General features: G+C 45.9%; 1 protein-coding gene across 1 annotated transcript; it reads right to left on the bottom strand.

The window, feature by feature from the left end:
* Nucleotides 1-3,579: 3,579 nt before the first annotated feature.
* Nucleotides 3,580-36,982, bottom strand: CSGALNACT1 (chondroitin sulfate N-acetylgalactosaminyltransferase 1). Its single transcript, XM_065405375.1, has 7 exons — nucleotides 36,349-36,982; nucleotides 25,826-26,042; nucleotides 24,353-24,454; nucleotides 15,455-15,633; nucleotides 14,860-14,954; nucleotides 11,015-11,096; nucleotides 3,580-3,863 (listed from the first exon to the last, which is right to left on the bottom strand). The coding sequence occupies exons 1-7, from the start codon at nucleotides 36,980-36,982 to the stop codon at nucleotides 3,580-3,582; spliced, it is 1,593 nt and encodes a 530-aa protein (XP_065261447.1).
* Between the last annotated feature and the right edge of the window lie 27,307 nt (nucleotides 36,983-64,289).

Raw genomic sequence — 64,289 nt, 5'->3', positions numbered from 1 at the left:
GTACATTTTTGCCATGAATGTTCTGTGAATTTTGCCTAATTTTACTGTGACAAAATCGTATCCATAACCACGGTCTTTCTGTGCAAGGTACAAGCCTGGGTCTAATACAGGGGCACTGCTGCCTCGCTGAGCCCTCAGGATGAGTGTGGCAGCTGCTCCAGGTTTTTGAGGTGGTCTTTCCCCTCAGAGCCTTCCCCCCTGCAGAGCCCAAGGATGTGCCAGCATCTATGCAGGGAGGCCAGGCAGCTCCAGCCCTATTTGTGGACTTTCCTTGGTGCCGGTGGGTGCTCGCGCCCCCCTGGCCCCACCCCGACTCTGCCCCTTCCCTGCCCCTACTGGACCCCTCCCCAAATCCCCACCCCAGCCCCGCCTCTTCCCCGAGCGTGCCGCGTTCCCTCCTCCTCCCCCTTCCCCTCCCTCCCACCGCTTGCCGTGTGAAACAGTTGTTTCGCAATGCAAGCGCTGGGAGGGAAGGGGGAGAAGCAGGACTTGGTGGCGCACTCAGGGGCGGAGGTGGAGGCGAGCTGGGGTGGGGGGGCGGGGAGCTGCCGGTGGGTGCAGAGCACCCACCAATTTTTCCCCATGGCGCCTATGCTTTATGTATTGTGTCTCGCTGTAGCTTGTTCTGAGAGGCCAGTTCTATGTCCTATGCTGGAGGAGTGTAATTAAAAAGGATCCTGCTCTCTCTTCCCCCTTCCCCACTCCTGTCCTCGCTTTGTCTAACTTCTACCGAGGTGCAAGCTGCAATTTCCAGCTGCTGTAATCAATCACAACGTCCAGAGAACAGCACAGGCCGTACATGCTGGCTGCCTTCCTTCCCTCCTCATTCATACAGTGCCATTGCTCTTCAAAGCTGCGTCTGCATTAAGGGGGCACCGCAGGGAGCAGCAGAGGGATTGAAACAGCGTTGCTGCGGCCAAGGTGCAGCAGGATTACAGCACCGTCATTTAAAGCTCTGCTTGCAATGGCGCGAAAGGGGCTGGATGAAGATACTACTCCAGGGGCAGGGACGGATTAAGACTTAAAGGTGCTCAGATCCATCCTACACACAGGGCACAAGCGGGGTAGGGCTGTCAGGCAAATCACATTTTGGGGGGGCGGGAGCTTGAGGCACACTATCTCAGACACTGCACCTAGTCTCAAGTCAGTTTACGGGGGCTGTGGAGACATCTGCTGTGTACAAAGGGTGTGATTTAAATAAGCCTGTTGCTTTCTCCTCTACTGGTGCACTGATTTATCTATCATAAATTTTCATAGGTTTGAAAACAGGGCATCTTACGGAGCTGGTTATGCGAGTTAGCATGCTTAGACAAACAGTTTTGGTAGGTCCTACAAAAGTCTCTGAAATTCTTCCTCTAAGCATTACAGCTCATTAGAATCCAAAGCCTCCCATTCGATATTCCTCCAGCACACAGCTAGGGATAAACTATTTGAATGGTGTCCCTTTAACTCAATAGGCCGACACTATAATCAAGGGGTGTGTTCTGAGGTCTTGTCTCACAAAACCTATTACTCATTTCTACCAAGTTTTAAAGAAAACTGAGCATACTTTCTATAACTCAAAATGTCAAGTAAAAAAAGGTACTTACAATAGGGTGTTTTCAGGATGTCCCCCCTGCAAAAGAATGCTTTCAAAGAGGTAGTGAGTAGTATGCCTACTGCACAATGTCCATATAAACCCTATTATACACTGCTGTCTTACATTCTTCCTTCCCCTGGCTTTCCACCTGGTAAATGCACAAATAATGCCAATACAAGTTTGTATCCCAAATGGCTTGAAAGAATCTGAAGCTATTGAACAATGAGATCAAGCTAGGAAAGCAAACAGCTAGCCCTTGCATCTGTTGTGGGTTAATAAAATCTAAAATGATGAACGAAACAACAGTCAGCATTAAAAGAAAATATTTTATGATAGCAATAAGACATGTTTTGAACAGGGCTGGATGCAACTATCAAACAAAACTCTTAAAATTAAAAAGCAGATCAATTTCTGGGAAGCACTTAGGAATGCTGTCAGCGTACTGAGTCTTAGAGGCTTCAATTAATCCTTCATAGAAATATATTTCTTATATCACTTACAAAAAACTCCACTATGCACTGGGTAAAATGCTAGATTTGGTTTATACTGAATACTTTGGTATAAACAAGTCATAAAGAGGTCCTTCATTCATTTTGGTGCCTATTAGGTCCATCAATGGCTATTAGCCAGGATGGGCAGGGATGGTGTCTCTAGCCTCTGTTTGCCAGAAGATGGGAATGGGCGACAGGGGATGGATCACTTGATGATTACCTGTTCTGTTCATTCCCTCTGGGGCACCTGGCATTGGCCACTGTCGGAAGACAGGATACTGGGCTAGATGGGCCTTTGGTCTGACCCAGTATGGCCGTTCTTATGTACAACATACATTAATTAGAGTCTCTCATTAAATCAGGGTTGCAGATTATGTTCCCTTTTCTATTGGAATAGAAAAAATTCTCCTTCATTTTGTGTTTCTCTTTCTTCAGATAAGTGAATTCTCTTCACTCTGTCTCCAACAGAAAGAAGGTGTGTATTTCAACCTGCTAACCAGTTTCAGGATAGAGACCTGACTGGTGAGAGAAATGGATATATTTATGGATCTATGATCTAAACTGCAAACCATTTTCAAAATGTACAGGAAGGTTGTGCTATTTCTCAGTAAGGCCTGAAGTAGGAAACTTACATCGGCACAAAATAACTCACAAGCAAAAAAAATGTTCACTTTAAAACAAACCAACCCAGATACTTAAAGTTCTCTAGAACAACAGAGCACATTGTAACAAACTAGTCCGAAGAAAGCGCCAAGCTATGGCTTTTCATTTTTGGTTTAATGTACAGAGTGGAGTATAACACCATTTTCCAGCATTTTGGAATTTCATATTTTACTTGATCTTTAGCTTTCTAGATTCTAGAAAGCCTTTTCTTAGACGCTTAGTTCTATGAAACTAAATGCGAATGTGTCTCTAACTATTAAAGACTGGCCCAGATTTTCAAATGTGACTACTGATTGTGGATGTTATTTGAGCCACCTTTAAAGAGTGTTTTTTGAAGGGGAGGTGCTCTGTGCTTTTTGAAAATCAGGCCCCTTTTAGGTGTGTCAAGGTGGATACCTAAAATCGCTCCTCACTTTTGAATACATAGGCCACGCGAGGCCAGGTCCTGCCAACACTTACGTGTATGAGCAACACCACTGGAGTATATTAAAGATGGGCATGAGTCTTTGCAGAATCAGGGCAGCTGTCATCACACATGGATATTCCAATGAAACGCAACAAACCCTTTGTTAGGGGGCACGAGTATCAAACACAAGGTGCGGGTTTCTACCGCCTTCTGTCTCGCCCTGCCTTTGTCTCCAATTCCGTGGCATGAGCAAGTGTGGGAAAGCCAGCTAAATGGCATATTCAAAAGCTCTGCTAAGGAAGGCAAGAAAAGGGAGTGCAAGCGTTTCCTTTTGTCTTCCTTTTCCTGCCAGCTCCAGCTTTTCTGCTCCAGCTCCCGCACTCTCTTTAAGCAGCTACAGTCTTTTTGAAAATACAACCAACTAGTTTTGGGTTTTGGCTTCATGTCTTTTTGCCGCTGGTTTTCTGTTTGCGTAGGTGAGCCTCAATCTCATGCCTGAAGACGAGCATCCCCAGCTGGCCGTGAGAAGCCTCATTCATGGCTTTGGATTGCATGCACATCTTGTACTGCTCCGGGCTCAGCTCATCCAGGCAGCGCTTTTCATGCCAGAGATGGAAGAGGCCCCGGACAGGCGTCCTGACCACGATAAGGTTGCTGTGAAGGTATTTGCGGTAGAGATGAACGTCTTCTCCTCCCCAGCCTTTAATGTCCAGATCAAAGCCACCTAGTGCAAAGAAAATTAGACGTAATGCTAGAAATATATGGTCTCTGCATGGAAACCGCAACCAGGAAAATCATCCCTCCTAGTAAGCCTAGAACTACATTAAAACCTCCAACACCAGTCTTACAAATGAGCAGTTACAGGAACCATTTTCCTGACCAGAAGAAAAAAGATCACATAATGAAAGTGAGGTCAGTGAAGAGCAAGTTGCCAGCCCATCACATTCTGATGCCTCCAGTACATTTGGAATTCACTTGGCAGTGGCTTGAAGGACAAAAAGAAAGCAAGGGCGTGCACCCCACCGCAATTTGTGCTCTGCGCCTACTATTATTTTGAGATGTTCAATTTTATGAACTTTTTGAGCTTTATGAACGCCTCCGTCCCCAATTAGTTCATAAAACAGGGGTTCTGCGGTCGTATTACACCCCAGCTCTTCTCTGTGGCTGTCAGCTTTGGTGCGCTTTACATTTAGACCAATTTCAGCAAGCAGCGTGAAATGCCAAACATTCCTACATTTGTAGACGTCTGTTTCCCTTGACCTGCCACCGCAGACCAAACTGCTTTGTGTTTGCCTCGAGCAGCACTTACATGCATGCTCCGTTTCCTAAATGAGAGCTCAGCTTAAGGTTGCAATTGCATTTCCTTTATAAGCCTTGACCTCTGCAAAGCCGGGGCAAAGCAAAGCAGAGTCAGAAAGCAAGTCAGCTGTTGGAAGCCAAGAAAAAAAAAATTACTGCCTGTGATTTGCATTTCTCATTTTCAAAAGCTCCTGCTGGCGTCAAGGGCAGAACATCCTCCATGCAGGGCTGGTGAACAAGCTTCCCCACCTGGGCTGAACTAGCCAAGGTATGTTGACCTTCAGGGTACCCTGCTGGTATGGAGGAGGGGGATAGAGCTGTGCGGGAGGGTGGAGGGGAGTGATTTAGTTCTGCTGGCTGTCAGGTGGCGGGAAGGAAGCTGCTTATTAGTGTAATGGTATGTTAGAGCTTTGGCCAGATGACACTCCTCAAACTCAAAGCCCGATACTAAACAGCCTGGGACTGGAGGGAGTCCTTTGACTCTAATGTTATTTCTTCTCTTCCCCAGTCTCCTGCACTTTTTTTAGGTGCCTGCTCTCAGCTGCTAAAGCCGCCAGCAGATTGGAATGCCTGAATCGACCCCGAATCTCCCAGTTCTGCCTCCGCGGCTGCTCCTGGGTGGCGGCTCAGGCTCTGACCTTGCTGACTGGGTTGCAGACGGTCATTCTGGAAGGGCTGTGTCTGGGGCAGGCAGAGGGCTCCCCCTCTCCACCATACTCTGACAGCCAGGCCCCCCGGGCAGTTCTGCGCCCTCCTGGCAGCTTGCAGAGGAGCTCTTGGTACCAGAAGGAAATGTCTAGAGCAACCAGAGCTTGTGGATCTCCAGATACTTGAGTTTCTGGTGGCTCCTGATTCTCTAAGGCCATAAACTACTCCAGGGGAGCCCTAGCCAAGCAGCAGCCATCCTGCTGGCTTGATGTCACCCATCCCCTGCGGCTGTTGGGAACTTGGTAGCCCATTTGATTTGGGGGTTGGGGGAGAGAAGAAAGATGAAATGGGAAAAGTGAGGGGCGGGGAGCCGGAAGGAGGCACCTGTCCTTGTCCCTTCTGGACTCACAGCAGCCCTGGGGTGGGAGGGGGAGTGTTGACTGAGAGCTTGAGGCTGGTGTGGCCCAGGCTTACTCTCCTGTGCAATGCTGACATGGCTGACTGGGGCTCTCTGCACCCCCCTAACATCTCTGAGCCTGTCCCTGCTGGCTGCAGGATCAGGGTATACAGGTGAGCACACTCGGACTCTGGTTTATGAATTGGGATGGGAGACTAGGAGAGGTGGCAGGACTGGGAGAGCCCTGGGCTCTGAAATAGGCCCTGCACAGTCAGAGTTGGGTCGCCATCAGGGCAGCGTAGGCAGCTCCTCTCTCAGCACCAGCACTGGTCACAGGGCGGCAATTGGGTGGTGTCTATAAGGAAAGCTCTGGGCTACCGGCTGGAGGTTTTGCTGCTGAGTTTGTGCCTTTGGGGATGAAACTAATGGGAGTTTTGCTGTTGCAGTCAATGGTGCACGATTTGTCAGTGGTGCAGCTGGTGGTTGGCAGGGTAAAGGTAATGGTCTGACAGGCTGCGTGGTACCTGCCTCCATGGGCCATTCACAGGCATAAATACCAGCTATGCCTTACCCTTCCCGCCATCTGAATTCCCATCTGATGGAGAGGGGACTCCTGTGCACAAGGGCCAGGAACAGTCACTGGGTCCCGCTATTCCCTATAAGCTATTCACCATGCTCTCCAGGAGCCACCCATCCCTCTCCCCACACCCCAGTTAACCAAGCACTGGGCGCTCGCTCTGACTGCAAACAGTGCAGAAAGAAGTGAGCTCAGGCACTGCTTCTTCATCCTCTCTCTTTGAAGATGTCAAGGAGGGAAGTTCTGTTATACCTAGTGAGATTTCTCCATCAACTACTCTGACCTCAGCTCTTCCAAATGCAAAGGCCCAAGGGACATTTTAAATAGAGAATTTTAAAAGGACTATACTGGAAACAGCTGTTTCATCATAATACATTTCTGATACCCAGTCTGAATTAGCCCCGAATAGTGTAAACCAGTGGTCCCCAACCTTTTCTGTGGGGCAGGCCCCGGACGACTAGCCGCCGAGGACCCCGTGGCCGCCGGACAAGCAGCCGCCGAAATGCCGCCGTGAAGTGGCAACGTCAAGAGGCGTCGCCACCAAAATGCCGCCGTGAAGCAGCGTCATCGAGAGGCGTCGCCGCCAAAATGCTGCCGAAATTTGGCGGCATTTTGGCGGTAGCGCTTCTTGATGTTGCCGCTTCTCGGCGGCATTTCAGCGGCTGCTTGTCCGGCGGCCAGTAGGTGGGCGCCATGGCGCCCGCGGGCACCGCGTTGGGGACCCCTGGTGTAAATGAACTAGATTCTCAGCTGTGCCCAATAGCGACTGGGCACAACTAATGGTTGGCTGGAGAGCCCAAAGGGTCCTGGAGTAGTTTAGAGTAGCTTTGGGGCTGCTCTAAAGTGTGCCAGCTGGCTACAGCCCCCAGGGTCCCGTATGGCAGGTAGGAATAGCCACAGTACAGTAGTGGTAGGCCACGCCCCCTTCACAGGGGAGTGGCACAAAGGCAGGGCTGGCCTTACCATGAGGCGAACTGAGGCAGCTGCCTCAGGTGCCAGACTCTCTGTATGTGTGTGTGCGTGTGTGTGTGTGTGCGCACGCGCGCCACCGCTAGGACCCAGAGTGTAGAAAATTGTGTCTGCTGCGGGTGCCTATGTATTCTCTCTGCTCGAGATGCACAGAGATGGTGGAGTGCTGTGCTGGAGGAAGGAGGGCACAAGAGACATAACAGGCAGGCAGGCGAAAAGGTGAGAGGGAAGAACAGAAAGCAGCAGGAGCTGCAGGGAGAGAGAGGAGGAGGAGCCTCTTATGTACCTCTCCAGCACCCCCAGGAGCCTGGACTGATTCACACCAGCTTCTCAGGGAGCTTCCTGTCTCCTGCTGCTTCCCTGAACCCACTGGAGGAGAACAGGCAGTCAACTGAAATAGTAGGAGCCAGTTAGGCCCTTAAGACGCTGATATCTTCCCTCACTCAGACTCTGCTACCAGCCTGCTTATTTGTCCCCTTCAATTGAGTGTTGAGAGCCACTCTAGCTGGCACAGAACAGCAGTCATGAGTGAAAGAAGAAGACGCCCCTCTGGGGCAGCATTCAGAAAAAGAAAGAAAGCAAAGGAAGCTTTTCTATCTAAGCAGGAAGGAGCTCTCCTGAGATACATAGACACAAATGTTCACAGTGACCCTTCCGGCCCCAGTGAGGATGTGAGTGGTGAGGAGATGCCTGATCTTCCAGTTAGTCAGAGTGCAGGTGACCTGGCAGCTACTGCAGCATCCATATCTCCATCTCAAATGGGTGTAACCATGCACATTCCTGAAGAAAAGTGTAGATCAGAGAAGAGTGTGGTGGAGGCGCAAGAAATAGCTGCTGCTGAGTTTAGTTCCTTAAGTCTAGATGATCCAGGACTGTGGACCCACTTGAGCAGTAGCCTGAGGGACTTCCTTGTACTGCATGGGCCACAGCAAGTGAAAAACTTCATGTTCCCCAAAGACAATGAAAATAGAAGTTTCCATTCAACACATTACTGGCGTGAAATCCCCAATGGTGACAAAGTAGAGAGGCCATGGCTTATGTACTCAAAAACCCAGAATGCTGCAGACTGTTTTTGTTGCAGTCTAATGTTCCAGCCACATTGGGTTCTACAGGAACAAAGGGCTGGAAAAATCTGGCTAGAAATCTGGCATGCCATGAGAAGGCAGCAAATCACCAGAGAGCATTCCAGTGATTTAGTTGGGAATTGGTCCTGCTTTGAGCAGGGGGTTGGACTAGATGACCTCCTGAGGTCCCTTCCAACCCTGATATTCTATGATTCCATAGGTGGAAAGAGCTTGAGATGTGACGAAGGTTAAAGGCTACTATAGATGATCAGCATCAAAAGAAAATTGTACCAGAGTCTCTTTACTGACAAAATGTTCTGAAAAGGCTCATTGCCATTGTGAGAATGCTTGCTACCCAAAACCTAGCACTGCGTGGCACTTCAGATCAGCTGCATGTGCCAAACAATGGAAACTTCCTTAAAATTGTGGAGCTGATGGCTGAGGTTGATGCTGTACTCCAGGAGTATCTAAGAGTCACCACCCAAGAAATGTACACACACCACTTGGAAAAACAATTCAAAATGAGATCATACAGTTACTGGCAACAAAAGTCAAACAGAAGATTGTGGCAGATTTGAAGTCAGCAAGATATTACTCTGTTAGTCTGGACTGCACACCTGACATCAGCCATACGGAACAAATGACTTTAATGGTGCGTTTTGTAACAACAACAGACCTTAGTGAAAATGTCCCTGCAATGGTGACTGTCAGAGAGCATTTTCTAGAATTTATTGACATTGATGATACTACAGGATCTGGTATGACAAATGTGCTTCTTAAAAAGCTGGAAGATACGGGAATTGTGATAGCTGACATGAGAGGTCAAGGCTACGATAATGGTGCCAACACGAGAGGAAAGAACAGAGGAGTGCAGACACGGATCCGAGAGTTAAACCCTTGAGCTTTTTTTGTCCGTGCAGTTCTCATTCATTGAACTTGGTGGTCAGTGATGCAGCATCAGCTTCTAGTGAGAGTGCTGAATTTTTTAATGTGTCTGACGAAGTGGGTATTCACCCACGAAAGCTTATGCTCCAATACTTCTGTTAGTCTATAAGGTGCCACAGGACTCTTTGTCGAATTTTTTAATGTAATTCAAAGCATCTATGTATTTTTCTCTGCATCAACTCATCGATGGCAAATTTTGAAGCAACATCTGGGAATATCCTCCCCGACTCTGAAACCACTGAGTGCCACATGATGGGAAAGTCGAGTGGAGGCGATAAAGCCTATCAAACACCAAATTGGGAAGATAGAGGATTCCATAGTTGCCATTATGGAGGATAATGCTATGACAGGAACTGTTCATAGGAGAACAGTGGCTGAGGGAAATGGAATCACCGGAAACATACATAACTTAAAATTTCTGTGTGGCTTAGTGTTGTGGCATGACATACTGTTTGAAATAAATGTTGTAAGCAAGAGACTCCAAGGTGTTGACCTTGATATATCTGGAGCAATGGAACAACTAGTGCTAGTGAAGGCAGGGGGCTGGACTCAATGACCTTTTTTTTGGGGGGGGGGGTGTCCAGGATTCAAGTCCCTGCGCAGGTATAGGGGGGATCATTTCCCCCTGTGGAATCCCCCAAGAACTTCAAGAGGCAGCTCTTCAGTACCCTCCTTGATTTTTGGGGGGAGGGATCGCTCAGTGGTTTGAGCATTGGCCTGCTAAACCCGAGTTCAATCCTTGAGGGGGCCATTTAGGGATCTGGGGAAAAAATCTGTCTGGGGATTGGTCCTGCTTTGAGCAGGGGGTTGGACTAGATGACCTCCTGAGGTCTCTTCCAACCCTGATATTCTGTGATTCTATGATAACCGGACAAAGCAGTCATACCTACAGTCTTACCGGTCAGATGAGGGATTTCAAAACATTCTGAAGAGTGCACAGAAGTTGGCAGAGGAACTTCACACCGAAACTATTTTCCCACCCATTCAAGAATACAAGAGTCACTGAAGAAGAAGACATTTTGATTACGAGGCATGGGATAATCCCATAAGAGACCCCAAACAACAATTCTAAGTGGAATTCTTTAACCAGGTGCTACATTGTGCAATACAGTCAGTTGAAGAACGTTTCATGCAGCTCAAGGAACACAGCAGTATATTTGGGATGTTGCATGATATTCCAAAACTCCTCACTATACCTGAAGAAGTCCTACACCAGCAATGCAGGGCACTAGAGACAGTGTTGACACATGATGACATGCGTGATATTGATGCGAGTGATTTAGGTGATGAACTGAAAGCCCTTTCAAAATACATTTCAGCAGGATCAACTCCAAAGGCTGTTCTGGAATATATGTGCACAAACAAGATGACCACCCGCTTTCCAAATGCTTTTGTTGCTCTGCGCATACTTCTAACACTTCCTGTAACAGCTGCCACTGGAGAACGCAGCTTCTCCACGCTGAAGTTAATAAAAAGACATCTACGCTCCACAATGACACAGGAGAGGCTGGTCGGCCTTGCAACCATCTCAACAGAGCATGAGCTGGCCCAGACTGTGGACTTTCAGCAGGAAGCAGTTCAAATCTTTGCAACCAAGAAGGCACGGAAAGCACCACTTGGATTATTCAAACAGATAAAAATGCCAGTGTTTACTATGCAGACAAGAAAAGTTAACTTTCAAATGCCTGAACAGCAAATGTGTTACTTAAAATTTTTGAACAAGGCATTTTAAGTTGTTAGTTCTCCTTTATTGGGGTTGGCAGCAGAGCAGTACCATGAGAGGAGTAGAACAGGAAGAAGGCAGAATTGAGACCTTTCAAAGTTTTGGCCCAAGCGAAGGGACATGGGGGCATCATTTGAGCTCCCGCCTCAGGTGCCAAAATGTTGTCGACCGGCCCTGCACAAAGGGGCTGCACTGGGGAAGAGAATCTGAGCCAGCATCTCTAAAGCAGGTTGAGTTAAGTGCATGTTCTTACCTATGTTGATAAAATCAGACCTGTACTGACATGTCATTCCAAAGCCAAAGTCTCTCCAGAATCCAGTTTCCTTTTTTATAACCTGGGGGGGGGGAAAGGAACATTTATATCAGAGCAGTAGAATTTGTAACCTGAACAAAAGAGGGACACCCCTGCAGGGTGGCTAGGAATGGGGACAGCCACCTCACTTTCTTCTATCCCATACTGCATTATACCCTATCAGTGGAGAAGGGCCTGGCCCAGCTCTAACTGACTTCAATAGTGGCAGACGTCGGCTGAAAGTTTCTGCTAAAATTAACTGCAGGCTGGCTGGCTGCAGACTCAGGAAAACATTGCATCAGAACAGTCACCTTCTGAAGATTATTTTCATAACCAGGAAGGTGGTTATTCTAAATGACAGCTTATTTTCCACAGGATCTGACTCTTTCTTGGGGATGTATTCATACATCATGAAGTGAGCCAGTCTCATGCATGGGACAGGTTGGTGGCCCCTTCTGATTACAGTTTACAAGAGTGCTGCACTAGCAAAATGACGTCAGGGCTCTTCTCAAATGACTCAGGACTAACGTGACACTGTTTACAGATGCAATTTGGCTGGCGGAACAAAATGACTTAAAACCACCTTCAAGCAGGGCTGCCAGGTGCTCAGTACTATTGAAAAATCAGGCCACCTACTTGGCCACCTAAATAGGGGTGTTGGGTCCTGGCATTAGGCACCTGTTTTTGAAAATCTTGGCTTAAGTGCCTTGCCCAAGGTTACACATGTCTGTGACAGAGCTGGGAATTCACCCCTGATTGCGAGCCCCACTGTAGCCCACTGACCACCCTTCTGGTTCTTTTCATGTCTCCATTTTCAGTACTAGCCTTTTCTTATTTCAGTCCTGCTCTATTTTCTGCCACTACTGCATCCATCTCTGACCTCATTTCTTCTTCCCCTTTAATAGCCATAAACTGCAAGCCCATTAATAGGCACTAAGAAGCCATCTGTTACAAGCCTGCATTGGAACAGGAAATCGCCATAGCAGTGGCTTTACAGCAAGTTATTTGTATGCATTAGCACTATAATTTCCCATTAGAACTAGCCGCTACAGCACAAATCAATTTCTTTCAAAGCTTTTTGAGGGCTACTTTCTCAGCTGCGCAAGCAGCACGGTAGGCGGCCAACAGCGTTCTTGTTTTAATGGCACTGATCTGGCCATTTGCCCAGGAAGAAATCTGGAATGAAAATATGATTAACTAAATAAAAATGATATTGGCAAGGTCTCTTCTTTATAGCAAGATGCTTCTCTGAGGCAGGCATCACATTGCACAATTCTGATGTCAGCTATAAATATTTGTGCAGTCCTGACAAAGCGAACAGTGGGGTTTAACTTTAGTTTTATAATGACATTTTTGTTTCCTTTCCTATACAAACTGTTGACAAGCTTGGGGTTCTCGGGCCAGGCTGCAGCAGAAAGGTAAGAACTAGTGTGAATGCAGTGGTGGTATCAGGAAAGGTTTTGTTTGGAATAAACAGTTCAATGGATTTTCCAAGCTCTCATTTTAATAACACAGAGGATATTTCACACGGAATAGTTTCACAACTCTGTTGTCTGTTCACTGATCCCACTGTAAATGAGGAAAAAGCTTTTTCCTGTTCACCATACAAATCATCTGCTTTGTAAACAAGCCCTATTTTGTATTTTTTCCCCCTCATCTGATAGGAGTGTCTCCTGATTCTATCTGAGATGGATATGGCCAGCCACTCTAGAATGTCTCAGACAGGGTACGTCTGGTAATAGCAGGAAAGGATTTTAAAACACCTGGGATGGAATTTTCAAAAGGCAAAGTCAATGGGGCATGTGCGCCTCGGTTACTTAGCCCAGATTTGTGTTGCTGCAGTGCAGTGCCTAATGTATTTAGGAGCCTAACACATTTTCCAAATGGGATTTAGGCACCAAAGAGCCAAAGTCTCATTGGCAGTTGATGGGATTTAGGCTTGTGAGTGCCTAAATCACTTTTGAAAATGAGAATGAGGCATCTAAATCCGTTAGCCATTGCAACGCTGAGTGCAGCAACGCCTACATGCCTTCGCAAATCTGGCCTTTTGGCCCTTTTCAAAATCCCACCTTATAGCTCTTGTTGGGCCCTTACTGATATGACACCTCAAACAATTCCTGTATGGGAGAGGCACCGGGGACGGGGGGTACACTGAACCCTGACACAGAGGTGGAATGAGCTCTGGCAAGCAGTGGAGGCCTCTTTACCAGCTGTGGTCAGAACGGACCTGAGCAGAGGAGAACCTAGCTGAAGCCACAAGGCTTGTTAATTCCTGGATTCTACGGCTCTGAGTTTACGAGCTCCAGGGGTCGCCTTAGGCCAGGGTGCATGTGTGTGGGCCCAAGGGTGGAGATCCAGTCGGATGAGCAGGATCTTTAGGGAGAAACAGGAGTGCAGTGACTGTGTGTAAATGGAGCAACTTCTCAAGCACCTTCTAGAACATCAACACGTGACAGAGCAAGAGCGTGAAGGAGCTGGACCTCTGCTGTCTGCTTCCAGAACAGTGCTGCAAAGCAAAGTAACTTCTCTGGAGAGGGGATTCACTCTGACTCCTCCCCAACTTATCTTCCCTCTGGCCCGCCAGAGACGCCTGGCCTTAACTCACACTGCAGGCCTCACTTCAGCACTTTCAAATAGCAACTCTTTGTCCGTATTCAGGCATGGGGCTGGATTGAAGTCAATGGGGCTACAACGATTCACACCTGTGGATGTTCTGGCCCATACATTTTAAGGCGAAAAGGGACCATAAGGATCATATCTAGTCTGACCTCCTGCATAGCACCCAGCCTCACCCAGCCATTGTTGCACTGAGTCCAACACCTTGTGGTTGAGCTAGATCAGGGGTCGGCAACCTTTGAGAAGTGGTGTGCCAAGTCTTCCTTAATTTAAGGTTTCGCGTGCAAGTAAAAGGTTTTGCGTGCCAGACTGGCAGCACGGGCGGCGGACGGAACCCCAGACCGGCAGCCACCGACCCCGCTCAGCCTGCTGCCGGCCCAGGTTCCATCCATCCAGGCCAGCAGTAGGCTGAGCGGGGCCGGTGGCCGGGACCCCGGCTGGAAAGGGGCCGGCGGCCGGAACCCCAGATCGGCAGTGGGCTGAGCGGCTCATCCCGCTGCTGGTCTGGGGTTCCATAATCCAGGCCGGCAGCGGGCTGAGGGGGGCCGGAGGCCAGGACCCAGGCTGGCAGCAGAATGCCACTAAAAATCAGCCCGCATGCCACCTTTGGGGCACGTATGCCGCAGGTTGCTGACCCCTGAGCTAGAGCCTAGCTTTTAGAAAGACATCCAATTTCAACTTAAACCTCAAGTGATGGAGAATCCACACTACAGCCTGTGGGAGTCTGTTCCAATGATTAATTACCTTCCTGCATCATCAGTCCAACGAGCTCCAAACTCTTTATGGACATCATTTGGCCTCCCAAAACACAAGGTAGAGAAACAGTCTTGTTACCTTAGACAGATGAGGAAGCTAAGAAAATGAAGGGGTTCATTAGCCCCAGAGCTGTACACTCCCTGAAGTGGAATCTGGTCAACATAATGTCGCTTCTGGCAGACAAACAGCCTACATTTAAATTCTTAATTTACAAATGTAAATATCAAATATGCTTTAAGATAAAGCTGTTCGCTAAGCTGCTAGAGTGTGAAACATTACCACAGAACGCGCTGGACACAATAAATTACGTATTCTGCATACCGCATCTCAATGGACCCGAGATGGTGAAATTCTATTCGCAAGCACAGACGTCTTCCTGAAGGGGAAGTTTTATGCACGGTTCAAAGCATGCATTTTTAGAGCCAGTTACTTACCAGCTGCTGTTCTAAGGGTGGGATGGAACCATGGTGCCCATAAATTATACCTGGGTTATACTGGCTGAAAAGAACTGGGTAAAATACTTTCTTCCCTAGAAATCACAATGGATTAAAAAAGAAAGTTATTACCGATAAAGTTGTTTGATGCTCTAAAACTAGATTAAACTTGTGCTTCTCTGTGATGCTGGAAACAGACTTAGGGCTTGATCCAAATGCCATTCAAGTCTATAGAAAGACTTCCATTGCCTTCCCTGGGTTTTAGATAAGGCCCACAGTCTCAGAGTGTTGTGGTTTGGATGGAGAATGTGAACATGCGGATGTAGTTTGACAAAATGACCCAGATGGGCCCCAGAAAACAAGGTGACAAAGGCAAGGAATTCAATCATAGTGGAAGCTGACAATTTGTTTTTCTTTTCACTCTATCTAAAATGTGACAATCAGCAATATAGGTCTTTACTCTTAGTTGAGCTGAATGTTAAGAATGCCTTACTATAGCTTGCTTACCCACCTGAAAGAAGGAACGCGTTAGTGAAGGTTATTACACAATAAAGAGAAGTCTGTTTAAAGGAGTAAATGCCCTGGGTAGCCATACCTGGCTGTGTGTTCAATCTACAGGTGTTCAGGAATTCAGCAGTGAAGTATATATCTACATCACAAAAAAAGAGAACGACGTTGTTTCCTTTCCAAATGCGAGCACCTATGTCTAATCCTTTCCCTCTCGAAAATTCTTCATTCAGCTGGATAAAGGTGAAATTCTTGAAGTTAGCTGATCTAGGAGGAGCAGCAGTACATGAGATGAGGTTTAAGAGATAAAAGGGGCAGTCAACTCTTCATTAATGGCATTGTATTTACTGAACGACATATTTAAAAAGAGGAATAGGGGGTGTATTTCCATGACACACTAGGCAAATTAGGAATGGAATCTAACTCAGATCTTATACTTAGAAGTCTTTTTTAATATTTCTGGGATAATATTCATAGGCTGTGAAAGAAACCAGTAAACAGCAGTAAGAGAGAAGGAGTTCGATCCCATTTTAATAAAACAATCAACTAGCTATTTTATGTCCAAGTTGTAAATTTTAAAACGAATATTTTAAAGAGATATTCACTCATATTTTTAGAGATATCATTGTGCATTAATGTTCAATACCATTGCCTAAAATCAAATAAAATGTACCTGAGCTGGATTGAAAAACTAACAAAAGAACAAAAGCTCACAGAAGTCACTGGGAGTCCTTTCACTGCCGTCTATGGACTCTGGATCAGCCTCCAGATTAACACATCCATTTTACATACTCTGTATTCCTTAAAACTGCTCCTGGTTTAAATCCAACCATCTTGAGAAACCTAACGTGGATTTACTGCTTGTGGTCCGATAACAGAAAAACAGATTATTTCAACAGCTCATGTGTGAAAAAGAGGATATGTGTGTGATGGGTAAACTGCGCTCTTGGTTACACATGCTTAGCCAAGCATAACAATACGGAGAGACTCAGAATACAACTACATTGCAATAAAAGACCCAAAGTCTCCGAGTTTCAGAGCTCAGGTCAATTGACTCAGGCTAGCAGGGCTTGGGCTGCAGGCAGGGTTAAAAATAGCACTGTAGACATTTGGACTCAGACTGGAGCCTGGGCTCTGAGACCCTCCCCGCCCCTCTTCACAGAGTCCAGCCTGAGCCCAAAGGTCTGTTTTTAGCCAGGTAGCCCAAGCCCTACGAGCCCAAGTCAGCTGACCCGAGCTCTGAGACGCCATGCCGCTGGTCTGTTATTGCAGTATAGATGTAGCCTCAGGGTTTGCTCTTCATGGGAGCTGAGTGCCCGCAGCTCCCACTGACACCAGCAGGAGTTGTGGGTGCACAGCACTTCTGCAAATTAGGCCTTCATGCCATATCAAATCAGACAGGAGTCACACAAGAAGGTTAGGGGCCAGATTTTCAAAAGCGCTCAGCTCCCACTGAGAACAATGAGCTCTGCTGGGTGCTGAAACCATTTGAAGCCCTGGCCCTTACATGGTAAATGAAAAGGGCTCATGAAGCAATAACTATGCTACGCTAAGCCATGAGGTAAGCTAGCAATGGGACTTAGAAGGTTGGTAGTGAAGTCTGAAAGTGAAACGCAGGAAAGGTAAGAAGTTCACCCAAGTATATGTAAATAGGAGCTGGGGGAATGCTGCGTGATACACGAACCAGAACAAACACAGGCAGAGAACCCATCTAGCCCTGCAAGGGTTTGCGGCAAGCTGGAAGCCTGACGCTTTAGGCTGCTGTAGCGTGTGCCCGTGCTGAAAGAATCCCATCGTCCCTATATCTGGTTGACCTGCCATTGGCCAGCTCACAGTCAAAGCCCAAGTACATCAAAGAAAAATCAAGCTCAGAATTGTCAGGGTCTCTGAACTCTCTAATCCCCCCCAGAAAATCAAGGCACACGTGCATATGAAATCATCACACAGCCACGTGGACAGGCTGAACTTGACTATTTGCTGCAACTCCTGGTCCGTAAGCCATTTCCCTATTTTTCCTTGAGCTTCTGTGCTAAAACCTGGCATGATCCAAAATAACTGAAGCGATAGCAGTCTGCTCTGAAGTTCCTGGAAGGATGCCAAAAGTGATCATCTTCAATTATTTTAGGACCGTTAAGCAGCACTTTGATGGTGCCCATTGGTTAAATCCCCAGGCTAATTAGTGATCAGGATACACAAGGTGGGGAGTGACTGATCTCATTAGATGGAAGAACCCGCCACAAGCTGCTAAATCACAAGTCAACTGCTTTGTCATCCCATCTGTGTTTGACAACAAAGCTGCTGCATCATCATTCTCCGATTAGAAATGTATCTGCTAATTGCAAATGGTGGGATTTTCCTTTTAATTTTTATCGCTTAGCATTTGTTAAGCATGGTGTAGCTGGAGCTGTAGAAGATTCAGAGAAGTATGTAGTGTCTGTCCCAAGGAGCTTACAAAATAGGCTAACAAATTGAATCACTTTTAGGCTTTGTCTACACTGCCTATTGAATGACAAAACTTTTGTCGTTCACAGGTGCTTAAAAAAGCCCCCCCGAAAGACAAAAGTTTTGCTGGGCAAGTGGCAGTGTAAACGGCTCGTTGTTGGCAGGGGCACTCTCCTGTCGACAACGCGAACCCCGCTCGTAGGGGGTGGAAGTATTTTGTCGGCAAAAGTGCCGACAAACAGCATTTACACTTTTAGCGAGACGGCCATGTCGCTAAAAGCTGTGTAGTGTAGACAACGCCTTACTGAGGGACTGAAATGATCATTAGAAGGCGTAATGTGTCAAAAATGCCTGTGGAATACAATCTGGAAGAACACGGTGCTTTCATCTCAGTTGGTCTGAACAGGCAGTGTGTTTAAGACAAGTATTCTGTTAAACTAACAAACCCATTAGAAATAGGGAATTAATTCTGCTGACAATGATCTATCTATGGTATTTATCAGGCCCTCATCATCTACAATCTGAGCACCTCACAATCTTTAAAGTACTGATCCCTCAACACCCCTGTGAGGTAGGAAGATGTTATTATCCCCATTGCACAGGTGGGAAACCGAGGCACACAAAGACTGAGACCCTGATCCTCAAAGTTATGTAGGCACCTAACACCCATTGAAATCAATGGAAAGCGGGTGCCTAAATACCTTTGAAGATCCAGGCCTAAGTGACTGGTCTGACATCACACAGGAGGAGTCCCAGATTAAGGCTCTCACCACATCCTTCCTCTCATGATGGAGAATGGCCCCATTCCACACCCATGAGAGACAACGGCCAAGCGCTTCTTGGCATTCCATCGACCTCTGTCAGTCCCTTGCCCCACCCAGCCACAGAGCGATTATTGGAGGCCGTGCTCTGGAGGAGGTTGTACCTAAGGGGGGGGGGGGGGGGGCTCAGTAACGGGGGGGGGGGCCTGTACTCCTTGCTCAGAGAAGGTGATTTCCCCATTGTCTTCCATCCCATTGCTCTGAACGTCTCTTTTGGCATGTGCAGATGGGTCTAACATTATCCCTGCGCTTGGCCAGACACATCACCCCAGCAGCAGCAGCACCCTACCAGGAACTCCCAGCACCAGCACCAGCTGAGGTAGAAGCTGTTGTAGCTTGGTCATGATGCTGAGCAGATATTTATAAACCAGCCCTTTTCCTGTGCTGCGTCATCACGTTCCAATTGCTGCTTGGCCTACTGAAATGGATCATTGACACGAGTGAGGTATGGGCAGGGCCACACACCGGGCCCTGTTTATTTAGCATTGTTTTCTCTGAACTCCTGCAGGCCCCTGGCTCCCTGCATGCCCAGCCCTGTGCTGCCAGCATTATACGCTGGCAGTGAAGTGGGAACCACGGAATCCTGACAGCAGTGCTGGCCCCTAAGGACGCATGAGCAGCTTTCTGACCAGGAGAGTGCGGACCAGGCTGTGCCACTGATGAATTCTACCTAACTCAGATTTCCTGGCATCTCCAGCCCGCCTTTGCTGCTGCTACCAAACCTGAAGGCTAGTCTATCTGAGCATGAAGCCATGTGCACCGGTGTATCATCCTGCTGCTAATAACAGTAACAGAGAGGCACATTCCTTCTTCCTGGGATATGCCTAATGACAAGCCATGTGAGTGATCATTTAGTGGCAGACCCAGCCACACCGCTTGTGCCCTTTCCAGGGGTCGTGTATATTCACATCCGGCCCAGCGTCCACAGTCCCCCTACCGACCTCCTCTGCCATGTTCTAGCATAACGCCGTATGAATGCTCTCTCCAGTAACATCTCTCATGTACCTTCGGGTACCACTTTCTGGCCAGACTTGTTCTAAGAATCCTGAGACCTGCCCAGAAACAGTCACCTGGCTAGGAAGGTGATAATCTACAAGAGCAGGTAACGCTGAGGTGAATTTTCCAAGGCCTTTCTAGCAGCCCTCTGAAAAGCCACATCACATGCAGGGGGGGGGTTAAGAGAGAGCTCTTTCTCCCAGAGCTGGTCACCACTAGAAAATTAGGTTGTGTTGGAGGAGTCACGGTAGCAGAACCCATGGCAAACACAACTCAGCTGTCAGCACAGAAAGGGACCATTGTGTTTCCCATCATGTCACCTGGTTATAGTTAAAAACCGGTTGGAACAACAGCGTTAACCATGACTCGCTGACACACTGTTAAACGAACTGTGCGTGCCGACATGGGCCACAGAGGTGTTTGTTAACATCACTCCTCAGCGTGAATGTCTCAGACAGCCTAATATTCTAGTAAATGCCCACCTTGCCCCACCCTCCACGCCGTCAATGGATGTTATTGCACTAAGAACTGAACAGGACAGAAATCTGAAACCGAGGTACAGCTGAGGCTGTGGAACAGTCCAACAGTTTGAGTCAAGCTAATGACTCTGTGAACTTTTCCTGAAATCCCATTTCATGCCATTTGAGCATAATAACATAATAATAACAGAGAAGTAATCAACTGCCAAACGGAACTGCCCTTTGACAACAGCGCAGGGTTATCTTAATAGATCCATTACTTCAAGCTAGGCCTCTACACACTTTTTCTCCTTAGAACTGCAAATGCAAAATGAATAGAATTCACTAATGTTCAGAACTATATACATGTATTTTTGCCTGGTATTTTCCAAAGCAGCACTAGCTGAATGAATCTCGAGCACGAGAAAATCAGAAGCAGTAGGCAGACCATCTACTCTCAAGCTGCACGGCTCAGGTTGCTGAGAAAAGGCTAGATTTTCAGAAGGAATCAGTCCCACTGTGACTTCTGCCAGATTTTCAAAAGGCACAATAATTTTATTTCTCTGTTTCGGTCACATAACAGAAACAGTGCGAAGAAGCATAAAGCTCAGAGCTGGGCTAGCACCACAGGTTTTAACTTTGATCCTGGTTTAGCAGTCTCTCTCGCTCCCTCTACTTTTCTTCTCTGTAATTCCTTATAGCTCTTAATGATAGAACTAGAGAAATGTAGCACTGGAAGGGACTTTGAGAAGCCATCTAGTCCAGCCTCGCAGGCTCAGGTAGGATTAAGTATACCTAGACCATCTCTGATAAGTGTTTGTCCAACCTGTTCTTAAAAACCTTCAATGACGGATTCTACAGCCTCCCCACGTCACCTGTTCCAGTTCTTAACTGTCCTTATAGTTAGAAAGTTTTTCCTACTATCCAGCCTAAATCTTCCTTCCTGCAAACTAAGCTGATTACTTCTTGTCCTACCCTCGGTGGACATGGAGTACAACTGATCGCAATCCTCTTTATAACAACCCTTTACATATTTGAAGGTTGTTCTCAGGTCCTGTTGTGATAACAGGGCCTACAAATTTGCCCTCCCTGTGAGCTCAACTGTGAAAAACGAGTAACAGTTCACAAAATGTCACCGTAACCTATAGCAACAAATGTTGGTGGGAAAAGGGAGCAAAAAGGGAAACAGGAAGACTGAATTTGTCAAAACAAAAAGGCCTCCTGAAATAACTCAAGGACTGTGTTAAGTAGGGTGGGAAAACGGGATACCCCCAGCTACTCGCCCGAGCCCCTGCAGAGAACTCCCCCCCACTGTGGGCTTGGCCCCAGCTGCTCACCTGAGCGCCACCTCCTCCCCCCCATGAGGCTGTTGCTGGTCGCTGAAACCCTGCCCCCCCCCCCATGTGAGACTGTTGCTGGTCACTGGAGCTCTGTCCCCCTCTCACACCTCCCCCCCCCCCCAGGCTGTTGCTGGAAGCCTGCCTGCCCCCCCAGCCCTGCTTCCCCCTTTGCGTGGGGCTGGCATCTCCACTTGCCCCCCTCCCGCACGTTCCTCCACACCACACTTTTTTGACAAAAATGGCCATTTGTCCTATTTGCTCTTGCCAACTGATGAAGTCAGCAAGAGCTAACGGGACAGGTGCCCACTTATGCAAAAAAAAAGTCGGGACAGCCGGGACAGGGTTTAAAAAATTGACTGTCCCGGCCAAAACAGGACGTATGGTCACCCTACTGTTAAGAGAAGTGTGAGATCTGAAATCAATGAGCCAAAATTGGTCTGTCAGAAATTAGGCCTAATTGGTGGACAAAATAATGAAGGGATGGGTTATGCCACCCACTACTCCTTTTGTAGGATCCTTAAAAGAAGAGACTTTGGAGGGGAATGCTCACTACTGTGACACTGGCTGACTGAAAGAAGGGGAAGAAGCAAGCTTTACCCCCATGGCTGCCGGCCCTACCATCTCCTGGAACCCTGGACCTTCTTTGTCCGAATCCCAAGAGAAGTCCTGACCAGACCAGGCCAGAGGGAGGGAGCCAGATGACAGCAGCCCCTCTAGTGGCTCCAGCTAAATTCTGACCACCACCTGGGATCTGAGACTTTGTGTCTCCCCCTTTCCTCCGCCCACCACCTCCGTGTGTCCTCTTCATTCCCTACCTTATTTCTTCTTCTCCTTCCTACCCTCTCCTTTTCCTTTCTGTCTAAGAAGGATCTGGCTTAGTCAGCCAAGACTGTAGATTTTTGCAACACTGCTGTATGCCTGTGATCAGAAATGCAGTTAAATGCAATGCCCTAACCAGCCGGATGCTGGTACGAGTTTGCCAGGTCTCAGACTGGCTGATCAGACCTGTGCCGTGCCTGTGTTTTTCCAGCAGCAGAGAGTCAACACCAGAGACAGAAGCTGCATTTTCTATCTTTGCCATTCTTTTCTCTCCCCTTTGTGTGTGTTTGTCTTGTTTGGTCTTTTAAGAAATAGAATGGGACTTTAACAACAACAGCATCAAAGACAGCTCCAGCCCACTCCAGTGAATTTCATCTCTTTTCTCCAAAGAGGACAGTCATTATCTTCTAAAAGGCTGTCAAATAAGGCTTTTTTCTCCTTCTAAAAACTCTCTAGCTAAAGGGAAAGGAACATGGGATATGGTTAAAATGAAAGCCCAACGTAATACTTTATATTTCAAATGCGTTAGCTGTTTCCTTCTTTTCTGTATTTTAATAAAAGGCTAAAATGTTTAATGGAGTGTTTGCCATGGTACTAAGCCGGCTGAAGTCTCTGTATATCCAATCCCAAACCTTGTTTAATATGGTTTAATGTTGGACAGTCAGTGACAGGGTCATGTTACAGACCTTTGACTCTTTGGGCCCATTTATTCAATTTACATTAATACAACAGACTCCCCTTCTCTAGACTAAACATGCCTAATTCTTTCAAACTTTCCTCCTAGGTCGGGTTTTCGAAAATCTCTTATTTCCGTTGCTCTCCTCTGGCCTCGCTCCAATTTGTTCCCATCTTTCTTAAAGAGGGGTGCCCAAAAACGGTTCCAGTACTCCAACTGAGGCCTCACCGGTGCTGATAGAGCAGGACAGTTACCTCCCATGTCTGATATATGACACTCCTGTTAATATATCCCAGAATGATTTGCTTTTTTCACAACAGGATCACACACTTGACTCATTCAGTGTATATGATCCATGATAATCCCCAGATCCTTGTCAGCAGTGCTATCACCTAGCCAGTTATTCCCCGTTTTGTAGTTATGCATTTGATTTTTCCTTCTTAAGTGTAGTACTTTGCACGTCTTTAATGAATTTCATCTTGTAGATTTCAGACCAATTCTCTAATTTATCAAGGTCAGTTTGAATTCTATTCCTGTCCTCCCAAATGCTAGAGACCTCTCCCAGCTTGGTGCCATCCGCAAATCTGAAACGTGTACTCTCGACTTCATTATCCAAGTCATTCGTGAAAATATGGACTAGTACCAGAGCTTAAATTCTGAACGAGTATTTCCCAGAGCGCCCCATGGGAGGCGGCAGGGCTTGGGGCATCAGCCTTGTGGGTTTAACAGTATTTACCAGAGCTCTGCTCCGGACTGCTCCGGCTGAATTTAAGCCCTGAATAGTACTGAACCCTAGGACAGACCCCTGTCAGGCCCCACTAGATACTTCCTCCCAGTTTGACAGCAACCCATTGATAACAACTCTCTGAGGAAGTTTTTCAACCAGTTGTGTATCCACCTCATAGTAATTTCATCTAGACCATATTACGTAATTTGCTTATAAAAATGTCATGTCATAATAAAGGTGGAGAAAAGGAAAGAGACAGTTCACTATGTGCAGGAACTATTTCAGACTAGGATTTTCAAAAGGTCTAAAGGGGTTAGGTGCCCAAATCCCTTTGAAATTCAATGAGATTTGGGCATCTAATGCCCTTAGGCACTATTGAAAAGCCCAGCCTACCTACATTTCTCCAAGTTAAGCTTCAGAGCCAACAGATAGAAGCTGCTCATGCAAAGGTTAGAGGAATTCAGGTCTGATCATTGTTACAGATGTCGAGTGGGAGTTACGCTGGCCTAAGTCCATGGCTCTAAATATCAATATTCACAAGTGCAGATCAGGGAGCATCAGAGTAATCTCATTTCTGACTGACACAAGGAGAGAGGGATGATCTATTCCCCTACTGACAGTGCTAGGGAAAGGCAATCTGGCTTCTCGGGCTATCAGCATGTGAGAGGAGCATGCCTCACTAAGCAGCGATGTAGACCCATACTCACCTGGAGGTATTTTCAAGTATTGCTTTCACTTCGTTCATTTGTTCTTTTCCAAAGTAAACTACAGTGAGGTGAATTCTCCCATCCTGCTCAATGCCCATTTCCCTAGAACAGACATCAAAACAAGTCATTCATTGCCCTTGGAAGTTTGCTTTCCCAAACAACACCTGCCATCTCTAGCTGGGAATGTAGGATAGTGCTGGACTCTGCAAACCAAATTCTCTGCTGGTACCACTCCAGTGAGATCCTTGCACTGCTCCAGTGAGATTTTTGCAGCCCTTCACTGAGATCCTTGAACCCATCCAGAGCTACACTGGCTCCATTCGAATGAGATTGCAGGATGGGGCCTAAGATACTTCATAGCTCTGCATTAGCAGGCTATAAATTGTCATCTAGTAGTTACCTGAGTTATGGCAGCAGAGCACTATTGGAATAGCCCATCCAGTCACCTGGATGATGGACAGAAAAGCCACTGTAGGAAAGCCAGCAATTGTGTGGCAAACTACTAAAGCCAGCAGGTGCTACCTCAGCACCCAGGAGGCTGTGAGAGAAGGGGGAAATAAAATCCTGTACCCTCATTTCTATTTCTTCTAAATACTAGCATGTCTAGTTATGTCCCTGAAAAATGTGTAAGGAGTATCGACTCAAACTAAACTCTCAAGATAGACCTAAGAAGAGCTTTTCTCTCTCACCAACCGAAGTTAGTCCGATGAAAGATATTACCTAACCTGACCCACCTCCGTTTCTCTAAGAGAGAACAAATCGTATGGCCTAAGAATATGTGTATCTGTCAAGATGTGTGTCCTTCTTGGGCAACTACACAGCTAAGTTATTTGGGTGTCTCTCAATTTTCTTATCAGAATGCAAGGCCCACCACTGGGCAGGTTATTCTTAGTTCTGACTGGGAGCTACATCTTGATTAAATCCATTCCTGCAATTGCTACAGACATGTTGGGAAAGAAGAGCATAAAGAAAGAGCCTTGATCAAAAGTAACAAGGAGAGAACACTCTTGAGTCCAGGCACATTTCTTATTGCCTTTCTGTCACTATCTATCCTTTTGATGAGGCCTCAACAAGCAGTCCAGGGATAATACAATGACTCTTATTTTCTAGAAACCTTCCTGTGCTACTTAGGGAGTGAAATTGACACATTCATTGAAGTGGTTCTGGCACCTGCTCTCTCAAAGATGGAAACAGCAAGTTTCCGAAGAACGAAATACCTAGTACATGGTGCATCAACTTCAGAAACACTGATGACTGCAAAATAACCTTTTCCCTTGGTCTCCACTGCTAAAGCTAATTGCTGTTCGTGTGAAATATCTGTTGATCCAAGCAAACGCAAATGGATATTTTTAATGATAAATTGATGTAAAAATATATTTTTTTCCCACTGGGAAAATCCCTGGTGCTTGCAGAAATTGCATCATATGGTATAAAAATATCAAGATAGCTATAGATCCATAAAAAGAAACAAACCTGAAATTTTGCATAAATTGTCGAAACTTGCTGGCTCTCTTGGCTAATGGAACGACAATGTTAATGAGCGTGTTGGCCATGTTGAGGTTCTCATTCTTCACTTTCATGATGGGACCAAATGGTCTGAATAAAGCGATTCGTCTGAATTTGTGTGGTCTGTCTCCTTTGAAAGTCAGCTCATACAACGTGCCTTTGTCTTTTTCTGTTCGGTACATGCCTGTTAGAAGAATATGAAAGAAGGGAAACATTAGCATGAAACTGGATTCCCCATGAAGAAGTTGCAATATTAGGTGGCTTTTGTAACTTAGACTTAGCAGCAAATAAATGAGACACAAAAAATCAGTATGTGCAGCAGCTCTTCCATAGTTTGAAACCAGAACTCAAAATCTGACGGGGGACAGTCCCAGGTTTTAGGAAGATGACTTCTGTATCTCCCGTAAAAATCCACCCAGATTACAAGTCTCTGAGAATCACCATTTGCACATCCACAGTAGAACTTTTAGATGCTTGCTCCTTAATTTTCAAGATGTTCCAAATGCACACGGCTGCCAGTCATCCCCCAAAACACTGGGTCCACAGGGATGGAAAAGGCAGGGGGATTTGGGAAAGGAGCTCTCCCCACACATTTGATTCATCCAGCCCCCAGAGAAGCAGGTTCCTGATACTGACAAGTATCTGAAGCAACATTACCAGGTTCCTCCCCCCCGAGAGTTTTTATTAGGCACAGATGAAAAATCCTGTACAGAAAGTGTCCAAGGTCCTGGTAGACACCATTTTCTTCATTATTAAATTGCAAAACCAGGGAGTGAGGAAATGACTATGGTGAGCTCTCATTTTTGAGATGCTTTCTAGAGACGTGGAAGGTTTATCCCTCCAGGGTAGTAATGTCCATTGGGTCTGCGAGGATGTTACGGAACCCTGCCCTTTGCTTATGAGCAGCAGAGACCCGGAGATTGCTCGGGATGCTCACTGAGGGGATTTCACCTTGGTAAGCAAGGTGACCAAGCATGTCATCATGAAGATCCCCTCGTTGCCACACAGCTGCAGCGATCACCACTTTGGCTTTCTGAGACCATCCATGGTGCATATGCCTGGCTGCACTGGAGTGCAAGGAACCAGCTGTGAATCTGAGACATATCTGGTATGACTGAGCTGGTATGACAGTAATGACCTTCAAAAAAATGGAGGCCAGGAAATCTCTGGGTGTGGACAGGTGCCAGAGTTGATCTCAGGGACTCTTTCTTGAGGCTAATTCAGAAACTGTTTGAGCCACTTTAGATCTAGGATAAACCTAAAACATCCAGAAGCCTAGGGGTGTTGGAAGCCCAAGTCCCATTGAAATGCAACCAAAGCTGGGTGTATTATATCCTTAGGCTTCTTGGAAAATTCCAGCTTATTTGTATTGTAGTAGGCCTTCGACTCTTTGGCTGGAGTAGGGAGAAAAGTCTTTTTCTGCCAGGATTTTTTCAGGCTCAAAGGCAGAGTGCCCCCGAATTGCTTAGGTCTCTTGAAGGGATAGTCCAGAAGCTAGAGTTTGGTAGGTGGTCACGTCCCATGGGTGAATGCAGAGAGGTCTGGACAGGGGCTGTGGGTTTAGCCCCTATATGGATGGAGCCTTGGGCCTTGTCACCGAGGCTGTTAATGGCCTGGAGACCTCAGGACAGGTTCCTGTGGATGAGTTGGGTAGGTCTCCACATACCACTGGGGGGCGTTAGTTGCATTGGCTTGCTGTGGTGAATTTCCTGTCTTTACGCCATGCACTGGGGCATGTAGCACCAAACTCATGAAGCTGGAGTGTAATTTTTGCTGAGCCACAAGGTGGTGCTGCTGAACTTATTCATAGAGTCATAGATTCTAGGACTGGAAGGGACCTCGAGAGGTCATCGAGTCCAGTCTCCTGCCCTCATGGCAGGACCAAATACTGTCAGACCATCCCGGATAGACATTTATCTAACCTACTCTTAAATATCTCCAGAGATGGAGATTCCACAACCTCCCTAGGCAGTTTATTTCAGTGTTTAACCACCCTGACAGTTAGGAACTTTTTCCTAATGTCCAACCTAAACCTCCCTTGCTGCAGTTTAAGCCCACTGCTTCTTGTTCTATCCTTAGAGGCTAAGGTGATTTAAGATTTCTCCTTCCTCCTTATGACACCCTTTTAGATACCTGAAAACTGCTATCATGTCCCCTCTCAGTCTTCTCTTTTCCAAACTAAACAAATCCAATTCTTTCAGCCTTCCTTCATAGGTCATGTTCTCAAGACCTTTAATCATTCTTGTTGTTCTTCTCTGGACCCTCTCCAATTTCTCCATATCTTTCTTGAAATGCGGTGTCTCACAATACTCCAGTTGAGGCCTAACCAGCGCAGAGTAGAACGGAAGAATGACTTCTCGTGTCTTGCTCACAACACACCTGTTAATGCATCCCAGAATCACGTTTGCTTTTTTTGCAACAGCATCACACTGTTGACTCTTATTTAGCTTGTGGTCCACTATAACCCCTAGATCCCTTTCTGCCGTACTCCTTCCTAGACAGTCTCTTCCCATTCTGTATGTGTGAAACTGATTTTTCCTTCCTAAGTGGAGCACTTTGCATTTGTCTTTGTTAAACTTCATCCTGTTTACCTCAGACCATTTCTCCAATTTGTCCAGATCATTTTGAATTATGACCCTATCCTCCAAAGCAGTTGCAATACCTCCCAGTTTGGTATCATCTGCAAACTTAATAAGCGTACTTTCTATGCCAATATCTAAGTCGTTGATGAAGATATTGAACAGAGCCGGTCCCAAAACAGACCCCTGCGGAACCCCACTTGTTATATCTTTCCAGCAGGATTGGGAACCATTAATAACTACTCTCTGAGTATGGTTATCCAGCCAGCTATGCACCCATCTTATAGTAGCCCCATCTAAGTTGTATTTGCCTAGTTTATCTATAAGAATATCATGCAAGACCGTACCAAATGCCTTACTAAAGTCTAGGTATACCACATCCACCGCTTCTCCCTTATCCACAAGACTCGTTATCCTATCAAAGAAAGCTATCAGATTGGTTTGACATGATTTGTTCTTTACCTCACCTGATGTGTCTCAATAAACCACTACGTATGGTGCCAAAGCACCTGTCTCGCTCCTAACAGCATCCAAATATCATATGGCAATTTCCCAATGCTCGGAGTGTATTATTAGGTTCCTGCAGGAAAGTTACTTTTTAGGTACTTAATGGGTGAAATTCAGCCTGTGCCAAGGAGCCAGCACAAGGCCAATGCACCAGTCAAAGGCCTGTTCCAAGGACTTGTGGGCTGTAGGTGGCCCACAGGCCTTTGAATTCATCCATTAAGAATGACACCCCCACCCCCACATTGGGTGTTTGAGCAAACCACTTTGTCCTACTCAGGTTCATTGGCATTTTAATTATTCTCTCTCAGACCCACTTCTTAAATTCAGTTTGAAAGCCGCAACAAATATCCTAGCAATTATAATCCACAGAAGAGTATAGCTGGATTTCTCTGCCTCTCTCACAGGAACTCCAGGGGCTAGCAGAATGCACAGTTAAATGCAGGTCTGCAAGAAATCAAGGAAAAGGGGTTTCCTTCTTTTTTGATCTTGGTATGAATGACCTTATCCAAATGACCATTTCTTAGCACTCTCTGTTTTCTGTCTCCTAGCCAATGTCTGATCCATAACAAATGGCATTTTTGCCTCTCGCCCCCATGGTTACTTAGTTTCCTTGATACCCTCTTGTGGGAGACTTTGTCACAGTTTTTTTAAAAACCCTAATAAATGATGGTAACTGCTTGTCCTTTATCTCTGATTTTATGGACATGTTCAGAGAATTCTAATAGATTAGTGAGGTGTGATTTTCTGTGGCAGGCGCTGTGCTGGATTATCCCCACTGTATCATCGTCATCTAGGTGTTTTATCAATGTATTTTTAATTATAATCTCAGCTAGTTTACTGGGTACAAAAGAATGATTTACTGGCCTATAATATCCTAGATCACCCCAGACCCTTTTTAGAAATAAAGAGTTTCAGCATTTGCTCCCCTCCAGGGTAGTAGCTGATTTCAATGAGAAATTTCATGTTTTTGTTAACAGCTCAGCCACTTCATTAAGTTAATCATTTCAAGGTGAGTTTTGATCTATAAAGTCTTGTATAGTTTGGGCTCTGGATATCTTAGAAACTGCCTCTCTTCTCTCTCAGTGCTTTAGCTGACCAGCTGAGATCACCTGAATGGCTTGAGTTTATAGTTCTTGGATATATATGTCTGGGGGGAGGGATTCAGGTAGAATCAATGGAGGTTCTGTGGCTCTGGAATTTCCTTCCTCCCTTATTCTGATGCAGAGTTTGTTGATATTTTGAGTATGCTGCAAGGTGCATCTATTTATTTAGGCTTTTTCTGAAGGGATGGCTCGAGAAAGAAGGCTTTAATTAGGAATCAGAGGGAAGGTGGTCCTTTAGTGTCTGTTTTTTTTTTCTTTAGTTTTTAAACATTATGTAAATTTAATTAGTTTGGGTTTTTTTAATCTTGATTGTGTATCTAGTGAGACGCTGATAGCACATTGCATACATTTGAAAAATAGATACTTCTAATAGCAAAGAAGGCTTAAATTAGATTGTTTGATACAATTTAGCCATCTAAAATTTTCCATTAGATCTTTGCATGCTTTTCTACTCCAGCCAAACAGTAACTATCCTGCTATTTGTTTTCCCTGGGTAAGCAGTTCACTAATATGGAAAGAAGGGTGCTTTATCATGCAACTAGATGCCAATTTTCATATCTCATTATTGTTGTTGTTTATGACTTGTATTACAGTAGAACTTACAGGCCGCAACAGAGACCAGGGCCCCATTGTGTTAGGTGCTGTACACAGTAAAACACATCCTGCTATCAAGGAGTTTACAATCCAAGCCTCCCCATCCTGCAAAAATTATGCATGAGCGTAGTTCTGTTGAAGTCAATGGCACTAATCAGAGTGTGTTAAATTAAGCCCATAATGCATGGGCTTAGGGCCTAAATAGATGAAGGAAATATGATTCCCACTTTATAGCTGGGAAACTGAGTCACAGGGAGATTAAGTAATTTGCCCACGGTCACACAGTGGGAAGGTTGGGAGTTGAACCTACCTCTCCTGAGTCACAATCTAGTGATGTAAACACAAGAACACCCTTATGCTTCAGTACTGCAACTCCTTGAATTCCCTGAGGAACTCCTTCATTGCCATTACCATGCCTAAAACCATCAAAAACCTATTTACCAAGTTCTGTGACTCAAAAGTGTACGACAAGTGGGTTTGAATTTACTGAAAATGAGCTGTGCCTACAAACAAGTCTTGCTAAAAAAAAACTGCTTTAAAAGTTTCTCCAAGAAAGTACCAAGTTTTGTAAAACTTAGACAGCAGCTATGATATCTGAACAGGATAATCCGTTATTTTTGCTGCTGTCAATGCATTAACTAGTTTCAGAATGTCCGCTGGTTTCCAAAGCAGCATGTTTGAGATTTGCCAGAATGCTTGGAGTAATCTGCCAAAGCAAATTAGTCCCAGGTTTTTCAAGACAAAGGATTGGCCACTTTGTTAAACATAGGGGCTCAGGGAAGAGTCTTGGAAGCCTCATTTGGACTGGACAAACAGGAGCTTGGGGGTGCGGGGGGGAGAGAAATTGGAATCTAATGGGAAACAGATGGGGAGATGAAAAATAAATTGGAATAGTGGGTTGTGAGAAGCTAGGACTGTGAAGAAAAATATCAGAGTTTATGTGAACTAACTGTGCAGACACGCTGTGGAAGTGGAAAGGACCTGCTCTCTGTACTGCAGCTCAGACAAACTTGCTTTCGTTATAATAGCTAACAGTCAGGGTGCTGCCTTCCAGGGCTAACCCCAATACAATCACAGAATCCTAACAAAATAACTTCAGCGCAAGAAAGTTATACCCCCAGTTCAGCAAAGCACTTAAAAATGGGCTTAGGCTCTACTGATGTCAATGGAAACATACTTGGCTTTACCTTTCTCTGGACCTAAGCTTACTCCTCTTTTACTGTTGCATGCCCTCGGAGCCATAATTGGGTTTGTTGTGGCTTACATTTCTCCCTACAATCTCAAATGTTTTCAGAACGTATATTAACCTTACATATGTTCTTCCTCACACGTTCCCTCAACTCAGTGCTAGTCAGAGAAGATTCCAATCCCTTCAGGCAGAAACTCACTCCTTTATAAGAGTCCCAGGGTGTTTGTGATGCATTTTCACTAGCTCACCCTGCCTTCTCACCTGTTCTAGAGTGAGCTCAGATGTTAATCGGACTTGCTGGAGACTTTCTTGTTTAAAATCCCAACTACTAGACAATCACTTATGTCCTTTCTGCCTGAGGACAAAGTCACAATGCTCTGCTCATTCAGCAAGTGCATTTTTAAGGGGTTCTGGGCTTTTTGTGGGTCTCTGCCCCCTTCGATAAAAGCATGGCCATTGAGTTAGTACTTTTTCTTTTGGACCAAAGTGCTCACACTGTTTTAGGATGGTGTCATAGCTATTCTTAGCTACTTCCTCCAGGAAGGTGAATGATTTATAAATATTTTCAGTTTCACTACCCACTGTGCAAATTAACAAGCTGACCCTGAATTTTGCCCTGCCCTACTGAGCAACAGGTTTCTCATTAACTCATATTGGCTGGACTCACTCTGGCCCGATGGGAAGATGCCTTTGCATGCTTATGCTACACACATTAAAGGCTTATGATCCATATGGTAATTTTCACTGTCACCTCTTAGCACTCCAAAACATGGCAGAAAACCAATGAACACAAGAGAAAAAGATAGAGAATTGTAACAAGCAGACAACACGAGTCTCTGTGTGAAAAGATGAAGATAGCAGACAGCAACTACAAAGGCTAAATGACTAGCAGACGAGAGGAGGTATGGTTCTCTTTCATTTTTGAACAAGAAAAATGGAAAATTCCAACCGCTGCCAAATATCACTACTGAAGTCAAACTGTCTGGACTTTTGGAAAGTATTCTCGGGCTACAGCAAAGCTGCAGAGAAGGAGTTTAACTCCGAAACACCAGGAAGTAGTGTTGCATGCAGATTCCAAACACAAGTGGTTCTGTCTAGGAACTGAGGAGGAGGCTGTACTAATTTATTTTAAAACATCCAAACCACGCAGCAGAAACATTTCCATCAAATGTTTTAATTTAATGAGCTGCTTGGACAAACTCCCTCCTTCAGTAACAGAAATATGAAAGAGAAGAGAGGGAATGAACTGAGAGACATCCTGATGAAGTTATCACCTTTCAATTGCTGTAAATCATTGATTGGGTCCTGTGTGGCCAACCAAGGTGACGGATACCAGCTGTAAAAACAGCTCCCAAGAGTCAATGAATCAAGGTTTCTTTAGATCGACTGATGTGACATTAAGGCCCAGATTCAGCAAAGTGCCTAAATCAGTAGGATTTAAGCATGTGCTTTGCTGAATCTGGGCCTACATAACCTAGAGAAATGGGTGAAACTCCGGCCCTACTGAAACAAATGGCAAAATTCCCACTGACTTCAATGGGGGGCAGGATTTCCCCCATGGCGTCCAGAGGCCCGAGCACAAGAGTCAGACTCAGGAACCCCTGAATTCTAATCCTGGATCTGTCACCAATTCACCCTGCTGCCTTGGACACGTTGAACTATCTGCCTCCATTTGCCCCGCTGTCAGGCAGAGAGAAGAACCCTTCCTACCCTGCCACAGAGGGTGCTGAGATGGTTCATTCCTTGGTGTTTTTGAAGCAGTTTGAAGACAAAAAGCGTTAAATGTCATTATCAGTTCAATAATGGGCCAGATTCACTGGCAGGCTCCAGCTGCTTTGAACTGCTCCAGAGACACAAAGCAGCTATAAACCTGGCTTAACTGGCCACGTAAACCCTGTTCACCCTTGCTTTGTGCAGCCAGAGTGGCACGGAGCAGCGAGAACGTACAGGTGGTTATTGAAGTCTCCTGTGGGCTGCAGCAAGGTCTGCTGCCTCCAAATCAAGTTCTGTAGCAAGGCACTTGAGATGGAAAAGTGGCACACCAGCTCCCCTCCCCTGCCCCCTTTAAGAGATATAGGGCCATTGATTTTTGGGCAGCTTGAATTGCATTTTTTCATTCTTGAAGGATGGAGAGAGAGAGAAAGAGAGAGGGGAGATATCAGGGACTTTCCAAGTAGTTCTGCACACAAATACACTCCTCAGTCAGCCCTGAGTGCTCCATTTGTGCAGCCAAGCCAGGCCCCAGAACTAACCTGGAGCAGTGATTTGGTGCTGGAGATGCAGGCTAACATGCTGCTGTCTTGCTAGGAAGCAGGAAGAAGAGGGTTTTTTCACCCCTGGGCTCCTGCATGGCCAATGGGCTCATTCATGGCTTCGCTAGGCCAATGAATGATGCTACCAGTACAGTAGCTCCCGTTACTTGCTGTGGGTTTGAGTCTGCTCTGCCCTTCTGCCGCCCTGCAGTGTGGGAGAGGGTGCCTTCCTGATCTTGCACAGCCTGCATAGAGGCCAAGCAAACCTGCACCAACCGAACAGGACACTGGCCAAAGGGGGGAACTTCACCTCTGAGCAGGGAGCCAGCACAAGGCCCTCCTGTGTACAATACTATAAAATCCCTCCTGGCCAGAGACTCCAAAATCCTTTTACCTGTAAAGGGTTAAGAAGCTCAGGTAACCTGGCTGACACCTGACCCAAAGGACCAATAAGGGGACAAGATACTTTCAAATCTTGGTGGGGGGAAGGCTTTTGTTTGTGCTCTTTGTTTTGGTGGTTGTTTGCTCTTGGGACTAAGAGGGACCAGACATCAATCCAGGCTCTCCAAATCTTTCTGAACAAGTCTCTCATATTTCAAACTTGTAAGTAAACAGCCAGGCAAGGCGTGTTAGTTTTTATCTTTGTTTTCTCAACTTGTAAATGTACCTTTTACTAGGGTGTTTACCTCTGTTTGCTGTAACTTTGAACCTAAGGCTAGAGGGGGGTCCTCTGGGCTCTTTAAGTTTGATTACCCTGTAAAGTTATTTTCCATCCTGATTTTACAGAGATGATTTTTACCTTTTTCTTTAACTAAAAGCCTTCTTTTTAAGAACCTGATTGATTTTCCCTGTTTTTTAGATCCAAGGGGGTTGGATCTTGATCCACCAGGAGTTGGTGGGAGAAAGGAGGGGGGATGGTTAATTTCTCCTTGTTTTAAGATCCAAGGGGTTTGGATCTGTATTCACCAGGGAATTGGTGAAGAGTCTCTCAAGGCTACCCAGGGAAGGGAATTAGCACATTGGGAGTGGTGGCAGCGGACCAGATCTAAGCTGGTAGTTAAGCTTAGAAGTTTTCATGCAGGCCCCCACATCTGTACCCTAAAGTTCAGAGTGGGGAAGCAGCCTTGACAGATCTGTTTGCTATCCCTTATAGTAACTTAAAATCTATCTTTTGTAGTTCATAAACTTGTTTTTGCTTTGTCTAAAACCAGTGTGTGGGAGTCATAATTCGGGGCACAAAGCTGTTGTATTTTCTTGTCCACATTGAGGGAGGGGGCGAATTTCATGAGCTTACACTGTACAGTTCCCTGTACAGCACAACACGGTATAGTTTTGGGTTTATACTCCAGAGGGGGTGCATGCCTGAGTAGCTGGGAAGTTCCCTAGCTGGGAGCCTTCCCATGAAGGGCTGATCACAGCGTCTGCATGTAACTGCAGCGGGGTGTGCCCCTACCTGTATGTGTGCTGGTGAAAGTGCAGGCTGGTCACAACAATACAGTATAAAGGGAGCCCAGGCTGGTGGGTCAGGGGGGCTCAGTGGTACCCTAGTTCCAGGTGGCACCCTGGGGGGAAACCATCACAGTCACCATCTCAAATTGATGAGTAAAAAGCTGGTTTCTAGCTGCCAGCCCTGCAAACTCAACCTGGGATCTAAGGGCTAAGCTAAGGCATTGGTGCACCTTGGTCCCTCCTATTCTCTGCCTGTGCCACACAATAGTTTAGTCTCCTGGGGGCTGCAATGCTTTGGTCTGATTTTCAGTTGTTGGGTTTGCTGTGCGGGTGTTGGGTGGGGGTGGGGGTGGCCTGTGATGTACAGGAGGCAAGGTTGGATGATCTGGTGATCCCTCCTGGACTTAAACTCTGAAATTTAGCTATCAATTCTGTTATTGATTATGTACAAGCCAGGAGCGAGTCCAGCTCCCTCGCCCTTGCTGCACTGCTCAGAAGTGCTAGCAGGAGTAAAAACCTGGGAATACCCACAGACAGCAGATCTGTGATGGGGGGAAAGGTGCAATTTTTATGAAGTCACCTTTCAGAGTAGAAACGCCCTTTACATTACCCCTGATCTCTAGAGGTAGCCCTTCAGGTCAAGGGTGAGGCACTTTGGCTGGGGATAGCACTGGGAAGCTGTGGCTGAAGCTGTCTGAACTATGTGTGTTCTGTGGATAGACAGAGGATGGACAGACACCCAGATGGTAACACCAGAGACCTTCACCAGCACCAAACTCCCCCATTAACAAGGAGCCCTGTTCCCACAGGTACAAACCTTCTATGAAGTCCGAGGCTGCGTACATGTGATGATTTGCGTTGCTGTCACTGTCTGGGCTGTTTAAAGTCTCCAGGGCCAACTCAATAGCCTCCGCCAGCTCGTCCCGCTTGTCCTTCCTCACGGGTTTCTCCTCGGGGTGGCGTGTCAGCCCCGTCTCCAGCTGATACACCTTCTGCAGGGTGAAGCTCTCGAAGGGCACAGCCGCGTACTCCGTGGGCAACTTGGCGCCGGCGTGCACCTCAGCTCTGTCGATTTGGGAGCGCAGGAACTCCAGCAGGTCGGCGGGGGTCTTCTCTGGGTTGCTGCGCTCCAGCCCCGGGCCCAGCGAGTCAGTGTCATGGTCCTGCAGGCTCTTCAGCTGCTCGCTCCGCTCCTGTAGCTCGTCCTTCAGCTGCGCAATTTGCTTCTTGAGGCTGTTGATGTAATTGCGGTGCTGCTCCTCCCGCTCCTGCAGAATGGCCTGGTACCCCTCCTTTCCCGTTGGGCTGTTGGCCCTGGGGAATGCAAGCTGCTCATCGATGCCCTTCGGCGTACAGGCCAACATGTAGAGGACGGACACGGCAGAGCAGAGCACCACAAGCAGAACGACCATCCGAGGGAGCCAGGCACTCAGCCCTCGCCGAACCATCATCTCTCCGGGAGCTGGCGTGGGTACGTCAGCACCTACATTGCTGTGTGTGTCCAAACAGAGCCCCTAAACAGATGCATGTACGTGCACGAGTGGGTTTGGCAGCTTCCTTCTAAAGTGCATGCTCCGCTCGGGTATCAGGTGCAGCCTCACACGTACTTGGCAGTGCTAAGAGCCCAGCTGCAAAGGAGAAGCTGTGAGCCGAGTGACACCTGCCACTCCCCACAGTCACTCCCATTGTTATCTTATCAGCTTGCAGTAGTCGGCAAAAGGTGACCTGAAAGACAAGCGAAAAAGGCCAGTTATGGATCCATACGCTACATAGTCTGGGCAGTGGTCGAGAAGGGACGAGGGCTGTAAGTGTGCACATGTGCAGTAGCATTTCCTGCTGTGCCTTGGAGAGTTGCCTAAGCAGTGCAGAATGCTGTGACGTGCTCATCAGCTGTGGACAATGCTAAATCTGTGAGGTGCTAAGGCGCTGGCCCTGGAAATCACACACACGTGTGGTATCTTGGGATTCCCCCCCCCCCCCTCTTCTCTGCAGCATGGGGCATGGATAGGGTGACCAGATATCCTGATTTTATAGGGACAGTCCCAATTTTTGGGTCTTTTTCTTATATAGGCTCCTATTACCCCGCATCCCCTGTCCTGATTTTTCACTTTTGCTGTCTGGTCACCCTAGGCATGGATCACCTGCTAGGATTATCTGAGCAGGCCTCACCTCATGAGTTCCCTGCCATCCAGGGGCATTGGGCATTGATTGCACCTTGGTCTCTCCTGTTCTCTGTCTCCTGAAGACTAAATTGCTTTATTTTAACCAAAGTCATTGGGCTCAACACAGAGTTAGCTGGGTGAAATGCAATGGCCCGGGATGTGCAGGTCAGAGTAGATGAGCTAATGAGCTCAAGGCCCCTTCTCGCATTGACCTCTATGAAACTTTAGACACACTGAGTAGTCCCAGTTAAAGCACACTAGGGAACTCTTACTGCATGCTAGGAGGGTCTACATGGGGAGGAGGGATAGCTCAGTGGTTTGAGCATTGGCCTGCTAAACCCAGGGTTGTGCGTTCAATCCTTGAGGGGGCTGTTTAGGGATCTGGGGGAAAAAAAAATAATAGTTGGGAATTGGCCCTGCTTTGAGCAGGGAGTTGGACTAGATGACCTCCTGAGGTCCCTTCCAACCCTAATCTTCTATGATTTTAACACATTGGTGCTCTTCAGCAGTGCACCTTGCTGTGCCGTGGAGACAAGCCCACTGGACAAAAGGTCTGGGCCTGAAAGTCTACTAAATCCTACAAACACTTCAGGAAGCCTGCAGCTGCCATCTCATGGCCAGATTTTCAAAAGAGCACAAATTCACATTTTTCAAGTCCCCAGCACCCACAATCAGCACCAGATTTCCAAGCAAGCTCAGCTCCCACACAGGTTCCTAATGAAGATTTTCAAAGGAGCTCAGCACCTAGCCGATCCCACTGTGATATATCTGGCCAGATTTTATGTGCAGGGTACATAGCATTATCAACAGCAAGGCTTGCAGCCTCAGTTTCACTTGTGGCATTCTGTAGTATCTAAAGAAAATTTTCTAAGTAAATAATGGAGGTATCTTTTGATTATTTTGTTCTTTACAAAAAAATAATCCTAGGAAATGCTATACAAAAAAATTATGTGAAGAAATGATTATGGATGGGACTTTCAGACTCATTCAGTGTTGGCCTAACTCTGCTGCTACTGAAGTATTTTACCATTGACTTCACTGGGAGCAGAGCTGAGAGCTACTGAAAATTCCACTCTATATTTGCATTGCTAAGCTCTCAGAAGTCATGAAATAAAAGTTAGCCTTAACCCTACCCCCTTGCATGTCTGTCTTGTGGTACGGTCTTCAGTTACTTGCAGCTGCATCAGTCTAGCTACAAATATCTACAAATACAATGACAGGTAACATAAACATATTTTAGTCATGAGAATAATACAACTTCTGGGGCCATTGCTGGGTCTTGACCCAAACCCAATTGTAAACAATGGGGTTCTTTCTATGGACTTCAACGGGCTTTGGATCAGGCCAGTACATATAATGGAGGTGGAGACAAGGAGGTAGGAGCAGACTTTAAGGGACAATGAGTAAAAAGCTGTGGATGTGAGTTTCATAGCTCATAAAGTTTAAGACCAAAGGGACCATCAGATCATCTAGGCAGGAGGTTCCTAGTCTAACCTCCTGCATATCACAGCCTATAGGCCATTAACTTTCATCCTCATATCTCTATATTGAACCCAAAGAATTTAGTTAGACCAAAACATTTCAGTCCTCAGGAAACTAAACTGTGTGCCGCAGACAGAGAACAGGAGGGCTCAAGGTGCTACCAAGGCCCAAGGTCCCTGCAACAGCAGGGAATAGATTAGGTGAGATATGCCCAGAAGATGCCAGCAGGGGATCCATACCCCATGCCACAGAGGAAGGAGGGGAAAAAAACCCTCCAAAGGTTCCTGCCAATCTAACCTGAGGGGGTCACCTAAAAGAGCTAGGTACACACATTCTTCTCTTAAATCATGGAGGAAGAAGCTATCGGTTCAAGATGACTTTCAGCAGGCTGAGTTTATGGATTGTTTGCTCAAGCCATCTCCCACATGATCATTCCTGGATAGAAAGCAGATGGGAAGGTTGTGAAATTGTCTTGCAAGCACAGCCACACAAAAAAATACACAAAAGCTACCTGTAGTATGAACCTTGGCTTCCCATCTCTCTATTGTCCCTGGTGCCTTGTACTACAGCAATTCTCCACTGAAATGACTGGCCCTTTAGTTTTTAATCAGTATTTGACAGCTGTGTGGTGTCACTTAGGCGTGTGGGTTTGTTTGCGGGGAAGGCTGTAAAAATACAGCTCTACTTTTTCAGTGACACTGAACTGCTGATAAAATATTTATAAGATTTCCCACAAAATGCCAGTGATTTCAATGGAGAATTGTTGCAATAGACGAAAATATTCAGAGCAGCAGGAAGAGAGCGCAGAGAGGAGCTTGTGGATCAAACTCTCCTTGCCTTTTCTCAATGATCTTTTCTCAACAGCCGCTCCCCCAGCTCCAGCTAATCCTTACTTGGTCATAATCATCTCTTCTTTAATTGACTTCCCGTCACTCACACTGAAAATGCACATAGTGTACTAGGTGCTGTCAACATGGCAACACCTCTTCATTCCTTTCACATTTGTCAACTGCCTACCTCTTCAATTTGCCTTTTGTTCTGCGAAAGGCTGGAGCGTAGCTGCTTCCTACAGATGCGCTATGAAAGCAGGTCTCCTGAAATGCAAAGGAGCTATTCAAGGCACAGAAATTAATTTGGGCATTTTTAACTCTCGAACGTATGTGGCCAAAGGACTGCAAGAGGGAGTGGGCAGTGAGGCAAGGGCAGGAAATGGTAGGATGTAGTACATAAAAAACTGCTGTGTACGTATGCTTCACTTCGCACAATCAGTCCATTGACTGCATTGGCATACGCTGAACTTCAGTGAAAGGATTAGTTGTGCTAACAGAGCATAAACCGAAATTACATCTCCATGTCTTAGATAAACACCCCGTTTTAGTTCTCAAAGAGGCATCAGGCTAGGGCTTTGGTTAAAGAGCTCTTCCAGTGTTGACCCTCCAATACGTATCTATGGCTATGCTTGCTCAAACATACAGCTCTTTGTCTAGGGGGTCCCCTCCTCCCCGGTCTCCTTTTTTTGGATTTTTTAATCTCATTTGTCAGACATCTATCTTTAAATGCACTTCAAGGATACTCTGTAGTCTGACTGATTTGTTCGCTGATCCGACACTCCAATAGCAAGAGAGAAATGGATGCTGTGGGAACTCCACCATGGTATCACACTGACCTGTGCTGTATGGGAGTGTGTGTGTGTGTGTGTGTGTGTGTGTGTGTGTGTGTGTGGTGGGGGGGGGGGGGGGGGGGATACAGACGGGACACAACTGTCCCCTATCGCCCACAACGTGTCACATCTGCTCATTTAAATGTATCAGCTTCCTTGATTAGCTCAACTTCTCAAGCAGCCCTATTAGATCAGTCAAGGGCTGCAGGCTACAAGCGCTAGTTCTGCTGCCTTGCTTGCACAGCTGACAGCAGGAAATGAAATGAGCGTCCTCCCACTTGTCTCTGTGACAGGGTACCATTTTCTGGGCAGCAGCCCTCAAGCTTAGAGCAGGAACTGTGGGGGGATCTCTAGGAGGACAAGATGTGTAGCAGATTACAGAACATGGAGAGTCTCTAGCTGGGGAAACAGTCAGGTGACCCTGAGTGCAGGCCTCAAGGCCCCCAGGAATCAAACGGGGAAACGTCACCCTCTCTCACTAACAGGAGCAGCAATGTCTCCGGTGCATACAGCGATAACACCCACATATGGATAGGAGGAACACAGAGAGTAGCCAGTCCTCCCCACCCCTCCAATCACACCTCGGACGGCAGTGTAGACATACCCTTAGACATGTAGGGCCAGATCCTCAGCAGGTGTAAATAAGAAGAGCTCCACTGATTTCATCGGCGCTATGCAAATTTGCACCAGCTGGGGGCCTGGGCTGCAGCACACATGTGCACTGCAATCTCAGGTTTTCCATAAAATGACATAAGAATGCCTGTGTGTTTGTGGTGCTCGATATCTAATTGTATTAAGTACACCGGACCCTCGCTAGAATGCGGGATTTGGGAGCCATGCGCGGTACCGCGTTAATGCGGGGACCGCGTTCAAATGAATTGCAATTAAAGTAATTAAATTTGGGATCCATGGCCGCGACCGCATTATATGCGAATTCGCGCTATATAGACGCGCGTTCTAGCGAGGGTCCGGTGTACTTGTGATTCCGGCAGACCGGGTACCAGCTCATGCCAAAGCCCCAGGCCAATTTACTTGTGTATTAGTATAGATCAAAGTGATTGTTAAGTGTATTTAGTGTTTAAACTTCAAGAAAACTAATGGGATGTTACTGACATTATTTTAATTTATCTATATCCCGTTATAATAGCAAACATTTATATTGTGTACACCCCTGTAACTAAATAACCCACCAAGCGAGAAAGAAGCCTTGTGGAATGCAAATGAAGAATTTTAACAGAAAAGTGCTAATTTCAAAACAAGTGAGTATTGGAGGTCAAAGACTCTAAATGCATTCCTCACTCTCCATCATCAAAGGAAGAGCCCACATGGGTAGTGACCCTGGCAGCTTGTTTTCTGTGAGAAGAAGCTATAAGTATGGATTCAGGGAAAGATGCTTCATCTCGGGACAGTCTGGATTCTAACTGAACGAGAAGACAGAGATCCACAGGGTTATTCTGGGTAGCCCTGAGAGACTTTTGGGAAACTGGCAGATTACTACATCTCTGCTACCATTTGGAATTATGGATTGTGACTCACCTGTACATATATTTTACCTGCTTTAACCTCTCAATATCTCTTAGCTAATAAACCTTCCTTTTCTTTTCGTAGCTAATAAACCTTTAGTTACTTTACTATAGAATTGGCTGCCAGCGTTGTCTTCGGTGTAAGATCTAGGGTACCAATTGATCTGAGGTAAGTAGCTGGTCTCTTGAGACTGGGAGCAACCAAATATGGTATGATTTTTGGTGTAAGTAACCGTTTTTCACATAGTCCAGCTTGCCTGGAGGGCAAGACAGACCTGAGAGTCTAAGGGGACTACCTGATTCCGTGGTAAGACTGTCACAGTGATCCAGGAGTTCACATTTGCTACTGGCTTGGTGATATCTAATCACAGAGTACACCATCAGTTTGGGGTGTCTGTCCTGTTTCTGGCAGTCTGCCCTGAGGTAGGCACTCCAGACAGCGTGATGGTAGTATTAGTCTATCTGAAGCAAGCAGCACTAATGAAATCCCATTGATCATGGCTAGTGAATGAAAGTGTTGATGCTCTAATGTAATTTAACCCAATATATGCAGGAACATTTTCCCTATTACTCTGTGCTGTTAACCGAGACCTGGAAGATCAGCATTTTGGTACCCTAGATCTTACACTGAAGGCAACGCTGGCAGCCAATTCTATAGTAAAGTAACTAAAGGTTTATTAGCTAAGAAAAGAAAAGGAAGGTTTATTAGCTAAGAGATATTGAGAGGTTAAAGCAGGTAAAATATATGTACAGGTGAGTCACAACCCATAATTCCAAATGGTAGCAGAGATGTAGTAATCTGCCAGCTTACTGGGTGTTTTTCATATACTTTGCATGCCATACACAGAGCAGTGCACAGGGCCAGATGCAGCCACCCTCACCCACGTGAGTAGGGCCTTATATTGCGAATAGCCTCACTATAATCAATGGGTCTGTTCGTGGCACAAGGCACTGCTCAGTGGCGGAATCTGGGCCACATTTTGTTTCCATGGAATTCTGGGTAATACACACACCCCCTGTTGCTTCCTTCCAGCATTTGGCGTTTTAGAAGCATTTCAAATGACAAGGGATTTGTCTCAGGAGGTTAAAAACGATGTAGAGAGCCATGCATTTCGGATCAGCATTTTGGCTCCAAATACCAACCACGGAATCACAGAAAGAAAAACAAACTGAGAACTGCATGCCAAACCCTCTACTACGGGGTCGAGTGGACAGCCACAGTCCTGCTGTCCCCAAACAGTGCAGAGACCTTCTGCATGGCTGTGTGGGTCCAGAGGGGTGTTCTTGGGATGGAAATGGGAGGGCAGCTTGGCTTCCTTCCCTCCACAGAAAGCAGGGTTCCCAGTGGAAATCTGAGTGGGACTTACTCGTGGAGGGGACAGCTAGGTCTCAGGAGCATGGAACAGAGTCAATGGCAGCTCCAAAGAGGGCCAGAGGGCCACACAGAGCCGATGGCTATCCCTGGGAACAGGCTGGGGGCTGAGAGATTCTGCTGGGAAAGCCAAGCACATATACTGGGACTGTCCACAACCTCTCCACCCTCTCTACAACTCCTTTTCCATGAGAGGTACAAATGCCTCTAATTCCCCAAGTTTGGGGTATACGTTGTGCCTTCTGGTGAGCAGGTTCCCCTCAGTTTAGACTGTGAGCTCTTTGGGGCAGAGACCTCCTTCTCATTATGGCGTACAGCCCCTAGCACAAAGGGGCCCTGATCAGGCACTCTAGGTACTACTGCAGTATAAAGAATACTAATTTATCACATGACCTAGTGTTATCACTGCAAAGTCGTCAAGTCAGCCCAGAGGAAATTGCTGCCAGTGAAACTGTAGCTGTTCCACTGAAGATCCAATGACATATGGAACGCTATCTGCAGGGCAGGGCAGACTCCCAGCCCCTGGGACACAGAGAATGCTAAATATTTTAACAGGCTCAGCAGTGTAATTCCTACAATGACTGCCGCTCACACCACAGCTCTTGGGCCCTGGTGGCTCCGCCACTGCCCCAAGTGACTGCTGCTAGTCTCTCACTTTATCCCCCTAAAGCTTCAAAAATCCTGGTAAAAGGATTCGGGATGAGAGAAGCTGTGATTAATCTGTGTGTGTGGGGGGGTGGGGGGTGTTTGAGAGACCTCGACCGATGAACGGCATACGTCAGTATCTATGAGTAAAAAGATCAGAAAGGAAGTGATAATGCCCCCCAACTCCCAGCTCATGTCATTCAGCCAAACCTCCAGGGGCTAGGACTGTACTGTACCCTGAAGCACTTGGCATTTTGCTTGAACTTTTAAAACATTCTAACAAAATGCAGCAGTTCAATGCACAGTGCCCATATGCAAAATGGAGCCAGCTGGGCTACTACAGAGTGAGATGCTACCCCCTATGAGTAAGGAGTCCAGAATCAGACCCTCTGGGAGCAAAGAACATAAACGTACCTTCACTGGGTGAGAAAACCTTCTGAAAATCTTTACAGACTTCTTCTAACTGGCTGGCCAGGGATTTTCCCCCAAGTCTCTTCCAAGGGAGTCCTGTCTTTTTTGTCTGCCTTGTCTAAATTGTCTGTCCAGAGGTGAGGGGTAGGAATTTGAACAGCAGACAGGGGAGAGAAGGCAACCCTTTGATAAATTTACTGTACCCTCACTGTACCCGGCCCTTTCTCCTAGTGCGCAATCCATAAAAGCCCCATATGCATTCATGAAACTATACAGATAATATGGTTAGTTTGCATAACATCAACACACAGAATAGAACATTTGCCATCACAATGTAAAATGAAAGCGCCCCCACACCTTTAAAAAGTGTTTTCTCAGTTGTTCCAGCTTTTTTGTTTTTTGGTCTGACTGCATATTTCATTTTCTGAGAGGTTTGTCCCTGGAGCAATAATTGCTCTATTCACAAAGCAGTAGGACAGGTTAGATAAGGGGTACAAAGTTACTAAAATAAATTATACACAAGAATACTGATCTCTTAGTGACACGCAGCCCTGATCCCCTGGACACTTCAAACTCTACCACACTTGGTTTGGAATCAACAGAGCACTGAAATGCAGATAAAGGCTAGTTATGAAAATTACCTGTCCAGAATCGAAGTATAAATAGCACATACCATACCCTTGGAGAAAAGAGAAAAGCTTACTGTACAGAGACTTCTTAACCTTTGGAGCCAGAGTTCTTCACCAAAGAGAGACAAACTATGCACTGCCCTTCGTAACCCCAAGGAGAAAGAGAAGTTGCTGCTTGTGCCTGTGTGTTAAAATGCTCTGTAACTGACTCCGCCCACAGAGAGACAATTACTTTGTTTTCTTCCTATAAGTAACAGTTAAGGTCCGGTCTTTTCCTCCCAAATAAAGATATAATGTGGTTCTTAAAACAATCAAAAAATCCCCACAAGTGTGTCCTTGACCATGGAAGTATTATAGTGGGGTTTTGTCCAGGGAGGAAACTGGAAGTAAAGACAGTGGTTTTAAATTCAACATACTGCAATGGGTTTCTAATTCTGAGAGGCACAAAAAGTCAGTGTAGAACACGCTGCTTTTCCTTCCATCAATACTCTTTATATCCTTGTGCTACTAATTTAATTGGTTTCCCATTAGTGAGATAGGGCTGTAACTTTATCTCGACTGCATTGTCTGCTACAGAGTTGCAGAAGAGATTATAGTTCTGAGGCCAGGAGCACACTCTGCTCAGATGAGATACAGCCTAAATGTTTCTTGAAGCAATTATCTGACACAGGCAGCAAAGGGGCAAACGTGCTACCATTCTGGACATCCTTCAGTAAACGAGCTGTTTTTAATATCAAAAACATTTTTCACAAGAAAAGCAAAAAATACTATTCCCAGAAAAAAAAAAGCGTTGTTATTCTTTCTATTACAGAACATCAATGAAAGATCAGGCCCTCTGTGTGCTAGGCACCGTACAGGTAGTTAACAAAGAGGACAGACCCTGCCCCAATGATCTTACAATCCAAGTAGATTTTTGTTTGCAGCATTTACTCTGTCCGGATAAAATAACATTATTAGAATGTTGAAAGGCAAAGAAGTGTGAAAGTCAAGCCATTCAAAATTAAGGCTAAGAAAAACAAACGCTTAGGGGGAAGATGATTCAAACCCTAACCAGACCCTTCCAAAACGGAAGGTTTTTCCATTTAGCTGCTGTGTGTGGTCCCTCCACCCCAAATAATTCAACATGCCTTTTACTTTACAAAATGAGCTATTATTTTATCTTAATGACACCCTCCAAATTACACCCTTCACACCAGAATGCTGCCATTTGTAAAGGACTCAGCTGTTTTTCACAGCAAAAAGCACAGACAGTTGGGCGCATCCACAATCGTCAGGTTGAACTGTGGTCAAGGCACCTGGACACACTATTGCTCTGCTAAACTCACTGAGCTTCAGTGCCCCCCGATATGTCCCCCATAAGTCTCAGCACCTCTCCTTGCCTGCTGTATTTTGGAAGATTTTCAACAGGCATCATTTTAAGGCGTTCTTTTAAGAGAATTGTGGGCGAAAGAGGTCAAACTCCCACCACTCTCTAGGAAACTCCCATAATTCCCTAGGGGGTTTCTTAGGAATCACCTGGCATTTGCACCATTTCCAAGCTGTCTTTGCAACACGGAGGAGGCTAGGAGGAACACTGCTCACACTGGAAAAACTAAGCTTTGGCCAGCTTTCTCCCACCTAGTAAGCCATGGACAGCTGAAAACCAGAGAATCCCAACACAGCCCACTTCATGTAGTGCTCTGTTCCCTTCGGGTCCAGGCCAAGCCACAGACAGAGGTTGATAAGTCTGCTCCTGTATTGGCTAACAGAGGTGGCTATTTTAGTTCAAGAAGTAGAGGCTCATGCCTAAAGATCCAAAGGTCTCAGGTTCAATACCCACAGTCAACACGTGTGGCATTACATCATTACACCAAACTTGTCAATTTTTTTTTCAGGAAGTTTCAGCCACTTTCTTCATTTCAGCCACATTTCTTCATTCATTCCCACTATGCAGTGTGTCAGAGCACATCTTCTCCCCAACTCCAAGGAACACGTGTACAACATATAAAAAGTGCGGCTGATTGCCTCAGAGATGCCTCTCACGCTGTAGCCCTTAGCAAATATGGGAATGGAACAATGACGGTGCCTCTCTATAAAATGCCTATTTCTGATTAACAACCTCTCATCGGAGGGTCTAATAACTAGATTGTTCCCAAACAGTTGCGAACCATTATTTATCATCTTAACTTTTCACAATCTGGATTTTGACTGACCTGGAATTTAGCCCAATCATTTGGCTGGCGTTGTTCCCGGAGTAAATTTTAATAAACCTCTGGCAGTTGCCAAATTTAACAAACTATTCGGCTGATCTATTGCCGTTTGACTGACATCTGCCTTGTTGGAAAACTGCAGAGCCAACCCCTTCTTTAGATTTCACGTGGGGGAGCCAATGCATGGGTGCTACCTCAACTCATCTGTGTGCCACGGAGAAGAGCTGAACCCCCTGTCCAATGTTACCCCCACCCCACAAAAGGAAGAGCACACAGCAATATTCCTGTAACAACATCAACCATATCAATGACCTTAAGGAGAACCCCGAGGCTTAGAGATGGGTTTTCATCATTCTTGCTCTGTTAAAAGAGAATACATGGTTATCCAATTCCTTTTGGGACACAAGTCGGGGCCACCCAGCTACAAAAGGGTTGAAGTCAAGCTAAATTGAGCTTCTAACATGACTTCGATGGTCATTGTGGATGGGGCTGCAATAGGGCACCTTAAAAACAAGACAAATTCTTTTACCTCTGCTGGTTAAGGGAAGGAATCATCCTGGATCAGGTTTTAGTTTGGTCTCTGATGGGGTGGTGGCCCTTTGCCTTGAGAAAGGCATAACCATGGCGTGGTTTTTTCCCCCTAGATATCAATCACAAATGTTCTTTGGTTTTGTTCTACAGTGCGATTCGGCACAGGGAAAGACTGGATGAACTCCATCAAGGAAGGAAATTTGTGGCCCCTTTAAGAGCCAGGCATGATGGAAACCCAGAATTCAGGATGGAACGACTAATCTTACCAGAAATAGCAAAGCCTGGTAGAGATAGGATCTGTAGAAAACGAAGGACTTAATGTCCATCTGGGGAAGCAGGTTTGTTGTTCATGATTTATAGCCAATTTTTCTCTTTGTAGTGAGTGTTTTTGTAACTACTAATAAATTAGAATTGTTTTAAAAATTGCATATACTGAGTCAGTGCATTTTATGCCAGAGGTTCTAGGGATTCTGCCAACTTTACATCATAACGTACCAGAAGATAAATGTTCAAGGTTTTGTGCCAGAACATGGATGAAATATAGACCCTGAGTATACGTATAAGGCCAGGGTTTAGGCCCTGATTCAGCAAGGTACTTAAGCACGCACATAACTTTAAGTCTGTGAGTATTCCCATTGACTTCAGTACACTTTGGGATGGAAGATAAACTACAGAAGAAAGATCTAAGCCTTTCTGCATACTTGGATGAACAAGGCACATACAGCACATGGAAATGAATAGATCTTGTATGTCATAAGCCATGCCCAGAAGCAGGAAAACCGAACCATCCCTCTATGCAGAGTGGAATGCGGGGTACACTTTTAGAGTGCGTTTAGAGAAGTGACAGATAGCGCTCAATTATATGCCACCATATCAACATTTTAGCTGGAGCTGAAGACAGGGAATTAAAGTAACTGCCTTGAAAAAAGCATTTACGTCGTTATTCTATATTAGATACTCATTAAAAATCCTTTTTACAAACAATCCTTAAAGAACAATAGAGGAGTGACAATAGCGATACAGGGCTGGATTCTCCAGGATACGTCCACAAGCTGGAGATTCCCCTGTATAGTGGGAATTTCTGCTGGTGCAAAGTCACTGGAGGGAGTGTAGCTATCTTCTACGCCTCCCCACACCACTCCCACTGTAAGCAGGATGGGGAAGGTGTTGGGGAGGGGCAGGGCAGAAGCCATAAAAAGCTCAGATATTTAGTAACTTCTTGTCATTACTTTAGCTCAGCAGAGTCTTTCTCTTGAGGGCTCTAATTCTCAGACATCTGGGTCATTTTTCTAGATTATTTTTAAAGCTCGTATAATAATCAGATATGGTCTGCTCACTTTCATGACAATGCTGAAACAGGAAAGCTGTACTGACTAGTTCGTAACTGTTGGAGAAAGAACAGATGAACCACAGAGGTGGCCAGAGAATGCCAATCAGCAAAGGTTGGTTTGCAGGAGAGAGAGAAGTTTTCTCCATTCAAAATTGTGTATTTGTGTATCTGTCCATTTTGGGTATTTTTGTTCCAAAAGGATATTGTCACTTCTACCTATATATAAGAAACTGTTCCTTCTTTCTCTCTCCCCCGTCCCCTCCCCCCCAGAGCACAGCCTTAGGTAGAGGAAATCTTTGATAGTTCACTTCCAACACAGAGCATAACTAGAGGTAAAGTTTTCAAAAGCATGTAAGTGATTTAGGAGTGTAACTGGTCAAAACTTGGAATTTCCATACTATGAGAAATTCTGACTCTTTAAAACTTGTTTTTATTCCGAATCAGAAAACCAACAAATTCAAAAATTGCCCATAAAACAATTAAAAAAAAATCATTGCTTTGGGGCGATTGAAACGTTTTGTTCCAATTTCAATTTTTTATTTTATAAATTACAATAATATATTCTAAAATAAATTTCTAAATGAAAAATATTTCAAAATGAAAAATTAAAATGTTCCATTCTGATGTCAAAATGTTCCATTTCTCATGGAAAAAATCTCAATTTTGACAAAATGGCATTTTCCGGTGGAAAAATATTTCAATGACATTTTCAACCAGCTAGACTTAGGCGTCTAAGTCCCATTTTCAAAACAGACTTGGTAAGAGCCTGATTTTTACAGGTGTGTAGGCACCTAAGTCCCATTGATTTCAATGGAAGTTAGGCACCTAAATATCTGGCCCTTAGCAGTCTAAGTATCACTGGAAGCCAATAGTATTTAGACTCCCCTAGGGGTCTAAGTCACTTTTGAAAATGGGATTTAGGCTGCTAAGTCACTTATGTACTTTTGAAAATTTTACCCAAGATCGAACTTGCATAACCCACTGTACCAATTTATAGTCACCTAAAGGTCTTAAATTCTAGCGGAGCACCAAGATTTTGGTAATTCCCTAAATTAATGGCTTTCATCTGTCTCCACATTTAAAAAAACCCCAATCTATAACTGTAGTTTACACAAAAGAATTTTAAAAAGCTCTTGAAACTGTTAATAATTCAGCATAGAATCGGAGTTAAATATCAGCAGTTCATCCAGGTGACATCTTGCTTTACTAATCAAGACTTCCTTGCCCAAAGGAAGAGAGTCAACTTCCCTTCTCCAGTAAGAGCTGGATTTTTTTTTTTTAAACTGTGGAAAACAGGACAAGTATGACCCGCAATCAAATCAACATTTCCTGAAAGGTTCCTAAGAATACAGCATCTCACAACTACTTTAAATTACAAACAAAAATGTATGCTTAGCATTACATGCAAAGTTGCAAACACACACTTCGGTAACAAGCTAAAGTGCCACGGTATTAGTAATTCCACCATAAAGGTACCTGACTTGGTTCTATATAGCAAGTCAGACTCAAAGTGGACACAAAGCCAACTTTTTTAGAGCAGTTATCCTTCTAAAACAAAGAGTTTCCTGAAATAAAATATACGTAAGTTAGTATTTCCAAAATTCAGACATAGATGAAAAGCAGAAAAATAAGTACTGCCTACCAGAATTGTTGAGAGAAAGAGATTTCTTTATAAGGTGGAGGGTTATGCTAGCAAGTTTTTTGTTTCTGTTCATATGGAAACCTGCCTGCGAATGACAGCATGTTTTTTATTTTAACAAGGATTGGCTAGAATGTGTGCTGGCACAGCTATGCACGCTAGAGGAGTCAAAAAGAAGCAATCACCATGATAGATTTTTCCCCTGCTTTAATACAGTCTTTCTGAAGAATGTAAAATCACCCCATTTCCAAAGCAAACCCAGTTCAATTTAAGTCAGAGAATGATACAGCTAATAGCTGTTCTCTTTTCACATCAGTTCAATGATTTCATCTGCTCGCTGGTTTGCCTACTTTCTAAACGACAAGCAAAAAGTGTGACTGGTTTCTGTAGCCTGTTAAAAACGTCCATTCTAGTATTTGCACCATTGGTTCTTCTGGGGGTGTTTGTAAGTGCTATGCAGCATTTTATTCATTATAAAAACAAGCACTTAGAGCCCTTGCTCACATCAGGGAACACTTACTCATGCAATTAGTCCTTCTGGTTTCAATGGCACTGTCTGAATGAGTAAGTGCTCACCTAATGAGTAAGTGTGAATAAGGGCTTCTCAATCTGGCCCCTAAGGGATACAATCTTTGATCGGTACACAAGGATTTCTGAGTATAACGTTGTAAAGAGCGAGAGAAATACCTGTATTATTTTATATGATTATTATATGTACCTCAGTTTATCTACTTGATGTTATTCTGTCTGACCACATGGAGTTAAATCAAAAGTGGCTGTTAGGGAGAGGAAACAGGAAATAAAACAATGGCTACAGATGAGATATCCTTGGGGAAAATACTTCTAGGTTCTTAAGAGAACAGCAGGTCTGCTATGAATTAGACGTGCCTACCTGCCTGGCTCCAGCCAGGTTAACAGGTTTATTTTTTCTAGGGTTGTGGGCCTAAGATCAAAAGGACACTGACCTGCTAAAAATCCTTGCCAAGAGAGGAAGGTGGGGGGAGATATGCATGGGAAGCAGCTTCCCTGGCAGGGGAGAGGGGGTGCCCTGTGGGAGACAGACAGAAACTGCAGCAGGACAGTCGGACCCTCCCAGCCCAGAAGTAGGAATACCTGGGATAAGTGGAACTTATCTAAACCTTTTCCATTCTTTGCAAGTTTTGGTAACACCCAGCTGTGTAAGCCTTATTAGTTTAACCTTTTTCTCTGCTTGCTATGTACCTCCGATTTAATACTTTGTTTTGAAATATATATTGGAACAGAGAAATTTGCCAGACAGGATTGGACCAGTGATCCATCTGGTAAAGTATCTCTCATCTCTGATAATAGCCAGTAACATCAGGGGAAGATGGAAGAACTCTTTCTTCCTAATTGTCTGCTCCAAACTTTCCCTTTATATGACTTGTCTAAAGGGAAAATTTCTTCCAAACCCCTGTCAGTTAGTGGTTGGCTTATTCCCTGAACTAGGAAGGTTTGTATCCCTACTATTAAAAACAACACAAATAAATAAAATCATCCTATGAAGCAAAATGGTGGATGTTCACGTTATCCATATAAATGTTTAATCCTTCTTTGAATCCTCCTGTAAATAATTCCCGGGATCACCCCACCACTCTTTTTTAAGATTGGTACAATATTGCTACCCTCCAATCCTCCAGTATACCTCTACCCCGATATAACGCGACCCGATATAACACGAATTCAAATATAACGCGGTAAAGCAGTGCTCCGGGGGGGGGGGGGGGGGGGCTGTGCACTCTGGCGGATCAAAGCAAGTTCGATATAACGCGGTTTCACCTATAACGCGGTACGATTTTTTGGCTCCTGAGGACAGCGTTATATCAGGGTAGAGGTGTATAACAGTGAATTTTAATGAGGGATTGCATATTTTTGTAACTTCATACTTCATTCTTAAGCTCCCTCACAGCTCTCCGGGCAGGTCTATACTGCTTTTGGGAGTGAGTCTCCCAGCCCGGGTCCACGGACTGGCACTAGTACTGTGAAAAGAGCTGTGTAGCTGTTGCAGCTTGTGCTGAAGTTCAGGCGCTGAACCCTGGGGAAGGGACTCAAGACCCTGAGTTCCATCCTTGAGAGCCCGAGCTCCGGCCTGAGCCGCAATGTCCAAGTACTGTCTACACAACTATTCTTAGAGCGCTAGCGTGAGCCCCACTAACACAAGTCTATGGAGCCAGGCTGGGAGGCATATTCTGAGAGTCAGCGTAAAGATGCCCTTAGGATTCTACCATTTGCTCCTAATGACTTGTATCTTTTTAATTTATCACTTTGTTTCATCTCCTCCTCAAAATGTTATTCCATAAGTTGGGTAGCTGAACCGGTATGGACAGTAGAAATTTACACCTGGTACAGACCAGCAGTAAGGGCTAGAGTCACAAAGGGACAGAGGCACATAACTGACACTTTAGGCACCTAAATCCCAGAGCCGGGCACTACTAGTATTCACCAAACCCCCACTCAGCTGCTGCCGAAGTCTGTAGGTGCCTAAACTCACTTGGTGCCTAAGTTTTTGCAGTAAAGTTACCTAGGTGCCGATGCTCCTGGCTCTGAGCACATGCACAACTGCCTCCCTCTAGGCATCCGGACTCCTAAGCCCCAGAGCAATGCACAAATTGGTAGAAGATAGGTGTTCCTCCACCCAACTCACCTGCAAGGCCCGATGTGGGGTAGGCGGACTTGAAGGCCATCTAGCAGACCAGGCCCCGGACACAAGCTCACACAAAACAGCCAGGCAGCTAGGGGAGGATCACCAGCACTTCCCTCATAAGTTTTTGCTCAGTGATTAGGGGACTCACCTGGAATGGGGGAGTTCAATTCTGCCCTCTGCCTGCAGGGGAGAAGGGAGTTGCCACCTCTCAGGCGAGTGGTATAACCACTGAGCTATGGGACAGTCTGCTGTGGGGCTCCCTCTGTCCCTCCACTTGAAGCTGTTCCACTGTGGATCAATAATTAAAGAGCCATTCGAGTTGGGAACTGGATGCTGGTTCTCCTACATCCTGGGTGAATGCTCTATCCACCAAGCCACAGAGTCATTATCATGCTTGTGCTCTGTCTCTCTCTCTGTCTCTCCCCCCCGCCCCCCGTGACTAATTATTTATCCACAGTGGAACATAAGCACGGCCATACTGGGTCAGACCAAAGGTCCATCTAGCCCAGTATCCTGTCTTCCGACTGTGGCTAATGTCAGGTACCCCAGAGGGAATGAACAGAACAGGGTAATCATCAAGTGATCCATCCCCTGTCACCCATTCCCAGCTTCTGGCAAACAGAGGCTAGGGATACCATCCCTGCCCATCCTAGCTAATAGCCATTGATGGACCTATTCTCCATGAACTTATTTAGTTCTTTTTTGAACCTTGTTATAGTCTTGGCCTTCACAACATCAGCTTCAGCAGGAGAGACAGAGAGCCTGCATCAGAATATCCCATAGCCCAGTGGCTAGAACACTCACCTGAGAGGTGGGAGATCCCAGTTCAAATCCCTTCCTGCCTAAGGCAGAGGGGGGCACTTGAACCCAGGGTCTCCCACATCCCAGATGAGCACCCTACCCACTGGTTAAAAGATATAAGGGAGCACCGAACTCAGGCTTTGTGAATCCCAGTCATTTTCTAGGCCTAACAGTTAGATGCGGTGATGCTGAGCATTGCAACACCCAAGTTCATTTGTGAACCTAGCCCAAAATGATTACGCCCCAGGAGCATGGGAGGGATGGTGACTCTGAAGGGTTTCTAAGAGTCACAGCGCCTCCCAGGGTTACTCCTGGGGTGACACAGCTCACACTCCAGCCCTTGCTCAGGGCTGTGCCTGAAGTCACTGTCTAGCCCCTTAGCACAACACAAAGCAGTAGCAATACGTTACATGCAGTACTTCAGCAACTTTAAGTCGTGGGTTTGTTCACAAGATAGCTGGCTTCCATTGAAACAGGAATAACCCATTACAGTAAAAACACAAAGACAGGAGAGGGAAGAGGAGACAAGAAAAGAGTTAAAGAAATGGAAAAAGTTCTTCCTCATTTGATTTTATAAGCCTATCTCTGCTACATCCAAAACCTTATACGTTAGTTAATATTTATAATTGATTCCATATATAAAGTAATATTCAATTCAAATTAGACAGTAATCTAAGCTAACAAGCAGCTTGTTAGTTGAAGAGTCATACATTTATCCATTATTACATGGCTAAAAATAGAACCACTTTGAGTAGTTGTTAGAACTGCAGTACACGGCATATTCCAGTAAAAGCAATCGTGGATATAAAAGAGCAAAAGATAAAAGAGTCTACTACGAACAGATGGCTAATTAAATTTGTCCCTGTACAAGTATAGGGGCAGATTCTGCCACACTTGTTCCCAATGCACCATTCTCTGCTCTGCAGGTAGTCCCACTCACTTCAATGAAAGGCAGCATTGTCTATGGATGGAAACAGAAGACTAGGTTCTGTCACCTGCCGTGTGACCCTGGGCAAGTCATTTGACCTCTGTGTCTTCCCTCCCACACAGTCTGTCTTGTCAATTTAGACTGTAAGCTCTTTCAAGCAGGGACTGTCTATTGCTCTGTGTTTGTACAGTGCCTAGCACAATGGGGCCCCAATCTCAGTAACGCTGGAATACAAATACACTGAAGCATGAAGTAAACTTCTATTCAATGTGAGTTATGGTATCAGAATCTAGCCTATGAGGTTTTCGTTCCCCCAAACAATTTTTTTTTTAAGATTGCAGTAAAATTTAATTTAGAGACGCCAAGCAAGGGTTTCCTTTTGCTCACTTACACTTCAAGCTAGGTTCTAGGTTGTTACTGGTCAAACCACTTGCCCTCTACTATGAATCAGAAAACAGCTTCTCTTCTTACTAGTAAGTGGAGATAGGAGGGAAAAGAGTAGACTGAAAGGTGTGGAATACAGTGATAGAGAGGAGATGGGAAAGTGGGAAAGAATATCAAGGGAATGGGCAATTGAATGTACTTCCCTTCAAATTTTTCCCTTTTAAAGCTCTAACACTGTAATGTTAAAATGCGGCTGCGGAATAGAGGCATTGTCTTATACAACACAAAGAATATCAAAGGGAAAAGTGCCCAGACCCGGGTTAACTGACATCTTAATCTTGAAGCAGATACAAATTGCTTTGTGTGATAGTCACGGATAATCTCATGATAGAGGAGATAATTGATATAGCTGAGGATGTAGGCAGACAACGAGGAGGGCTAGAGAGAGATGGGGGAAGGAGGCTAATGAATAAATGGCAACAAATGGAATTCATTGTCGTGGGATGCCTATGCAGTGTAACTCATGCTCTTGGGAAGAACTAATGACAAAAGAGAATTCAAATTTGAGGCCAGATTCAACCTCCCTGACTTTTGTAGAGTAACATTTAGGGATCTAGGGCAAAACTATGTCTGGGGATTGGTCCTGCTTTGAGCAGGGGGTTGGACTAGATGACCTCCTGAGGTCCCTTCCAACCCTGACATTCTATGATTATGTCTAACTCCTAATCAGATGACAAGATCGTTGGTCATAGACGCTTGAAGTTGCTGTGTTGTCCTCTTTCTTCCTTTAAAGACTTGCCCCAAAAGGAAAATCTCAAAGCAGGGAGAACAATTAGATGCCACAGAGGTGCTGGAGGGAGGATGTGGGGCTCCCAAAGTGCTAGGGCAGCAAACAGTACCTGCTTACAGGGTGCAGAGAAGAGGGCTGAACACCAGCAAATGCCTCACATTTTCAGCAAAGCTCAGAACCGACTGGAAGGAGGGGTGCCAGAAAGGACACCCATCCAATGCAGAGCTGGACCCAGGCAGAAGTGCAGCATGGGAGCTTCTTTGCTGAAGACAGTCAAGAGGAAACTGACCAGGACATTGGGAGGGCAGAGTTTATAACTATGATGGTGACATGCATGAAATACAGTAAGGGGTATGGCTTGCATTCAGTCCTTCCACCGCTGCCAGCAGATGTCAAAATGCTAAGAGCTGTAGGAGTTCTGCTGGCCTGGCATTGGGAAACTAAGGCCCAAGCGCAAGAATCCCGTGTGATGGGATCTTTAGAAAGTGGCTGTATTTTAGCATAATTAAACAATCATTTGTGTTAAGCAAAACTACCGAGTATCCAGGAGGAGACCAGATGAAAAAGGAATTGCAGGAGGGACAATGATTCTTTCATGAATATATGTGAGTGACCAAGTTCTAGAAGAAGCCGGGCAGAAGGAGGAATTGATCCTGGGAGGAGAAAGAGCTTTTTATTTCTTGACCACAGCTTGGCAAAATTAAGAGTGATCCGAATATGTAAATCAGACCTCTGCTGACGTGGAAGCAGCCCTGCTTCTCCTGGCCAACCTGCAGAGGTACAGCGGTGATGGCTGAAATTAACACCAGTTTCAGATGTGTATTTTGCCAGTTAGCACCAGGCTCATTCATTCCTGCACTGCGATATTGCAGAGCGAAAGGCGTGGTACAAAAGAGAAAACATGCTTAATTAATTGCAGTGGTGTAGAATTCCTGCTGCTTTGGACAGACACTTGATAAGCTGAAAAAATGAGACAAGGAATCCTGAGTAAGCGAATCAATCAATCAATCAGCTGGAATGGCTTAGAGAAGGCAGTTTTGCTCATTGGAAAGGCTTGGTTCAGTCTCTGAAGGTTCATGCAGTGTTGTTGTAGGCGTGTGGGTCACAGGATATTAGAGAGACAAGGATGGGGAGGTAATATCTTTTATTGGACCAACTTCTGTTGGTAAGAGAGACAAGCATTCACAGAGCTCTTCTTCAGGTCCGGGAAAGGTAGTCAGAGTGTCACAGCTAAATACAAGGTAGAATAGATTGTTTAGCATAAATAGTTAACATATATCTCAAGGGATTGTTTAAGTGAAGTGACTAATTAAGACCTTTCCAGTCATAGGCGAAAAATAATGGATGTTTGGGGGCCACTATGAATCTAGAATGACACTCCTCTGCCCTCCTCCTCCTCCTCCCCACACAAGCTGCATCCTGGTTTAGCAGCTTGAGGGTAGATGGCTTGCACAGTCGTCAAGGCTGGAGCTTCCACATCAGCAGAGGTCTGATCTGATTTACATATTCGGATCACTCTTAATTTTGCCAAGATGTGGTCAAGAAATAAAAAGTTCTGTCTCCTCCCAGGATGGATTCCTCCCTCTCCTTTGATCCCTAATCCCATCAGGATCCTTTGATGGGGGGTGGGAGGGGGACTACTTGGAGAGAACAGGAGTTTAAGAAGCCAGCTCCTAAGCAACCAGAGGAGCTAGCAAACAGGAGCAGCAAACAGGGGGGATTTGCGAGGGAGTTTAGAAAGGGAGTGTGAAATCCACATACACCCGATAGACAGACAAACAAACAAACATTCTCTAAACGTAGGCCAATAACCTCTCCGCCCCCCAATAAATAAAACAAAACCCATGAAGAGTAACAATACTGCAGGCAGAAGTCCAGCAGCAGAGTGGGGGCTGTCCACTTTTTTGCACTGAATGTAGGAGTATGATTACCTACCTTGTGGGCAGGTGGCATGTGTGTGTGAAATCAGGGAAAGCAACTCATGGCCCACCAAGACTGAGTTCTGGCTCTTGAGACCAGACTGGCTCAACTGGAGGAGATAAGGCCAGGGAGACAGAGAGGTACACAGAGGAGACTTTCTGGGACACAGTAGAACAGTCTCACCCCCAATCTGGCAGCTTCTGTGCTGCTGAGGAGGATGAAAGTCTTTGGGAAGGAGAACATCAAGCTGGAGAGGAGGGAAATGATCCCATAATTGGGACTCTCCTTCCAGATGATGCCATGGTATCCTATCGCACGGGGGGGAGGGGGGAGGGGGCTAGTGATTAGGAAGAGACAGGCAATAGTTATGGGAGACTAGATTATTAGAAGTATAAAGAGTTGGATTTGCGATGACCAGGAGAACTGCATGGTAAATTGTTTACCAGGTGAGAAGTTGCAGTTCACTAAAGACATCTAGACAGACTTATATGCAGTGGTAGGGAGAAGCCGGTGGTCATGATACATGTAGGTACCAGTGACATAGGGAAGGATCGGAGAGAGGTCTTGGAGGCCAAATTTAGGCAGCTAGCTAAGAGATTAAAGTCCAGGACCTCAATGGTAGCATTCTCTGAAATGCTTTCAGTTCCATGACCAGGGCCAGTTAAATAGGCAGAACTGCAGGGCATAGGCGCCAACTTTCCCTGGCGCCAGTGGGTGCTCGCGCCCACTGCCCCTGGCCCCGCCCCAACTCCACCCTTTCCCTGCCCCTGCCCTGCCCCCATTCCAACCCCTTCCCCAAATCCCCGTCCCAACTCTGCCCCCTGCCTGCCCCTATTGGACCCAGTCCCCAAATCCCCACCCCGGCCCCACCTCTTCCCCGAGCGAGCCGCGTTTTCCCACCCCCAGCTGCGCGAAACAGCTATTTTGCGGTGCAAGAGCTGGGAGCTGGGGGGAAAAGCGGGCAGGCAACGCGCTCAGGGGAGGAGGCGGAGGCAGAGAGGAGTGGAGGTGAGCTGGGGCGGGGAGGTGCTGGTGGGTGCTAAGCACCCACCAATATTTCCCCGTGGGTGCTCCAGCCCCGGAGCACCCACGGAGTCGGCGCCTATGCTGCAGGGTCTCAATGGGCAGATGAGACGGTGGTGTAGGGACGAGGGTTTTAGGTTTATTAGGAACTGGGGAAGCTTTTGGGAAAAGAGGAGCTGTACAGGAAGCCTTGGCTCCACCTAATCCAAAATGGCACCAGATTGCTGGCATGTAAAATTAAAAAGGTTGTAGGGGAGTCTTTAAACTAAAGGGCAGGGCAAAAGCAGAGGAGCACATGGTTCAGACTGACATCCCTTAGGGGAGGATCTATTAACGGGATTCTCTATATCCTAGTAAAGAGCAGAGAATAGGTGCCGACCCCATGGGTGCTCCGGGGCTGGAGCACCTACAGAAAAAAAAATAGTGGGTGCTCAGCACCCACCGGCAGCCCCGCGGATCAGCTTCTCCTCCTCCCCATCAGTGCCTCTTGCCCACCAGCAGCCCTGCCCATCAGCTTCTCCCCCTCCCTCCCAGCACCTCCCGCCCACCATAGATCAGCTGTTTAGCGGGGGGGGGGCAGGAAGAGACGGGATGGAGGCTTGGAGGAAGGGGTGGAGTGAGGGCTGGGCCTGGGGCAGATGCGGGGGTGTGTCAAGCACCCCCTGGGAACAGAGGAAGTCGGTGCCTATGGAGCAGAGGATAGAAGTTAATAAAGTACAGGGTAGGAGTGGAAGAGAAACAGTCAGATGAAAGAGTCCCATTCAATTACATCACATGAAGGCAGACAACTAAATATTGACAAATTTTATATGTGCTTATATACATATGTAGAAGTCTAAATACTAAGATGCGTGAACTTGAGTGCTTAGTAGTCAATGAGGATATTGATATAATAGACATCACAGAAACTTGGTGGAATGATGACAATCAATGGGGCATGGTAATACGAGTATAAAATATATAGGAATAACAGAGTAGGTCGTGCTGGTGGGGGAGTGGTACTACATGTGAAGGAAAGCAGAGAGTCGAATATAGTAAAAATCTTAAATGAATCAAACTGTGCCATAGAATCTCTATGGATAGAAATTCCCTGCCTGAATAATAAGAGTACAGCAGTATGAATATATTGCCGACCACCTGACCAGGACGGTGATGGTGACTGTGAAATGCTCAGGGAGATTAGAGTGGCTACAGAAATAGAAAAGTCAATAAAAATGGGGGATTTCGACCAGCCCATTTTCACTGGGTACATGTCACCTCAGGACAGGATGCAGAGATAAAACTTCTAGACACCATTAATGACTACTTCTTGGTGCAGCTTGCCCTGGAACCCATAAGGGGAGAGACAATACCAGATTTAGTTCTAAGTGGCGCAGAGGATCTGGTCTAAGAAGTAAATATGGGTGAACCACTTGATAACAGTGGGGTGACCGGATGTCCCGATTTTATAGGGACAGTCCCGATTTTGGGGGCTTTTTCTGATATAGGTACCCCCCTAACCCTAACCAAAATAGATCTTCATGCTGGTTTTAGCTCAAGCTAGCTCCGTGCAATGAGTGGGTGAGTAAGGCCTGTGTGCATCCAAGAGCAGAATCAGGGCCTAATGCTGATTTAGGTGGCCTCTTACTGAGATCCTGTCAGCCCTTTTCACCTGTATATTTAATCATTCCTTATTTATCTCTCTCCATATTCTAGCTGTTTTCTGATCTGGAAAACTGCCTTCTGAGCTGTTGAACTTCCAGATACCCTCCCCTCTCTCTTCTCCTCCTCTAGTTTGTCACACTGGTTTGACAGTCCAACACGGGGAGAAGGTGGATTTTAATCTGTCCCAGGGGCAGTGTAACAAGGGGTGATAAAAATCAGGTCAAAGAACAAAAAAAGGGAGCACCATAGCCATTCAGAGAAAAGGAAAGTTAAGGACTCAATCAGCTAGAAAGCTTAACTCAACGCAAGCTGTTCTGTGTTAAGGGAAAAGTATCTTTATTGACTAAATTGGCATAGCTACATTAATTTCAGTGGAGCTATGCCATTTTACACCAGCTTGGGGGAGGGGAGTGGGGGGGAAATCTGGCCCAGTAACCAAGCAAAGGTAAGTTTATTTGTAGAAAAATAGAAGATGATTTTGTTTTCCAACCCTTAATCCAACTCTCACTAATTAAAGTGTTGTCCATATTGCCAATATGCACCAACATATGGGAAGAAAACATATTAACAGCATGTACTGTGCTTTGTTCTAGTACTCTGGGGATTGCTTCTAACAATATCAGCGCCAACGTTTTCAGATGGAAAAGCGATTTTCAACACTGGTGTCTCTTTAATAGCCAGCTCAGAAGGACCCTGTGCCACAACCGGGGAAGATGGAAATAAAATCTATTTTAACTAAGGATGACTGACCCATCAGTCAAAGTATAAACCCACTTTTTGGAGCATCTGTTTCTGCCCTCATTGTCCAGAAGCAAAAACACTAGCCATAATTTATGTAGAAAACCTTCCCTGCCCCCTAGCCCTGAACCATCCACCAGCAATGAAAAGGGTTGAATTTTAAAAGGGTCAAACCAGAAGGTCCACCACAAGAGGAGGAGGAAAAGACATGGGAGGTAGACGCAATAAATCTAGAGTGATGACAAAGAATGGTCATTCACCATTGAAGAAAGCTGTTCAAAGTGGTTCAGATGGATTGAAAGGGATTTTGGGGGTGGGGGAGCAAGTACCCCACCCTAGGGCTCATCACAGCAAAGACACAATGGCATGCCAACCTCAGGCGGTATCCACAGATCCACACCAGAAACAGTCTCCAAGAGGGATGGAATGCAGCCAGAGCCTACACCATGAAGTTTACAATTAGTCAATCTGCCTCTTTCCTGGCAGCTGGTGTGAAGAACACAGCACGGGCGTAACCCGCTCATGATTGCTTAGACCGGCAAGTTAGGCCTTGTCTACATTGGCAAGTTTCTGCGCAGTAAAGCAGCAGTAAAGTAGCTCCCGAGGTGTGCACACTGCCAAGCAACTTTGTGCGCAGAAACCACACAGTTGCAGCACTGTAAAAAAAAACAACCCCCCTGACGAGAGGCGTACAGCTTTCTGCGCCAGGGCTACAGCGCTGCGGTGCCGGTGTAGACACCGTGGCCATTATAGGGCTGTGATTGACCTCCGGGAGGTGTCCCACAATGCCTGTTCTCTTTGCTACAAACTGAAGCTCTACACAAAGGACTGATGACCCATCCCAGCTGGGGATGTATTCCAGAGACTTGATTTTGAACCTGCAGTTTATTTCATCACTGCTACAAGCCTGAACCAAGAACTTTGCCATTACTGTATGCAATTGATTCCATTTAACCAATTCTAGCTCTCATCTCTATCTTTTTCCTTTTATGAATAAATCTTTAGATTTTAGATTCTAAAGGATTGGCAACAGCGTGATTTGTGGATAAGATCTGATTTGTATATTGACCTGGGTCTGGGTCTTGGTCCTTTGGGATCGAGAGAACCTTTTTTCTTTTACTGGGGGATTAGTTTTCATAACCATTTGTTCCCATAATGAGTGGCACTGGTGGTGATACTGGGAAACTGGAGTGTCTAAGGGAATTGCTTGTGTGACTTGTGGTTAGCCAGTGGGGTCAGACCAAAGTCCTCTTTGTCTGGCTGGTTTGGTTTGCCTGAGAGGTGGAAAAACCCCAGCCTAAGGCTGTAACTGCCCTGTTTTAAGCGATTTGTCCTGAATTGGCACTCTCAGTTGGGTCCCGCCAGAACCGCATTGTTACACCCCCGCTACAGTGCTGGCTCTCCCCAAGAGCCACATGCCCAGTGCACGGTACTGTCCTGGAACACTGATTTCCCCTGCCCCTGTGGTTACTCACCATTTTGGGGGTCTTGTGGCTCATGTGTGCTTGCCTGGGGGTCAGCCGACTCCCAGTACCCAGTGCACTCAACACCCGCCCCTCTGCAGTTTAGCCCTGCTGAAGTACAGTACCCGCTGCACTGTACTCCAAAGGACAAGGCTGCATACGATACCTGGACATACACAAATCTTTAATCCCACTGTGGTCAGCACCTCCGTGAATGCCACAAGCAATCTCATGTCATAGCTACTACGCGTGGCGACATCAATGTCGGACCCCTCTTGCCTTTGTAGTTTAAGGAATAACTCCACTGCCACTCGTGACATGTTAGTGGAGTGAGCAGCATACTGGTCAACAATGCCGGATCCATTCCTGCAGACCGAAGAGGCAGCGTGTGCACTACACAACCCGCGGAAAGATGGCGTCAAATGCGGACGAAAGCACAGGGATTGCTGTAATGCAAAGCAATGCATCACAGGGCATTGGGACAGGACCCAGGATGCCCTGAGACCCCCTCTGCCTTCCCACAACTCTTAGCGGCGGAAGAGGAAGAAATGCTTTGTGGGATAGCTGCCCAGAGTGCGCCGCTCCGAATGCCGATGCAAATGCCGCAAGAGCGAACATGCTATTGCGCAGGCAGCTGACAGCGTGAACACACAACAGCGGTTTCCCTTCAGCGCTCTCTGAGCAGCGCTGTAACTGCCGGTGGAGAGACTCTGCCAGTGTAGACATACCCTACGTGTGCTGCTGCAGTCGGGAATACGCTATAAGCAGTGAGAAGCCCTGCATTATTTCCTTCTTGGACAGGGTTACTGGCCTAGTGCAGTGGTTCTCAAAC

Source organism: Emys orbicularis, chromosome 5, assembly GCF_028017835.1.
Source record: "Emys orbicularis isolate rEmyOrb1 chromosome 5, rEmyOrb1.hap1, whole genome shotgun sequence".
Lineage (NCBI taxonomy): Eukaryota > Metazoa > Chordata > Testudines > Emydidae > Emys > Emys orbicularis.
The sequence above is the reverse complement of the archived record's forward strand: the minus strand, read 5'-3'. Positions and strand labels throughout refer to the sequence as shown.

Bases quoted from the DNA above. Each gene is read 5' to 3' on its own strand.
- CSGALNACT1 (XM_065405375.1), bottom strand. From the start codon at position 36,982: ATGATGGTTCGGCGAGGGCTGAGTGCCTGGCTCCCTCGGATGGTCGTT. The intron at 26,043-36,348 runs GTTTGTACCTGT...TTCTTCTAACAG, and splicing joins AGCCTCGGACTTCATAGAAG to GCATGTACCGAACAGAAAAA. The intron at 11,097-14,859 runs GTAAGTAACTGG...CCCCCCCCCCAG, and splicing joins CACCCTTAGAACAGCAGCTG to GTTATAAAAAAGGAAACTGG.